Below are 69,722 nucleotides of genomic sequence, written 5' to 3'. Positions count from 1 at the left end.
GCTAAAACACATATTTTTAGTCCTCAATGTTCAAACACACAATATTTGTTGGAGTGTGGGTTTTCTTTCCCCCGATTAAAATTGTTTGGAATCAATTGCCCCAGCATTCATGGAGGGCACGAATGCTATCAAACACTTTGCTGAAATCCAAATCCTCAGAAATTGGGTAAAATTTTGAATTATCTATCTACCTAGTCTTTGAAGAACTCAACACTTGCTTCCTTGTAGGGTCAACCACAAATATCTCTCAATTGAAGAGATATAGAGATTATATAAGGACTCTAGTATTAATATTTTTGCCTAGTTTTTTTTTGTAAGTTGACAAAACTTTTGACTTTCAACAAGAAAAAAATGGTCAAATGTTGTAGAAGAGTTGTTGAAAAAAAAATTCGTCACTTTGAATGAAATTGATGATCGGATCAAGCAACTACCACATTTTGGGATTGTGTTCCAAGCCACTATGCATCCACGCATTTTTGGAGTCGTGTTTGAAGCCATTTTGAGACAACAATAATTAAAGTTGAAATTGAAAAAGAAATACCGAAGTGTTGAATTTTGATGTGTAAATACGCATTTGTGCGATAAAAAGATGACGAAGTGAGACTATTTTATTTATCCCCCGAATGCACATAAGAGAACACATGGCATAAAAAAGTGCCCCCAAAACATCCAGTATAAGATTAGACAAATTTCTTGGAATGTTATCCAAAATAGAAGAATGATACAATATATATATAAAATTCTAGACGAATAGGTATTGTTTGGGCTTAAATCCTACGCGCTAGTCCAAATGGGCTATTGGGTTCATTTTACAAAACGTTGGGCTTTGTTTACCAAAAATGGTGACTAGTCCATAGGTGATTTAATTAATTCATGATTTTTTGATAAATTGATAAATAAATTACCACCAATGGTGATTTAATCCAAGAATCAAATTATTTGAATTAGTTTCAGTCCAAAATTCACAGTTTCTTAGTTGTTAAAGTTTTTTAGGAAATTTCCTCACTGTTGGTGACTAAACTCCAAGGAAAATTGATGACCTTAAAAGTTGGAAAGTAAAAGCCAGACTTGCTTGAGAATCACGGTTATTTATTATATGATCATTGAATTTTTTCTACTACCAAAGTATTTGGATATTTATGGTACCAACATTGGAAGAATCTGGGAATTCTTGCTCACTTCAGTCTAATTGTTGCAAAAGGAACGATCAGGAGACATTCAGGAGTATTGATGAGCAGGTGCCAAAAATGATCAATGCATTGGAATGACAAAACTTTTGCCACTTGTGCATTAAATGGGGGTTAGTCCAAAATAAAAAATATCCAGATTTCTTCATCATCATTTTTCTCCTATAAATACAAGAATGCATGGACTGGAGAGGGGACCCAACCAACCAACCAACCAACCAATCAAACAAAAACTCAACAATCAGTCCAGACTGATCAAAAGAAATCAAAGATCACACGATCTTGCAATTATCAAAGTCAAGCGAGCAATCCTCTGTAGGAAGCAACCCAACTCAAAGAAAAGCTCAGACAGCCAAAAAGAAGACGAGATTCTTTTTGCAATATAGACAAGGTATTTCAATCAGAACTTAAAAAAGATTGAATTCTCTTACAAATTTGGTTCAGCAAATCTGATAACACAAATAGAAGTCATGTCTTTCATCGTATGAAAACCTCAACAAGTTTATAAAGATACCTTGATGTCTTAAAATTGTCTAGAAAGCTTCCACATCATACAAAACCAAACATAATAGGTACTTGCCTGCAGTTCTACTCACTTTTCCAGCCTATGTATTAGCTCATAGCTCTGCGAATACCAACATTGGTATTGATTTCCAACTAATCTATATTAATTGAAGGTATTGACGTGCAATTCTAGTGCAGAAACATCCAGTCCAACCTGACCTTAAAACATCATTTTGATTGTATTTTTAAGCATAAGTCAAAGTACAACAATTTGAGGCCTGTCTAGATTTAGCAATTCATTTTATGCTTTGTGCTTAAGGCAGTTCTGCTTGGATTAGTTTGTTATATTCTCCATAAATTCGTGTATTTTTCTTTACTTACCATTTTGTCTAGATAAATTGTGAAGTCCTCACCAGTCTGAGGCATAGAAAAGATCTCTCTTGGGAGGTTTCCCCACCCAAAATCACAATCGTTTGTTTAAAGTAACTTGAGGCTCAAGTATATAAAGTCATTCAAATTTATTAGGGTATTATCTGGTAACAATGACACGCTCACATAAAAGAAAGTTAATCCATAAACCATTAAATGGATAAAAGACTTTTTATTTTTTTATTTTTTCAAAAAAGATGGTATTTCATTAAACCGAATGGAACATTACATGGTAAGAACTAGCATGTTAACGGCGACCTCGTTAAAACATTCCCAAAGAAACAAAATCCTGGGGTAGGAAAGAGTACCACCAATGCTATTGACTAAACAGAAGAGTCAAACAACTTATACGAAACAAATCAACCGAAACATGTGCTTTTATTTTTTATTCGGATACGTTTCAGAGTTATTTACACTAAAACATGTGCTTTTACTAAACCCTTTGTAGTTAAAGAAATTACACAAATACTCCATCAAGTTTTAAATTGTTTTCTCAAAACCTTTTTTCATTGATTTTTCCTTCTATAATTGATGATTTTATATATATATATATATATAAATGTCTTCAAATAATAACAAATTTAGTACTTATATTTTTTACTTTTTATTTTTATACAAGCGAAATTCGGGAAGAGGAAATCGAACTTAGAACGGGATATATCCTCTTAACCACTTAAGCTTCAAGCCCCACACAAGTTAGTCTTTTAATCGAACCGAGATTCAATTTGTTATTTGCCTAAGTTTTTTTTTATAGAGTTTTTCTATTTAAACCCCACACTTTTCTTTGTTCACCCCAATACTTATATCATTAAGCTATTAAGTTTTATTATTGTGTAAAAAGACAAAAAAGGTCATCCAACTTAATACTTAACCCTAGTACATCTATATACACACCCCACCACTCTTCTTCAAATTAAGCAAGTAATTTCTGTTGCAGTTAAATAAAGAGCCATATAAGGATAGCCAACAACTCTTTGTTACCAAAAACAGAGCCCACCGCTCCGTTATTTCCCGAAAAAATAATAGCCGCAACTCTTCTTTCTGAGCACAATCCATCGCGTGCTTGTGTTGTGCATGGCTATCCTACCATCAATCGAATGATCATGTAAAAATTACTTGTTCGTTTCCTCTAACTGATCTAAAAATCCACAATAAACATGTTGTTGGTAGAGATTCGAAGTCTTTACCATGTTCTGTGCGCCAAGAATGATGAATGTTGGTCTACGTAGGGGTCCAAATATGTAAACATTTGATTAGACATAATCATTCCAACCTCCAAGCATTTGATTGGTATAGTCCATAGTGAGATTGCAGTGAAAATTGGAAAGAGCTTGTTGGTTCATTTGATAGTGGGGTGTGGGGTGTGAGGTTAATAAGTTTTTTTATATATTTTTTTTTTCTGCTGGTTGTTTATTTATGGGTAGTTTTGGAAGATAGTGGAGTTTTTTTTTAGAAATTATGAAAATTTAAATTAAAAGTTGGGGTGAACTTAGAATATTGGGTGAACAAAGAGAAGTGCGGGTTTTAAATAGAAAACCTCTTTTTATATATGAAATCATTAAAGAATACACACAAATTAAACGTGGTTGCTCTCTCGTCTTGCGAGGAGAGCCGTTTAGGGTTTTGGGTGCTTACAAGGGTTTTCTTATCGAGTCTTCTTGTTTTCTTCATCGTTTTGCCCCCTGGCTTCTCTACTGCTCATCTCTCCGGTGTTGGGTTGGGCTTCGCGACGTACGTGGGATAGGATTCTGTGGTGGTAGTGCCCTAGGACTAGGGGCTGCGCGTTTCTTTGGCTTGCAGTGTTTCTCGTTTTGGTTTGGGTAAACCTAGGGTTTGGGTGCCGCTATGGTTCTGGAGGATTTTGAGAGTTCTTTTGAATGACAATTAGATTTGACTGATCGGGAAAGAGTTGGGGTTGTGATTGGCAGTTCTGTAGTGTCCGACAGCTTTGTTGGTTTCCGGTATAGTCTGGTGGCTAAGGTCATCTCGCGTCAAGAGGTTCATCGTGATAATTTTATCAAGACTTTTACTAGTTTGTGGAGAGGTTCTGATGAGGTTTCGATCAAGGAGATAGCTTTTAACCGGTTTTGGGTTCGATTTGTCAGTGATAGGGACTATCAACGGGTCCTTGATATGGAGCCCTGGACGTTTCGACGTTCCCTGATTTTACTGGCTACGGTGTCTGAGAAGGATTGTATTTATACGGTGCCGCTAACCCATGGTACCTTCTGGGTCCAGATACATGGGGTCCCAGGATTCTGTATGACTGTTGCTGTTGCCACTACTATTGCAACAATGATTGGTGAGGTCATCTGGGTGGATAATAGGGACGGGCAAGACTGTGTTGGTCGATTTATTCGGGTTCGGGTTCGTTTCGATGTAAGTTTGCCCCTGATGAGAAGGTCTCCGGTTACTTTCCCGGAAGTTGGGGAGAAGTTTGTTGAGTTTCGTTATGAGTATCTACCAGAATACTGTTTTGCTTGCGGTTGCTTGGGTCATGCTACACAGGAGTGTGTGAAGAAACATGAGGCTTCACGTGGCAAGCTTAATCCCAAGGAGCTTTCCCACTTTACCTATGCTTTTGAGGGCCTAGAAGGGGTGGTTAATTTGCGAGGCAAACCGATTGGGGCATCGGCTAGACGGCTATCATTGCAGATGCATGGCTCATCACACACTGGTGAAAAAAATATTGGGGATGGGTCTGGTGGAAAGTCCTGGCGTAATTCAGATGAGGCCACGGACACGGACTCCTCTCTCTATAAGCAGAGACATCGACGAGAGGTACCACCAAGTAGTCCTGGGTTAGCTAATATGGCTAGAGGTCGTACGGCAGATGTGTCGACGCATAGCGGTACAGTCAGTATGGATGATGGAGTTGCGAGTCTGAGCCTTGCTAAGGAAGTTATCCAGGCGGTTACGCCTACTCCTCTTCCGGTTATGGAAAATGGTATTAGCGATACGAATAAGGAGATTGTTGTTGAGGAGGGTTCTCAGGAGGACATGGCTACTGTTCTGCTGGATCCGGTTAGAAGGGTGCAACTACCTGTTGCCTCAGATGGAGAGGAAACAATTGCGTTTATTGCCCAAAATAGTGACCCTTTTAACTTTATGCCCATCATTGAGCGGACTGCAGGGAAGGTGAAGGGTCGTGGTCGAGGGAGGTCACGACGGGTGGGGGTTGTTAGTGCTAGCCCTAGTGCGCAGGGAGTCTCTGTGTCTTCTATTAAGAGAAAGCGTCCGACAGATCACCATGATATAGGGGATTGTGAGCAGGCCCAGTCTGTTGTCCCAGGGAAACGTCGACTGTGTGTTAATGACCCTACTGAACAGGCGAAGGAGGCCAGCCTTGAGGGGCCTCCCCGATCTCAATGTTAGTGTTCAGTTGGAACGTTCGGGGGCTTGGCAACCGACGAACGTTCCGTGACCTGAAGAGTTTTCTTCAGGATAAGAGGCCAGATGTGATTTTCTTAACTAAAACGCGTATGACTGCGGTACAGATGGGAAAGTTACATACAAGGTTAGGTGCTGGTGGGGTGGTATGTGTTCCCCGTGTTGGTTTTTCAGGAGGTTTATGTCTACTTTGGCGGTCCAGTATACAGGTTGATCTGCTGTCCTCCTCCCCAGGACATATTGATGTTCGAGTTACGTTTTCCAGGTCTGAGTCTCTTAAGGTGACTGGGTTTTATGGTCGCCCTGACCATGCCCAGCGCCATCATTCATGGGAATTGCTGCGGCGTTTGTGTAGGGTGCATGCCGGCCCTTGGCTCTGCTGTGGTTACTTGATCGGTTCATAATTGTATATCATTTTGTACCCTTCTAGCTTATGATTTGGTTATGTTTTTGAGTTAAACTTGTGCTTTTAATCCTTTTTGTGTTTATCTTTCAGTTCATTGAGCTTTAGGTAATAATGATGGCTTTAGAGAGCATAATTCATGCAATTCAAGCATGTTAAGGCCTAATTTGGATGAATGGATGAAGAGCTTAAAGACAAACTCATTTGGGCTACAGCCCCCTACCAGTCCAGTTTCGTAGGTCATATTGCAAGCTTTGTTTCAACAACCTACATAGCTCGAATGAGGCCACATTCTTCATGAAAGTTGTTCCAATTGGTGTGTACTATAACATATCCAAAATTCATCCCCATTGGATAAATCTGGAGTCCGTTACCTAGCAAACACAGAACCATGCTCAGGATGGATCTTATCATCGCGGAAAATGAGTTAGCAATTTGTTTCGGCCTTAACTTCTTCCTCCGACCTTGGATTGGCCCAAATAACATATGGCTGGAAAGAAGACATTCTGAACTTCAATTTCGAGTGCTTAAAGTCCTAATTTGATTAAGAGAAGCCCAAGTTGTAAGCCCTTGAAGTTGCTGGTCATGCTGACCTCAGCATGTGCTGGTTGGATGCTTGGTCATGGTGAGCTAGGTATGAGCTATCATTTCTGGTTGGAAGCTTGGTCATGGTGACATGAAGATGAGCTAGGGCTGCTGGTGGGATCTATTGGTGAAGTGCATCAACCAATTCAAGATTTTCTAATACAAGTGCATCACCCAATTTAGATTTTCTAATACAAGTGCATCAACCATTTCAGATTTTATAAAACAAGTGTTGTATGCATTAGCCATATTGAATTCAGATTTTCACTTCCCATAGGCCTATAAATAGGGAAGTTCTATAAGCTTGTAAACACACCCCAAGGGGGGGAGCTCTCAAACACTTCTCTAGAGCTCCCTTCCCTTCTCTCCCTCAAATTCTCTTAGTTACATTTTCTAGTTTTCAATTGTTGTAATGAAATCTTTTGTGTTGAAATTTTCCTTAAGTTTTTCTTAGTTCCACTTTACTTTTCATTATGTAAATTCTTTTCTTTAGTCTCAAGTTTGATTAGTTTCCAAGTTTCAATTATGGTTTTTGTTCTTATTCATTATGCTTATAAGTTAATATGCTAGTTTGAATGATTGATCACCATTTAGGCTTGCATGTTAGCTATCTTGGTTTGAATTAAGAGTATACACCATGCTTTAATTCGAATTGAACTATGAATAGGAAGAGTATGTATGGACATTCGACAACAGGGATTAGATACATACTTGGTTGTTTAAAATGTTCTTCTATGCTTAATGGGTTCCTAATGCTTAATTTTAGGTTAGACAACAAATGATCAAATTAGGGAATTAGGAACACAAGGTTATGACCACACACCATGGCTTAATCATACTTTAGCTAGAATCAATCCATTAATCTAATTGAACTTGGGAACTTATTTGCTTGAGTTACTTTCTAATTTTCTTTCTTCCTTCTTTCATGTTCTTTGTTTTCGTTTCTGTTTTGTGTAGGGAAACTAAATTGGATCATTCAATCACCAATCCTCGTGGGATCGACCTCGCACTTACATATGTTATACTACCAAACGGCTCGTGCACGTGCGAGTATCACAAGTTGAGGATGCAGCTGAATCAATTTTGGTGCAGCTGAAATCTACACAACAAGTTTTTGGCGCCGTTGCCGGGGATCGGTAACATTGTTTGATTCTATTTGGCTTTACTACTTTATTTTTTTTCTTAACCAGACAATTTCAAGTTTTAAAGTTAATGACGTTAATGGACAAGTTGTGTTTGTAGTCCAACAGAAAAGGACAATTGCCCAACAAGCAAGAGAACTGGGTTTAAGTCCCAGCTTACACAACCCATTGGTGCTTGTTGCTTTGAAGCATGGAATTGGACTTGTGTTGATTTTTCCCTTTCATTTTTTGTTTTTTTTTATATTTCGTAATCCTTTAATTCCGTTTCAAGTTTTTGTGTGTGTTTGTTTTAGCAATGTAAATAGCTCAATAAAAATGGAGAGAGATGGCAACTTCAAAGATAGGAAGTGTGGAGTAGTGGGAGAAGTCGCGACCTCCAAGTGCATCCATGCTCGACCTAATCGCTTCAAGGAGGAGCATTTCAATCCTTTCTCTTCTTTGAATTCTGTTTATTTTCGTAGTTATTTTTGCCTTTTGGTTCACGTTGAGTTCTTTGTTTTTCTATGCTGAATCCAACCATATAAAGAACGTAAAATTTGGACTTACGGTTGGAAAGTTATAGCCTAAAAACTGAACAGAGGTCGAAGCTGAAAAACATAGAAACGAATCTGTCCAAATGGTGATAAAAGGGTGATAGAAAGTGCTGTTTGTTTTTCTTTTTTTTTTTCTTTGGTTTCTTGGTTTGTTTCTTTTAGTACAACAATTTATGTTGTTTGTTTGAATTTGTTTACAGTACTTAGTTCATTTTCGTTTATGGTTTCATTTTATCTTAATTTGTTTTTGTTTCTTATCTTAAAAATTAAAAAAAAAAAAAAAGATTTTTCATATGAGCCGACTTATGGTAACCCCAGTGAGCACTTCCGTTAATACAGTGTCTAAGAGTTCTTTAGGTGACACCTTCGGTGTCTAAGAAGTTTGGGTTTTAAGCGGGACCATTGTGACCCCTCCAACCTTCCCGGATCCCCTAGCTGTGTTTTCTGAGGCCCTTAACTGGTCATCCGTGAGTTGCTTGTGTATTGTGTGTTTTTAAATTAAGTTTTTTTTTATTTTCTTTATTTTCTTTTCTGTTGAGTCTTTGTTTTTGTTTTGTTTCTATTTTTGTGTTGTTATGTTAGTTTATTTATTTATTTACGTGGTATGGTTAGTTAGTTTATTTCTGAGTGTTAAAACACATTTTTATTTCAAACATTGCATAAAAACCAAAAAAAAAAAAAAAAAAAAAAACATCATCATCATCATCTTCTTCATCATCTTCATCTCCATCATCATCATGGCTTGCCTCTATTTTCTCGCACTTGTAGAATTTGCAGCAGCTCCACATGGTCCTCATTTTTTCTTTGCAGTGCTTCCACGTGCTGATTGGCACAGTAGAGCCGCTTCTGCAAGTCCGCCACCATAGCCTTCAAGGAAGCTATTTCCTCGCTCATCGCGGCACACTCCCTTGTCCTCGCCAGTAATCGCATGCCCAAATTGGTAGCGGAGACCGCGTGGAGTACAGTTAAATTGTGGGACTCCTCTACCGCTGCCTTATCAGACCTCTGTGCCACATGCAGATGATCTGTCGGAGTGAGCTTGCTGCTAATCATGCCTCCTAGCAGCACTGCTCTGTTCGACAGTGCCTCAGAAAAGTTCGGTATTGCCTCAGCAAAGTTTGAGGCCGTGCCGTGATGATATGAAGAGTTTGGAAAGACAGTGTTTGGAGGAGCCCTTGTCTGGGCATTCGGTGGTGCAAGTGAGAGCTCAAGGTTGAGATCATCAAGGTGAGTGCATGATGATGCCATTTGTTTTGCTTCTGAATTTTTTTGATGTTTTTCCTTGAGTTTGCAGGAAGAAATGCTGGGTATCATCCGCTTGCAGAGGTGTGGTTTAAATAGACATATGCTGATGAGAGAGAGCCAACACCATTTCGGATTTCCCGGGCATGCTCGACCTAATCGCTTCAAGGGGGAGCACATTAACTTTCACTTTACTTTTCTTTTTTCCGTGTTTTCTGGTGTTTTATGTTTTTGCCCGTTACTTTCATTTTCTAGTGTTTTGTGTTTTTGCCTTTCCCTTTCGGCTATCTTCTTTGTCTTATTTTAGTTAGGGAAATGTGTTTTCTTTTCCGTTTGTCGTCTTTGTTTTATTTTAGTTGGGAAGTGTGTTTTCTTTTTCTTTTTCTTTTTCTTTTTGCAACCTTACTCTTTTATTTCCGAAACAAAATAACGAAAATACAAAAACAACAAAATAAAATAAAAACAACAATAATGCAGTAGGAAATCATTTCTTCTCGGTGCTTGGTGTCTCGACCATTGGAGCTTTGAGTTTGGCCCTCTGGCTGTCCTCTTCCGGGGCTTCACGCACAGCTTCTTGGGGCTCATCACTTGAGCTCCTAAAGATCGCAATCTTAGCTTGAGCGTAACTACTCTCGCGATCTGCTTGTTTGTGTTTACCCGGTCTGTCTAGGTCCTCCAGCTGTTTTCGCATGTCGCGAGAGTACAACTCTACCATTTTTGATAGGTTTTTATTCTCGTCCCGCAATACTTCTAGCTGGTGTCGATTCACCTCCACTATCCTTGACCTCTCCCTTTTCAAGCTTTTTATAGCAGTCTGACACTCTTCAACCATACTTCGCTCTGCCGCCAACTGACCCTTTAGCACCTCTACCTCATGGGACTTCGCAAGTAGGCGATGACCCAAACTTGCGACTGTTGCTGTACTCTGCACGCTCAGTGCCAGGGCATCGCTCACGACCCGGTTGTCATCCCTTGTCCCCAGAACACGTATATCTTTAGGAGTCACTAAATTTCTAGCCACTCCAATGGCAACATCGTTGTCCAGTAGTATTGAGTCAGTTACTGTCACAGGCCCCCATGCGGAAGCAAAGTAGGGCATCCATACTGGTGCCGCTGCTTGGCCTCGTGTCTGAGTCGGTGGAGCTAGGTTGAGATCCAACGAAAATGGGTAGTTAGAGGCCATTTGATTTCTCACTCTCTTTTCTTCTTTCTTTCTTTTCTCTTTTGTGTGTTTCTGAGTTTGCGTTTTTTTCATCCTTTCTTATAGACTTAGTCTTTGACATACCCTAGCCATTACAGCATCTGAGCATTTTCTGAATCTCTAGCATTCCTTGAGTCCCACAACCTTCTCGCCTTCCAACCATACCCAACTCATTTATCACGACGTGTCTTTTCTGAACGAACGCGTTCAGTAAAGTCTTCGCGCCTTTCCATGAGCCCGTAATTTTTGCTTGTGGAGTCTGCGGCGCCTCTATGCGTCGACACGTGTCTCGCCCTGTCTGTTGGTCCTTTACACTGAACCGAGACATCATGACCCATGTTAAAATCCCGCTCTTTGTGTTGCTAATCACGGTTCGATAGTTTGTTTTTACAAAACTAAATAATAATAAAAAGCCGGAAATGAAAATAAATTGTGGGTCGGGTTTCACTTTAGTTTGGGTTTCAAAGTGGGTTAAATTCACCGTGGTTTGTGTTTCGAAATTGTGGGCTTTGGGCTTCAAAATTTTTTTTTTGGGTTTCAGAATTGTGTGATTAGGGTTTACTGTTTCATTTTTTTTTTTTTGTTTGTTTGTTTGTGTTGTAATTTTTATTTTATAATTATTTTGTTTTTGTTTTCTTTTGTGATTTTGTGATTTTTTTTTATTTGCTTTAATACCTTTCATTTGTTGTTATGACATTGTTTGTGGCTAATTTTTAAACATTGAGGACAATGCTCATTTCTAGGTTTGGGGGTATTGGAGTTTAGCAAGTAAACTTGATTTTTCTTAAAATTTTAAAAAAAAAAAATTTAATTTCTTTCTTGTTTTGAATCTTGTTTTGTTTAGTCACTTTTCGAACACATTTGATGAGATTGTGATAAATGTTGCATGACTTAAATAAAAAATTGAATTTTATTTATTATTTATTTTTTTCCTTGTAAATTTTTATTGTAAAAAATAATAATTAATTAATTAATTAATTTGGCATCGTTCTAGCATGACATGTTCGAAACCTTCTTTGCACTTGCCATTTGTTTCATAATTTTCCAATTAAAGGATTTGCATGACCCAAAGAATTGTATCAAGCATAAATTAGACTTATATAACCATAAATGTGAGCTTTTGAGCCTTGTGCTTCATTTCATGAGTGTTATACACATACTCTTATTTTCTTGTCATCAAAGTTGTTGTTTGATCTCATTATTCATTGATTTGGTTGAATACTTAAAAGTCATTCATTCTTTTGCAATTCGATTTCATGACATTTAAGAAATGATATTAAGGCCCTCTTTGGATCGTTTGTACCTTTCAAGCTAACCTTATGCATGCTTAAGCATGATTTTCCATTGTTAACCATTTTGAGCCTACATGTAAACCTTTTTCTTTCATTTACCAATTATATGTCCTCGCCTTAGCCTGAAAAAGAAATATTCACCTTTCTAAGGAACTCATGAGCTTTATTTTGGATGTGTTTTTCATGCTAAGTTTGGGAAGAGGTGTTACATTTCGAAAAAAAAACAAAGAGAAAAAAAAAAATCACACAATTGGTGAAAGAAAAGAGAAAGTGGCGGTTGTTTGAAAATTCATTTTTGGGCCTTCAAAATAATTTGGTGTTTGGAAAGGAGTTTGAATCAATGTAAATGAAGGTATAAGGAGTTTTGATCATGTAAAAGAAAAAAATCTAATCGTGATGATTCGAAGTCTTGTAAACAATTATTTTATGCTCTTGCATTTTGAGTTCCTTGGACTTTGTATTATCCATACCTTTCATTTCTTACTCATCTTACACCCTTGGCCCCATTACAACCTATACTAAAGACCTAAATTGATCTTAAATGTCATGTGGTTGAATTGCATCCATTTTTCTACTTTTAAGTGTTTGGCATCCTTCTTGAGATCATATTAATGCAAGTTCTTCATCTTTCTATTTTGAGTTAAGTCCCTTATGGTTTAACTCTAATCTCATGTTTATAACTGAGTGATGCATTGTAGCCCTCTTCTGAGTGATTCATTTGTGAGAGGACAACTTTGGTGAGATTTGAAGTTGCAGTTGTGTTTGGTATGATTTTTGAAATTGTGTGAAAACTAAGATTGGGGAATTTGTTGCATTTGGCTATCACACTACTACACTTTGAGCATGTTGTGTTTTGAACTTTGCCACCTTGTAAATAATGTCTAAAATTGAGTTTTTATTGTTAAAACTTTTGAGTCATGTGCATGAGTCATTTCTCTTCAGAAAATGTTCGGAATGATTGTTTTCAGTTTTTTTTTTGTTTTTTTTATTTTTGTTTTGTTTTTGTAATTATTTTTGTTTTGGTTTTTGTGTTTCTTTTATTTTGCTTAAAGACTAACAAATCTAATAAGTTTTCTAACCACTTTGTTTTGTAGAGTTAGTAAAACGTTTGTGGGTATCGTTTCTGTTAAACCCTCAGGAGACACAACTCCTCCTACTAGGGATGCCTAGAGGTTTAAAGGCTTGTTGCATACGCTCAATGCAATCGAGTTACCTACGAAAGTGGTCTAGTTAACTTCTTATTTTGTTTTATTTTTCTTCGTTTTCCTTTTGTTTTGCTTGAGGACTAGCAAAATCTAGGTTTGGGGGTATTTGATCGGTTCATAATTGTATATCATTTTGTACCCTTCTAGCTTATGATTTGGTTATGTTTTTGAGTTAAACTTGTGCTTTTAATCCTTTTTGTGTTTATCTTTCAGTTCATTGAGCTTTAGGTAATAATGATGGCTTTAGAGAGCATAATTCATGCAATTCAAGCATGTTAAGGCCTAATTTGGATGAATGGATGAAGAGCTTAAAGACAAACTCATTTGGGCTACAGCCCCCTGCCAGTCTAGTTTCGTAGGTCATATTGCAAGCTTTTTTTTACAACCTACATAGCTCGAATGAGGCCACATTCTTCATGAAAGTTGTTCCAATTGGTGTGTACTATAACATATCCAAAATTCAGCCCCATTGGATAAATTTGGAGTCCTTTACCTAGCAAACACAGAACCATGCTCAGGATGGATCTTATCAGCGCGGAAAATGAGTTAGCAATTTGTTTCGGCCTTAACTTCTTCCTCCGACCTTGGATTGGCCCAAATAACATATGGCTGGAAAGAAGACATTCTGAACTTCAATTTCGAGTGCTTAAAGTCCTAATTAAGAGAAGCCCAAGTTGTAAGCCCTTGAAGTTGCTGGTCATGCTGACCTCAGCATGTGCTGGTTGGATGCTTGGTCATGGTGAGCTAGGTATGAGCTATCATTTCTGGTTGGAAGCTTGGTCATGGTGACATGAAGATGAGCTAGGGCTGCTGGTGGGATCTATTGGTGAAGTGCATCAACCAATTCAAGATTTTCTAATACAAGTGCATCACCCAATTTAGATTTTCTAATACAAGTGCATCAACCATTTCAGATTTTATAAAACAAGTGTTGTATGCATTAGCCATATTGAATTCAGATTTTCACTTCCCCTAGGCCTATAAATAGGGAAGTTCTCTAAGCTTGTAAACACACCCCAAGGGGGGGAGCTCTCAAACACTTCTCTAGAGCTCCCTTCCCTTCTCTCCCTCAAATTCTCTTAGTTACATTTTCTAGTTTTCAATTGTTGTAATGAAATCTTTTGTGTTGAAATTTTCCTTAAGTTTTTCTTAGTTCCACTTTACTTTTCATTATGTAAATTCTTTTCTTTAGTCTCAAGTTTGATTAGTTTCCAAGTTTCAATTATGGTTTTTGTTCTTATTCATTATGCTTATAAGTTAATATGCTAGTTTGAATGATTGATCACCATTTAGGCTTGCATGTTAGCTATCTTGGTTTGAATTAAGAGTATACACCATGCTTTAATTCGAATTGAACTATGAATAGGAAGAGTATGTATGGACATTCGACAACAGGGATTAGATACATACTTGGTTGTTTAAAATGTTCTTCTATGCTTAATGGGTTCCTAATGCTTAATTTTAGGTTAGACAACAAATGATCAAATTAGGGAATTAGGAACACAAGGTTATGACCACACACCATGGCTTAATCATACTTTAGCTAGAATCAATCCATTAATCTAATTGAACTTGGGAACTTATTTGCTTGAGTTACTTTCTAATTTTCTTTCTTCCTTCTTTCATGTTCTTTGTTTTCGTTTCTGTTTTGTGTAGGGAAACTAAATTGGATCATTCAATCACCAATCCTCGTGGGATCGACCTCGCACTTACATATGTTATACTACCAAACGGCTCGTGCACTTGCGAGTATCACAAGTTGAGGATGCAGCTGAATCAATTTTGGTGCAGCTGAAATCTACACAACATTACTTCAATGAAATAATGGAACATCATGAGAAGAGTGGAGCCCTACTGCGACGTGATACGCTTATGGAGGATTTCAAACAGGCTATTTCAGATTGTGGTCTTTTTCAATTCGAGTTTACAGGTTATCAGTTTACGTGGAGCAATAAAAGGAAGGATGCAGCTAATGTGCAGGCTCGGTTGGATAGAGGGTTTGGTAATCTAGCAATGCTGCAACGCTGGGGCAACTTCATCTCCAATCATTTAGTTGCCTTCTCCTTTGACCACCATCCGATTCTTATTACATCTGACATTCCTCATGATGCCATTAATCGACTTCCTAAAGGTCGTCGTCGATTCCAGTTTGAGGAGGCGTGGACTACTGAGGCTGCTTGTACTAAGGTTGTTCGTCAATCGTGGCAATCTATGGTGGAGCCTATTCATAATATTGCTAACTGTGCAAGCCGCTTAACGCGTTGGAGTGCCCAAAAGTTTGGCCAAGTACCCAGAAAAGTCAAAGAGTTACGAGTCAGGTTGGGAAATCTTCAGTCAGAACCGTCGTCGACACAGAACTTCCACTCCCGTACAATGGTTGAAACTGAGCTTGACAAGTGTCTTGAACAAGAAGAAATTTATTGGCAGCAGAGATCGCAAGTCAATTGGCTTCGTCATGGGGACCGTAACACGTCCTTTTTCCATAAGCAAGCCACGAGTAGGAAGAAGACGAATGCCCTTGGTGGGATTCTGGATGCTCATAACCAATGGCAGAGTGACTATGATAAAATAGGGGCAGTTTTTGTTGAGTTTTATAACAACCTTTTTAAGTCCAATGCTGGAGTTGCTGATGCGGAGATTTTTACTGCGGTTAAGACACGAGTGTCCTCCCGCTCTTATCAGAGTTTGCTCCTCCCGTACTCCATATCTGAAATAGAAATAGCTCTTAAATCTATTGGCCCGACGAAAGCTCCAGGTCCAGATGGTATGCCCGCTCTCTTTTATCAATGATATTGGGACATTGTGGGTCAAGACGTCGATGACTTATGTCTGCAGGTTTTAAATGGTAATGGTGGTGTCAACACTTTTAACCATACGCTGGTGGCTTTGATTCCAAACGTCCGTTCTCCCACCTGCGTCTCAGAGTTTCGTCCTATCAGCTTATGTAATGTCCTCTATAAAATTATCTCAAAAACTCTTGCCAACAGACTTAAGAAGGTCCTACCTGAGGTTATTTCTGAATTCCAGAGTGCTTTTATCCCAGGCCGTATGATTTTGGATAATGTCCTAGCTGCTTTTGAAACTATCCATTGTCTAAAGAGAAGGGGAAAAAATGGGAAAAAGAAACTGATTCTGAAATTAGATATGGCTAAGGCTTATGATCGTGTTGAATGGTTTTTTCTGGAGAAGATGATGAGTACTATGGGTTTTCCACACCGGTTTATTACTTTAATCATGGGTTGTGTGACTACTGTCTCTTATTCGATTTTAATTCGGGGACCACCCTTTGGGCATATTACGCCCACTCGTGGGCTGCGGCAAGGAGATCCGATATCATCGTATCTTTTCCTCATTGTGGCTGAGGCTTTTTCCGCTTTACTCCAGCATGCAGAGAGGGATTCTAGGGTTCACGGTGTTTCTATTGCCCAGTCCGCTCCGTCCATCAATCATCTCTTTTTTGCCGATGACAGCCTTTTGTTCTGTAATGCTGTGCCTGGTGAGGCTTTAGAGCTGAAGCGTATTTTTGGTGTGTATGAGGCGGCTTCTGGACAAAAGGTCAACTTTAATAAATCTGCTATTTGTTTTAGCCCTTCCACTCCATGGCCGCTGCAAGATGCTATTAGTGAGATCCTGGCTGTGTCTATTGTTCCGTGTCACGAGCGTTATCTAGGCCTTCCTACCATTGTCGGTCGGGACAAGAAGAAATTATTTAGCACTGTTAAAGATCGTGTGTGGAATAAAGTGAACGGTTGGCAAGGAAAGTTCCTGTCCAAGGCTGGAAAAGAAATCCTTATTAAGGCAGTGTGTCAAGCCATCCCATCTTATTCTATGAGCGTGTTTCGGCTGCCTGTGGGACTATGTCGTGAGATTGAAGGCATTATCGCCCATTTCTGGTGGGCTAAAAGTGACGGTAAGGGTATTCATTGGAAAAAATGGAAGTCTCTGTGTCAACATAAATCTGAAGGGGGGCTTGGTTTCATAGAATTGACAAGTTTTAATCAAGCATTGCTTTGTAAACAAGGATGGTGTTTGTTGGAATTCCCAGGTTCGCTGATTGTGCGGATGTTAAAGGCTCGCTATTTTCCACACTCTGATTTTCTGGAGGCCTCGGTTGGGTCGTTACCGTCGTTTACTTGGCAATCATTAATGTGGGGACTGGACCTGCTCCGGCTGGGCCTCAGATGGCGTATTGGTGATGGACGCTTGGTTAATATCTACGGGGATCCTTGGGTGCCTCATGACAGAAGTTTCACAGTTCAATCTGTACCCACTCTTTCTACTAACTCCCGAGTTTGTGCCTTTATCACCGCGACTGGTAGGTGGGATGTTGATAAGATTTTTGACAACTTCTCGTTTCCGGAAGCTGAAACAATTCTTTCTATCCCCTTAATGGGTGATACTCTGGACCGGAGAATCTGGCATTTCGCTAAAAATGGGAGATATTCTGTTAAAAGTGGGTACTGGGCAGCTTTGGAGTATAAGCGGTTGGAGGAGCTGTCGGTTGGGAGTCTTGCTGGTCCATCTTCTCCTTCCTTGAAACTTTGGAAGCATTTATGGAAGCTCAAGGTACCGCAAAAAATCCTTCATTTGTTATGGCGTTTGGCTCACAATCTCCTCCCCTCAAAGGAGATGCTGTTCCGGCGGCGTGTTACTCAGGAGACCTCCTGCTTTCGTTGTGCTGCTGTGAGTGAATCTACGCTGCATGCCTTAGTGGGCTGTGATGTTAGTATGCAGGTGTGGGAGGCGTTAGATTTTCCTAGTGAGTTCCTTCTTCTCAATTTGAATGATGCTGGTTTTTGGGTGGATGCTGCATGGGATCTAATTCCTCCTGTTAAGCAGTCCCTTTTTGCTTTTACGGTGTGGGTGTTGTGGAATGAAAGGAATGGGGTGCTGTTTGGTTCCCAACCCACCCCTCCCGGAATTTTGGTTCAACGTGCGAAGGACTGTGATGATGAGTTTACACGTTCTCTTGTTGTCAATCATAGAAGTTTATCCTCGCCGATTCATGATGTTAAGTGGCATCCGCCTACTGATGGTTTTTTCAAGCTGAATGTGGATGGGGCTGCTGATTTAGCAACGGGAGATAGGGGAGCTGGTGTAATTGTTCGTGACTCTCAAGGAAATCTGGTAGGGGCTCTGGCAATGCGTGCTCCGAGCAGGATCTCTGTTCTTGCTACTGAGTTGTACGCTCTTAAGAATGGCATATCCTTTGCGCTGGATGCGTCTTTGGTGCCTCTTGTGATTGAGTCAGATTCTCTATTGGCGGTTAATATGGTTAATTGTGATGAGGAATGTCTTGCGGCTGAGGGTAGTTTGGTGGACGGAGTGCGTCGCCTTCTTAATAATCATGTGATAGTCTCTGTTTCACATATCTCTCGCCATGCAAACAAGGCTGCTCATCGCATTGCTCGCTTCAGTCTCCGGGATCAAAGTCTGTCGTGCTGGTTGGATGAGGGGCCTCTGTGGCTCATGGATGCTGTGTATGACGATAGGTCTGAGACCAGTGTTTCTGGTTAAGTTTTTAGTTGTAAGTTGGCGTGTGTGGCACTTTTTTTCCTCCTCTAGAGTTTTGTCCCATTGGGTTTTCTTTAGGGAGGTTTTAACGAGGCCACTTCGATCCATGCCGAAAGTCTTTGTATTGACATTTGTTTGATTAATGAAAGTCTTTTCCTCAAAAAAAAAAAAAAAATTATATATATATATATATATATATATGAAATTATTAACTTTTGGACAAAAAATTAACGAAACCTGATTTAATGAGAACAATTTAAAACTTCTGGAGTCGTTTGTCCAATTTTCTAAACCTCAAGGATTTTGACAACACACCGTAAAATGTAAATAACTCATACAACCAAATTCCAATTGCAGGAAGAGGCTTTCAAATTGCTTCTGGGCCGCACCTGAGAGTAACCACGTCGAGCGTCTATAAACCAAAGCATCATCGCCCAAATGTTCTTCGCCCTTTGTCCCAAAGAAACAAATGCCCTCGACTGTTTTTAAGTTTGAAATTCAACCCTTTTTTGGGGGTTTTCGTATTGCCTGGGATTGGAGTAATTGCTTTGCTTTGATTTGTACCTATGAAGACTGAAGAGGTTTTTCTGGCAGAATATTTCCTACCACCATGGATAGCAGCAGTAAGCCAGTGACCGTCAGTTGTGAAAATGGTAAGAAAACTTACCCTAGCTGCAATGGTTTATCCTATAGCAGGCAATTTTATTTGGATGGTTCAGATCTTTTTAGAATGCCGACAACTGCATATTTTCTGAAGGCAGAGAATCAGCTAGGGCTTTAAGTTTTCCTGTAGAAATTGTTCATCATCAACCTCTAACATGATTCAACTCTGCAATTTGAAGACCTTCGGATTGGTTCAATCAATATTTTCTTGTACATTTGCTTCCAAAACAAACAGAGTGTTGGTTGGAGATCCAAAACCCTCACATTTTTCTCTTCAGAGTCAGTTGCTCTGCAGACACGTCACCTCAGAAATCTCAGCAAACCAACACAATTTCACAGTCACTTACCTCATAAACTCTTGTGGGTTGTCCCCAGAAGGAGCGATTTCAGCTTCTAAGTGGGTCGAGTTGCAGTCACCAGAAAGAGCAGACTCCGTTTTAGAGTTTCTGAGAAACTATGGAGCATCTCAAACCCAGATATCAAAACTTATTAGGTCACGTCCAACGCTTCTTTCAACTGATCCTGAGAAAACCCTTTTGCCAAAGCTTGAGTTTTTCAGCTCTCTTGAAATTTCAAAAGTGGATCTATTAAAAACTCTGTCTTCTAATCCAAACCTTTTGTCTGTCAGCTTGAGAAATCGGATTTTGCCCACTTATAACTTCCTCAGGAGTATGCTCTCTGAGAAAAATGTTGGTGTTGTTTTCAAGCTCAACTCATGGATTTTCTTGGAAGGTCACTGCAAGCATGTGGTGCCAAATATTGGGCTTTTGAGAGAATCGGGCATGCCTCAACCTTGCATTTCTTTTTTGCTAACTCGTGGTACTCGCGTTTTGATGGTAAATCCTGAAAAATTTGGTCAACTTGTGAGTGAGGTTAAGGAAATGGGATTTAATCTGGAAAAATCAACTTCAGTGAATGCCCTGCGTGTATCGTGTGGTAAGAATAAGTTGGTATTGAATAGAAGTCGCGAAGTTCTTAAGACATGGGGTTGGTCTGAGGATGATTTTCTCTCCGCTTTCAGGAAGAACCCACAGTGTATGATTGTCTCGGAGAAGAAACTTATGCAAGCAATGGATCTTTTAGTGAACAAGATGGGATGGTCGTCCGGAATGATTGCCAAATACCCTGTGGTCCTCAGTCTCAGTTTGGAAAGGAGACTTATCCCAAGGTGCTCTGTTGTTAAAGTTCTGCTGTTGAAAGGTCTCATAAATGAGAACTTGAATCTGGGTTCTCTGCTTAAACCTGCAGAGAAGCAATTCTTGGAGATATTTGTGAACAGATATCTCGACGAAGTACCTGAATTGTTAAGTGTGTATCAAGGGAAGGTAGATATCGAGGCTCTCTGATCTGGTATGTTGAAACGCGATGAGGATTTAATTATTTTTAGCCACCTGATGCTGCCTTACTCAGATGTATTAGCTTGCTTTTGGCAATCCTCTACCCTAGAAATTTTGTCTTTAAAGTAAGGTTTAATTTGTATCCAACATCTGAATAAAATTTTGCACGAAGTAAATTCAATTTTTCGTTCTTCTACTTCGCAGCCTTCTTGTTTTTAGTTAGATTGATATATGCTTTGTCATTAGAAGAACACATGCCTGAGTTGGCGCACTCTCCGTAACGTGGCCAGTCTCTTTCTGTTTATGGTTCTTGACTTTTGGTTACCCTTGAAAGTTGATTTTGTTGAATGTGCACTTATATTGCTTCCATTGGGGTTCAATGTAGTCTATTTTGGGTGAGAAGTGGAAGAAACTAATTTTTGTTTTGAAATATAAGAATGACTCTCAATCCTTTATCCCCTGCTCTTTGAGTAACTGTCCTCTGAGATGCAGCTAGCTAGCCTGCTTAAGTGGCCACGGTTGATTTATAGGAACTACTTCAGTGTCGATGATTGATTAGATTTACATGAAATCATGTCAACACGGCATCAAAGGACTGAATTTTCTCATTGTTTTCTCTTGCGTCGACCTTTTAGACCAAGATCTTAATGATTAGGAACGCGATAAATTGGGAACTCAGGGGACATAAAACCCAGCTCTGATGGATGTGCAAAGAAGGGTGGTTTGGCAATTGTTATCTTTAGGGTGAATCTATTCAGAAAGCCTCTGGAGATTTGTGGATCAATTTTACTGTTTTTTGTTTCTCTTTTTTGGAATAAATTGCTGTTTAATGAACTTCTCTTCGTTCACCAAAATAGAAAAAGAGGTCTTGTTTATTCTTTACTTGGATGACAGTTTTCTAGTATTGATTCTTAGCATGCATGCAATTCAGTAACGTTATTGCAGGCACTTATTTTCTCATGGCTTGGGGCACCCAAAAATGATAATTCCTGATGCTATTGCAGACACTTTTTGGTGATTTTTGATGAATCACGCCAACGAAGTTGTCGAAGAGATTAGACATTCAGTGCCCTGTTCGTCGGTGTGATTCAATCAAAAATCACCAAGAACCCAAATATTACCACAAACCATGCATTTATATTAGCTAAAACACATATTTTTAGTCCTCAATGTTCAAACGCACAATATTTGTTGGGGTGTGGGTTTAGTTTCCCCTAATTGAAATTGTTTAGGATAAATTCCCCTAGCATTCATGGATGGCAAGAATACTATCAAACACTTTGCTGAAATCCAAATCCTCAGAAATTGGGTAGATTTTGAATTATCTTAGACTTTGAACTCAGCACTCGCTTCTTTTAAACAATGTCCAAGGTTCAACTTTTCATAATTTTCTTTTAGATATTTTTTTGGTTAAGCTCATAAGATTGAGCTTCAGAAAAGGAAAATCAAGGCAAGGTGTTTCCCAAATGCATCTCGTTGCAATTCTTGTGCATCTTCAAGAGGATTTGGCGGTCCTGGTGAAGTCGAGGGCTCCCAGTTTGGGTTTGTGTACCGCAGGGCAGCAACAACCTGCTTGCTGAGGGTGGCGAGGTCGTCGGGATGGATTTTTATCGTAATCACCCCCATGGGGTTGTGCTTCAGAAACCACAACAGTCATTTTGAACTTACTTCTTAACAGATTACCCCAAATCACAGCTTCCTTACCCACTCTCATCGCTAAAAGATAGTGGAGGAGTGAGAGAGAGAGAAGGGGAGGTTAAAGCAGAGGAGAGAAAAGGAGGAGGACGAGAGTGGAGAGAGCCGTTAGGGGGTTTGCTTTTGGTATGTGGCAGTGGTGGTACAGTAGAAATGCCCCTATTATATTATTATTTTGTTCTATTTTTATTTATTTTCTTTTAACTTTTTCACATACAATGCCCAAACAGAAAATAAAAAAAGTTTTTTTTAAAAAAAAAAAAGGGGGGACGCATCCTGTGCCGGCCGTTGCTGCCAATACTGATATTCCCACTAGAAATTAGAATCCATTCATTCGTAGAGCAACCTTCAAATCAGATTTAACACATTTAAACTTCATTTTTGGTATAAAACCAATATTATTTAGGCAAAATGTGATTTTGGTCCATGTAGTATTACTAATTTTGTCCCTCCATGTGGTTTGAATTCCACACAATTCAAGGAGAATCTCCTCTCTTTTTCCTTAATTTATTTTTTTTGTCAGAACTTTAGCTTTTCTTATGTTTTTAAGTCTCAAAGTCCTTACCTCAGATTCATGAGTAGAGGTTTTGGGCAATGAATGAGGAGAAAAGGTGGATGTGGTGGGAGAGGAGCATATTTTTGGGTCGGGAGCAAGGAAGAACCCAGGATTCCGAATTGAGACAAGCTAAATTTGCTTTCAAAGTGCAGCCAACCAGAGCTAATTCGTGAAGGGGTATTGCTGCTGTGTGAGTGGGCTTGAGGCAGGCTAAAAATTTACTTTGGGTTGTAAAAAATTAAAAGCACCCCAGGCTATAGCCCAAGTAAGAATGCAATGCACTAAGGTCCGTGCCTGGTCGGGAGGGGTAGTTTGAGTCCTGATTATAAGGGGGTGTAGGGATTTTTTTATTCCAGCAGCCTGACAAATGAGCTTGGGCTGCCGTAAAGAGAAACTGATAAAGCGCCCCTTGTATTTGAGTTCAAGAACCAGGCTCCCAGAAGGTTTTGAAAAGTTTGTGAGAACCTTAGAAAACACTCCGGGTATCTTTCACTAGTAGGCCAACAGTCTTCACAAGTTTAGCAATTTAAGAGAGAGAAAGAGAGATAAAAGCATGAATTTCTTCCGGAGGTGAACAAATATAAGTGCGGGGTTTAAATAGAAAAACTCTTTTAATATATGAAATCATTAACTTTTGGACAAAAAATTAACGAAACCTGATTTAATGAGAACAATTTAAAACTTCCGGAGGCGTTTGTCTAATTTTCTAAACCTCAAGGATTTTGACAACACACCGTAAAATGTAAATAACTCATACATCCAAATTCCAATTGCAGGAAGAGGCTTTCAAATTGCTTCTGGGCCGCACCTGAGAGTAACCACGTCGAGCGTCTATAAACCAAAGCATCATCGCCCAAATGTTCTTCGCCCTTTGTCCCTAGCTCCAATGGTTTATCCTATACCAGGCAATTTTATTTGGATGGTTCATATCTTTTTAGAATGCCGAGAACTGCATATTTTCTAAAGGCAGAGAATCAGCTAGGGCTTTAAGTTTTCCTGTAGAAATTGTTCATCATCAACCTCTAACATGATTCAACTCTGCAATTTGAAGACCTTCAGATTTTTTCACTCAATATTTTCTTGTACATTTGCTTCCAAAACAAACAGAGTGTTGGTTGGAGATCCAAAACCCTCACATTTTTCTCTTCAGAGTCAGTTGCTCTGCAGACACATCACCTCAGAAATCTCAGCAAACCAACACAATTTCACAGTCACTTACCTCATAAACACTTGTGGATTGTCCCCAGAAGGAGCGATTTTAGCTTCTAAGTGGGTCGAGTTGCAGTCACCAGAAAGAGCAGACTCCGTTTTAGAGCTTCTGAGAAACTATGGAGCATCCCAAACCCAGATATCAAAGCTTATTAGGTCACATCCAAAACTTCTTTCAGCTGATCCTGAGAAAACCCTTTTGCCGAAGCTTGAGTTTTTCAGCTCTCTTGAAATTTCAAAAGTGGACCTTCTAAAAACTCTGGCTTTTAATCCACACCTTTTGGCAGTCAGCTTGAGAAATCGAATTTTGCCCACTTATAACTTCCTCAGGAGTATGCTCTCTGAGAAAAATGTTGTTGCTGTTTTCAAACGCAACTCGTGGATTTTCTTGGAAAGTCACTGCAAGCATGTTGTGCCAAATATTGGGCTTTTGAGAGAATCGGGTATGCCTCAACCATGCATTTCTTTGTTGTTAACTCACTGTACTTTCGCTTTGATGGTAAATCCTGAAAATTTTGGTCAACTTGTGGGTGAGGTTAAGGAAATGGGATTTAATCTGGAAAAATCAACTTCAGTGAATGCCCTGGGTGCATTGTGTGGTAAGAATAAGTTGGTATTGAATAGAAGTCGCGAAGTTCTTAAGACATGGGGTTGGTCTGAGGATGATTTTCTCTCCGCTTTCAGGAAGAACCCGCGGTGTCTGATTGTCTCGGAGAAGAAACTTATGCAAGCAATGGATCTTTTAGTGAACAAGATGGGATGGTCATCAGGAATGATTGCCAAATATCCTGTAGTCTTCAGTCTCAGTTTGGAGAGGAGACTTATCCCAAGGTGCTCTGTTGTTAAAGTTCTGTTGTTGAAAGGTTTCATAAATGAGAACTTGAATCTGGGTTCTCTGCTGAAACCGGCAGAGAAGCAGTTCTTGGAGATTTTTGTGAACAGATATCTTGGCAAAGTACCTGAATTGTTAAGTGTGTATCAAGGGAAGGTAGATATCCAGGATGTCTGATCTGATATGTTGAAACGGGTGAGGATGTAATTATTTTAGCCACCTGATGCTGCATCATTCATATGCATTAGCTTGCTTTTGGCACAATACTATAATGGTGTCCTCTACCCTAAAAATTTTGTCTTTAAAGTAAGGTTTAAATTGCATCCCACATCTTACTAAAATTTTGCAGGAAGTAAATTCAGTTTTTCGTTCTTCTACTCGGCAGCCTACCTGTTTTTAATTAGATTTATATATGCTTTCTTATTAGAACAAATGCCTGCCGTAGCGTCGCCAGAATTGTTCTGTTTATGGTTCCCGACTTTGGTTACCCTTGAAAGTTGATTTTGTAGAATGTGCGCATATATTGCTTCTATTAGTGTACAATGTATTGTATTTTGGGTGAGGAGTGAAAGAAACTAATTTCTGTCTATTTTTCAAAAGATAAGAATGACTATCAATCCTTTATCCCCTGCTCTTTGAGTAATTGTCCTCTGAGATGCAGCTAGCCTACTTAAGTGGCCACGGTTGGTTTATAGGAACTTCTTCAGTGTCAATGATTGATTAGATTCATATGTAATCATGTCAACATGGCATCGAAGGAATCGATAAGCATCGTTTTCGCATTGTTTTCTCTTGTGTTAGCCTTTTTACCGAGACCTTTAACGATTAGGAATGCGATATCTGCAATGCTTGATGAATTGGGAATTCAGGGGACATAAAACTCGGCTCTGATGGATGTGCAAAGTAGGGTGGTTTGGCAACTGTTATCTTTGGGATGAATCTATCCCGCACTGATGGATGTGCGAAGATGTGTGGATCTCAAGAGGGAGGTCAAGGATTAATTTCACTGTTTTTTGGAATAAATTTCTGTTCAGTGAACAACTCTTCGTTCGCCAAAATATAAAAAGAGTCATTTTAAAGAAAATTTAAGAGAAATGTCACCTTAATTTTTCAAAATCTATGATTTGTCATCTCACTTTAACACCATCCAATTAAAAAATAGAAAAATCATTATAAAAAAAAAATTGAAAAAAAAAAATATATATCACCTTACTCCATTTATGCACCACCAGTGGCTCCAACCAACGCCGTCCCCCTCTTCCCTCTTTGCAGGCCCTTCCTCCATTCCCCCTTCCACACACAAATTTCCTCAACCCACCCAAACAAGGGCGGAACAAGGAATTTATATAGGGCTGGGCTAAATTTTTTTTCTCTGGCTTCTTCTGTATTTTAGCTAAAACACATATTTTTAGTCCTCAATGTTCACACACACAATATTTGTCGAAGTGTGGGTTTTCTTTCCCCCGATTAAAATTGTTTAGAATCAATTCCCCCAGCATTCATGGAGGGCAAGAATGCTATCAAACACTTTGCTGAAATCCAAACCCTCATAAATTGGGTAAAATTTTGAATTATCTATCTACCAAGTCTTTGAAGAACTCAGCACTTGCTTCCTACAAGGTTCAACCCGAAATATCTCTCAAGTGAAGAGATATAGAGGTTAGATAAGATATTATCCGCTAACAATGACATGCTCACATAAAAGAAAGTTAATCCAGAAACCATTAAATGGATAAAAGATTAATGAGGCATTTTATTTATGGAATACTTTATTTATTTTATAATTAAAATAATTTTTAGGGTGTGATAGAAACATATTTAATACAAAAAAAAAATTATATAAGCTAAAGTGAAAGTGCTTTTCCTTTTACCAAGCATTTGAACAGAAAACTCTTTTCAGCATAATGTCCTTTTTAGTCATTATACACAGCTCACAACACTTTTACAAAAAAATTTACCAAACACTCAGAAACTGATGATTGTGCAAACAGCACTTATAACAAAAGGTTTACCAAATGGCAAACTGTTTTCTCACAGCAAATCTGACAACGATTATTTTCACAACACAGCAATGCCAAACTGGCCCTTAGTCTTCAACAGACTCAAATATAAAAAGGATAAACAGGTATTTAATGTACAAAAATAGAAAAAAAAAATATAACAGGTATACTATACATTTTAGAGTTTTTTTTTGGATGTGGATACATTTTAGAGTTATTTACACTAAAACATGTGCTTTCACTAAACCCTTTGTAGTTTCAGAAATTACACATATACTCCATAAAGTTTTAAATTGTTTTCTCAAAACCTTTTTCCATTTATTTTTCCTTCAACGATTGATGATTTAATATATAAAAAATGTCTCCAAATAATAACAAATTTAGTTCTTAGATTTTTTATTCATTTTTATACAAGCGAAATTCGGAGAGAGGGAATCGAACCTAGAACGGGATATATCCACTCAACCACTTGAGCTTCAAGCCCCTTACAAATTAGTCTTTTAATCGAACATAGATTAAATTTGTTATTTGTGTAAGCTTTTTTATATTTGAAATCATTAACTCTTGGAAGAAAATTTAACGAAATCGGATTTAGTGAGAATAGTTTGAAACTTCAAGAGGTGTTCGTGTAATTTTCGAAATCTCAAGGATTTTGTCGACACCCCGTAAACCTCAAGGTTGTTAATGTAAATAACTCATACATCCAAATTCCAATTGCAGGAAGAGGCTTTCAAATCGCTTCTGGGCCGCACCTGAGAGTAACCACGTCGAGCGTCTATAAACCAAAGCATCATCACCCAAATGTTCTTCGCCCTTTGTCTCAAAGAAACAATTGCCCTCGACTGTTTTTAAGTTTGACATTCAACCAGTAATTGCTTTGCTTTGATTTGTACCTATGAAGACTGAAGAGGATTTTCTGGCAGAATATTTCCTACCACCGTGGATAGCAGCAGTAAACCAGTGACCGTCAGTTGTTGAAATGGTAAGAAAACTTACCCTAGCTGCAATGGTTTATCCTATACCAGGCAATTTTATTTGGATTTTTCAGATCTTTTTAGAATGCCGAGAACTACATATTTTCTGAAGGCAGAGAATCAGCTAGGGCTTTAAGTTTTCCTGTAGAAATTGTTCATCATCAACCCCTAACATGATTCAACTCTGCAATTTGAAGACCTTCAGATTGGTTCACCCAATATTTTCTTGTACATTTGCTTCCAAAACAAACAGAGTGTTGGTTGGAGATCCAAAACCCTCACATTTTTCTCTTCAGAGTCAGTTGCTCTGCAGACACATCATCTCAGAAATCTCAGCAAACCAACACAGTTTCACAGTCACTTACCTCATAAACTCTTGTGGGTTGTCCCCAGAAGGAGCGATTTCAGCTTCTAAGTGGGTCGAGTTGCAATCCCCAGAAAGAGCAGACTCCGTTTTAGAGCTTCTGAGAAACCATGGAATATCTCAAACCCAGATATCAAAGCTTATTAGGTCACATCCAAAACTTCTTTCAGCTGATCCTGAGAAAACCCTTTTGCCAAAGCTTGAGTTCTTCAGCTCTCTTGGAATTTCAAAAGTGGACCTAGCAAAAACTCTGGCTTTTAATCCAAAACTTTTGGCAGTCAGCTTGAGAAATCGGATTTTGCCTACTTATAACTTCCTCAGGAGTATGCTCTCTGAGAAAAATGTTGTTGCTGTTTTCAAACGCAACTCATGGATTTTCTTGGAAAGTCACTGCAAGCATGTGATGCCAAATATTGGGCTTTTGAGAGAATCGGGTATGCCTCAACCATGCATTTCTTTGTTGTTAACGCATTGTACTCCCGCTTTGATGGTAAATCCTGGAAAATTTGGTCAACTTGTGGGTGAGGTTAAGGAAATGGGATTTAATCTGGAAAAATCTACTTCAGTGAATGCCCTGCGTGCATTGTGTGGTAAGAATAAGTCGGTATGGAATAGAAGTCGCGAAGTTCTTAAGATGTGGGGTTGGTCTGAGGATGACCTTCTCTCCGCTTTCAGGAAGAACCCACAGTGTATGATTGTCTCGGAGAAGAAACTAATGCAAGCAATGGATCTTTTAGTGAACAAGATGGGATGGTCGTCAGGAATGATTGCTAAATACCTGCAGAGAAGCAGTTCTTGGAGATATTTGTGAACAGATATCTCGGCGAAGTACCTGAATTGTTAAGTGTGTATCAAGGTAAGGTAGATACCGAGGCTCTCTGATCTGGTATGTTGAAACGGGATGAGGATGTAATTATTTTTAGCCACCTGATGCTGCCTTACTCAGATGTATTAGCTTGCTTTTGGCAATCCTCTACCCTAGAAATTTTGTCTTTAAAGTAAGGTGTAATTTGTATCCAACATCTGAATAAAATTTTGCAGGAAGTAAATTCAATTTTTCGTTCTTCTACTCCGCACCTACCTGTTTTTAGTTAGATTGATATATGATTTGTCATTAGAAGAACACATGCCTGAGTTGGTGCGCTCTCCGTAACGTGGCCAGTCTCTTTCTGTTTATGGTTCTTGACTTTTGGTTACCCTTGAAAGTTGATTTTGTTGAATGTGCACTTATATTGCTTCCATTGGGGTTCAATGTAGTCTATTTTGGGTGAGAAGTGGAAGAAACTAATTTTTGTTTTGAAATATAAGAATGACTCTGAATCCTTTATCCCCTGCTCTTTGAGTAATTGTCCTCTGAGATGCAGCTAGCTAGCCTACTTAAGTGGCCACGGTTGATTTATAGGAACTACTTCAGTGTCAATGATTGATTAGATTTACATGAAATCCTGCCAACATGGCATCAAAGGACTGAATTTTCTCATTGTCTTCTCTTGCGTCGACCTTTTTTACCAAGACCTTAATGATTTTACCAAGACCTTAATGATTAAGAACGCGATGAATTGGGAACTCAGGGGACATAAAACCCAGCTCTGATGGATGTGCAAAGAAGGGTGGTTTGGCAATTGTTATCTTTAGGATGAATATTCAGAAAGCCTCTGGAGATTTGTGGATCAATTTTACTGTTTTTTGTTTCTCCTTTTTTTATTATAATAAATTGCTGTTCAATGAACTTCTCTTCGTTCACCAAAATAGAAAAAGAGGTCTTGTTTATTCTTTACTTGGATTACAGTTTTCTAGTATTGGAACTGTTGTCAAGATTGGACAAAACGACTCCTTGATGGTGCATCCATACTTCTCGTCACTGAAACAGCTTACTATAAGTTTGGGCCTACTCGAATATCTATAAAATTTCTTTAAAAAACCCTATCAATAGTCATTTTCCAATGGTTAAATCCATAATTCTTATACCTCATACTAGAAGTGAGCATTTACCTCCACACCCACAATTAGAGTTCGACTCTCACCTTCGCCTTCTCAAGGTTTAGGCCTCCGCTGTAACCGTAACACACAAACAAGAAGAGTACAAGTTCTAGATGTCACTAGCAGTTGCCTTCAAGTCCAACATCAGTGTAAAACAGGGAATAACGTGATCTTTCTACATCCCACACTGGTGAATCTGATCCATCTTCTTTCTTTCCTTCTTTCTTCATGTCCATACGTCAACCAACAGGCAATATTTGCTAAAGAAAATAACATCACGTATAACAAGACCCATCTCAATGAGGGAGCAGATGCAAGGGTTTGATTTCTACTTACCATTAATTTACATGCCTACAAAAGGGGGCATATTGAAAGTGCCACAAAAATATCCATATATTGATTGCTGCATAATGCAACATTCTAACATGATAACACCTATCCTGTTCCAACACTCACATTAGCAAGTTTGATAGCCAAATCAAAATGGTGGGCGATTTACATTAAAAACTACTTTCTTTTTAGGTAATTACATAAAAGCTATCAACACTATCAAAGTTCTAACAGCCGAAAAAATGGACTGCCGGGTGTTTGAGCAAATCTGAACCATATGTGCCTTCTATATTTATACTAAATCGTAGCGGAACGAAGGATGTAGCTGGTGGTGCTTCAAGCATCAAAGAGTAGCACAAATGGTTTCTGCAATGTTTGTAAAACCAATTATCCAAACAAAATAGTATGCCAACAAATAAGCAAGAAAGGTATCGGAAATTGTAGCAGAGGCAGTGCCATATATATGTTAACAAGAAACCCCCCACATCATAATTTTACCTGAGTGATCATATTTAGGATATATTCACATGCTTAATTCATAGATGATATGTGTGTTCATCACGAAAACCATTGTGGAGAATTATATGAAAAATGCACAAAAGGAAAAATTGTACATTTGATTTAACAATATTAAAGTTGAAAACAGAAAAGCAAATTCCATGCCCTTTCTTTTCTCATTAATAAACAGTCTAATTCTTTGTTTGATTTCAGAGTAGTTCTAGAAGATTATGAATTTTCTTCCCTGCTTCAATTTCTTGATCAGACACAACTGTAAACTTTGTATTCACTTACGGCACTTGATGGACTAAAGAGTGAGTGATGATACTTTACCAACTAATGCAGTTGTAGACCCGCTAGACATAGTCGACAAGTTTTGAGGAAGAAAGATAACACTTCCATTTTGCAACACGCAACAGAGTGTAAACCTGCTAATGGGCAGGGGTTGCACAACAATGTGGAATTTCATCATCAACGAGAAGACATTTCCAAATCTTTCTCTCAATTCTAATTGGTTTGACATTGATGATATACGCAACAATCCGTTATATCAAGGGAATGTTAATCAGTGTGTCCACTCTACTACTCTTAAAGAAGTTGATAAATATATATAGAGTATCAGTTATCCACAAACTGAGAAAGAAAATTTAATCCTCTGGGAGACATTGGCCATACCTGTCAGCAATCCTCAGCTGGTGGAAGTCAGACAGGCAGTTGATGGAGGAAGAGGTGGAGTAGAAGCAGAGTCTCCATTCCTTTGGTTTGTACCAGTTTCCAAGTGTGATGGTGAAATACATGGGAATGCATTGTTCTTATCAACCCCATGATCATAAAGCAACCCCTGGAATACATGCCCGCTAATTTTCACCGTCGCTTGATAGGCTAACTCAGCTGCACCATTACCGATGGCAGTGACTCTGTGGCACCTGAAAACTGCTGGTGCACGAACTTTATCTGGTAACGACTGTTTGATATTAGCATCTGTGAATTAACATAAACCAAGTTAACTAGGTCTCTCAATTACACATAGCAACTGTTTCCGAAAAAAAAAAAAAAAAGTAAGAATACCACTCAAGAAGCCTAACTCTTTCTCATCAAAGATTATAATTCTTACTAGTTTGAAACACAAAAATTTGAAGCTTTGACAACAATGAAAGATCAATCATTCTCTGGTTACATGATATAAAAGATCATTCTTGCATTAAACATGATTAAAACCTATATTACTTTGCTGAGTGACTCCAACTATACTGTAACAGCAAAACCAAAACCAAAACCAATTCTAACATAGAATTAAGAAAAATAAAAAAGAGAGCAGCTTGGTGACTAGAGGCTGTACTTGCATTCTGTGATGGCACCACGACTCTTGGTCTTTTGGCAACAGAAGAAGACCCAGAAGAACCTGCAGTCAAGGATATTGATGACTTTTGCATACGTTCTGAAATTGTCCCTCTAATCAAACTTTCCTTCCTAATATAAAAAAAATTTAAACTAATTTCATAAATTAAAAGAAGATTTATTGTAATCTCTTCCTAAAACACTGCACAGGAAATGTAGATATGAATGCATGAAGAAATTCATGATCAAAAAGTTATTTCAAAACCTTCACCACCACCACCACCAACAACAACACCAGGAACAGCAACTGTCACCCCCATCTGCCGCTCTCGCCGCCTCGCCGCGGGGACCCAGGTGCTCTTCACGTGAGTAAAGCAGTCATAGCGGCGTCCTCTGCAACAAGTCCTGCACCTCCCGTACTCACAACCCTTCTTTGCCTTGTTTCCACAGTCCTTGCAGGCCCTCATCTTAGAACTCTCACCACCACCACCACCACCACCACCTTCATTTTCATTATTATTATTATGACCTTCACATTCCACAACCTGTTCATTTTGAGCACCATGGTTGCCAAAATTCAGCATGTCTTGCTTAGAAGGGTTCAATTCTTGGCATCTCCTGAGGCCCCAAAAATGTGAACCGTCAGAATTACCCTCAGCTGTTGTAGGTACATGTGGAGCACATGGGGTGGCAGTGAGAAGAGGGAAAATGCCAAGGCCAACACCAAGAGTGGTGGATGAAGGCAGGGAAAGGTCAGAGGAAATGGGTTGGTTCAGTTGGTGCATGGAAGAAGGAGTTGGAGCAATGAGGAGGATATCTCTGAGACCCAACATGGTTTCATAGGGTTTGATTGACTAGCTTGAAATATGTTTGTTGTTTTGGGCCAATTATTGCTCTGCTTGTTCTTTGTGTATTCTGAGTTTTGTGGAGAGAGAAGAGAGAGAGAGAGAGAGAGAGAGAGAGAGAGAGAGAGAGAGAGAGAGAAAGAGGTGTCTTGTAATATGTACCGACTGAATTCTGAAGATTTCTGCTTCTGCAAACAGGCTATGAACTCCCACTTAAAAAGTTCTTGAAAAAAAAAAACAGAGGAAATTTTTGGTAAACAAAACAAAGCCAGTTTTAACCCAGAATCAATTATATGCTATTTTGTTGATGTTGTTTTTAGTGATTTAGTGTAATGACATGTTTACTTACTAAAATCGGGTATTTAAAGTATTATAATTCCTTATTTCCGTTTGTGCTTACTAATACATGGGTATTTTAGACTTTAGTTTCCGACATTCTTTTATGATCCATACTCATTCATAATAAAAAATAATAAAAAACAAACTTCTCAAAATTTTCAGAAAAATAAGAAATAAAAAGTAATTCTTCTCTGGTGCTACAGTAGGAAGATACCAGAAGCCTAACTAATAACTTTCCAATCCATTTTTCTGCAAATGCTCTGTTTAGCTTTTAAGATGGCCACAGCGCATTTTGGTGGGGGCTGCCTGCCTCTGATATAGTGCGCATTATGCGCAGCCTCGCTATTTAATTATTATTTTTGATAGCAGGAGAAGGCCTGAGTGTGTTAGGTAGAGTCTAGGCCTGTAGGGGTGTGGGACCAACCTAGTCTACTAATAGGTCAAGTGTAGAGCCTAAAGGCTATAGGAAGCTATGCTTTGTGAAGGGCTATAGGGTTGTAGGTACAGCCTAGAGCCTAGGGCCTAGGGCCTAGGGCCTACCTAGGCAGATATGTGATTGCATAAAGTTTGGCCTTACCTTGACCCTTGGCTAGCTTGATAATTATGGGTTTTTATTTATTTATTTATACTTTTTTAGGTTAATTCTTTTTGGGTGGCTTGGTGCATTATGAGAGTGATTGTTTGTTTTAATATTTAGTAAAATAGGGTAATTATTGCGCAATGAATTTGTTCTGCTGTGTGCTTCTTCTTATCTACCCAGTGGCCATCTTCAATTATGAAGTTTTATTTGTTTAGTGAAAAGAAAAGTAAAAGAGAACCAAAAAAATTCAAATTTTGAATTTTGTTTTGTCCAAATTTAGATTTCGAAAAATCACTTGAATCACATATCCTATATTTTTTTAATAAATATGTTCAAAATTTGAGAAATATGTAGGTTGGGTTCTTACATTTTGGTTCCAACCAAATTAGAGTTCATGAATCCCAATTTCACCTAAAATTCTAGAGGTGGACATCTGAACCGCGAAACTAGTGAATCGAAACAAAACAAGCTGAAAAAAACTGTGTTGACAGTCAATCTGGATTCAAAACCGAATCAGGCCGGTTTGGTCCGACTCTGGTTCCGTTTATGTCATGAAAAATCGATTAAAACCGAACCATATTTGACAGGTATATACATTTTTTCCAATTATCCAATCCTTTAGGCCCAACTCTCCTTCCAACTATTTGGGTTGCCCAACTCCAAACCCAAATTTTCCTAAACTCCCCAGACAGAACCCAATTCCCCAAACTTCCTAACTCCCCAAACAGCAGCCCAGTCGAGGCACTCATCTATTAGAGATCAGGATGATGAACAAAGAAATAGAAAGAGAGCTAAGTTATAGCTAATATGCAGTGTTCAAAGCACAAAAATATCCTACAATGAAATCTTTAACGCAGCAACGAATCACCGATTCACTTTTCAACTGCTATGCTTGTAGAGAAACATATCTGCACCCACTTGAAGATGGCAATGGTATTGAAAGCAGACCATGTTCTAAGTTCTAACCAAAGAAGTATGAGAAAAAAAATACATCATCCTCCATGAAAGGAGAATCATACCCGTGCCGGACAGGTAGAGCTCCGTCCAAGGACTACTAAGCTAACATTATTGCTCCATGCATCAATATAAGCAACGGGGGTCCTACGTTTTGGAGGCTTTGAGCGAACATCCTAAATGAGGCCTTCTACTCTATATGTATATTTATGAGATTTGTTTTTCTTCAGTAAGTTAAAAAAAATATTATATGAACTAAAATTCACAATTATAACATAAAAGAAACAATCAATATGTAATTTACACAACTTTAAAAAATGCATCAAATCATCACTTAAATATCACTTGTCTTGCATTTTCGAATCAAAAGCATCAATTAACTTTACATAATCAAGTTTTTCTACCATGTGCTTTTCAATTTCCTAATTGATTCAACTAGGTTAATTGATTTAAGCTATAAGTTATAAAAAAAAAAATAAAAAAAAATTGGGTCTTTATCGAAATTTCCTCTTTTTAAATTTGAATTGAGTAATTAGGTTAGTTTTTGCTTTTACAATAAGTGGGCCTTTATTGAGTTTCCTCTTTTTAGTTTTGAATTGAATGACTAGGTCATTTTTTTTATATTTATAATAATTGGTTTGGACCTAACATAATATTTATATATTATAGTTTTTAAAAATAATATAGATATGTATATATAGGGTATTATACAAATTGGGAGCCCTCCCAATTTTGGGGCCCTAGGCGGCCACATTGCCTGCTTATGCCTGAGGCCCTGAATGTAAGCTAACAAATAAGTTATTATAGTTGAATTACACTCTCAAAAAATGACTAATTAAGCAAATGCAATATAGAACCATGTAGGTACGTATGACAGATTTTACAAAAGCCTCGCTAATTTGAACCGGATTAAACTCCGAAATTGGAAGCAAAATTTAGCAGGCTTATATCCGCTTAGGTTATACTTTAGGCAAGATTAAATTTTGGCTAGGGTATGAAACAGGGGATCCAGAAACTTTGGGCCCTCCATCTTCTTGTCATCTAGCACCAATTTCGTTGCCGCAGCAACAATTTAATTATATTTTCTGCTAAATTGGTTTACATCCACCACCATCCAAAATGCTAAAAGCTAGGATCGTAATTCCAAGGTCCTTGGGCTCGTTTGGTACATCGGACTGTACTGACTAATTTCCGTCGGATAATATTAATCTATTCCGGAGAGTACTGACTATTTATCCATAATATTATAAAGTGTTTGGTGTTGTTCCGGATAAATAGTCTAACTAAGTTATACTGTGTTTGGTGATGTTCCGTATAACATCAGATCAGACTATTTTTAGCAATATAAATAATCATGCATTACACAAGACCACATGTAAAATTAGAATAATACAACAATAAGTAGAATTCTACACATGACAGAAGACAACAAAATACCATCCCGCTTGCATATACAGAAATATATGTGGTTTAACTATTAGAATTGTATTATGAATATTGATCTGCATATGTCTGTATTGGACATCAAAGTTTCCATGTACAACAAGAAGAAGGAGAAAGTAGCAGTAGAACAGAAGCATTGCAATCAAAAGAGCCAAAAAAATATATCACATACAAAGAAAACATTCGATTAAAAAAATTGTCAAAAAAGAAAAATTAATAACCTAATTTTCACAAAAATTTAATAAAAAAATTGAAATATATAAAGAATAGAGAATAAGTAAGAAGATGCATATTGGAGAGAGTATGAAAAAGAGAGAGAGTGAGAGATGGATACCTGGAGAAGAGTGAAGAAAATAACCTGTGGAGAAGATAGCAAAGAATAACCTTAGGGAGAAGAAGATGAAAAGAGAGTATTATCTAATCCCAAGCCGTATAATTAAACGTGTATTATCTAATCCGGGGTGTGTGGATTGTATTAGTTAGTAAGGTAAGGAGAGTATTAAAAGCCCAACCCGTATAAAATAGTCGAGTAATTAAATAATACAAGTTGACACCAAATACCTGACATAGACTATTTACTCCTATCCACATATCAAACTATGAAAAGCCCATTTCTTCTCATAGCTATTTACTAGTGATGTCATCTCAAGTGTTTTCCTTTGTCATATCGCATCTCACAAAATACTCCCAAGTCCTAATTAAATGAGAAAATGAAGAAGAAATTAGAATTGATTGATGGATTGATCTTACCAAAAAAATAATAATAATAATAGAAAGGAAAATGACCTTATTAAGTTCAATCAAACCTAAATTGGTTGCAGCTTCGTAAAATTAATTTCAACTAACTACTCATAGATTGTACAAAACAAGGAGAAGAACAATTGAAGAAGAAAAAGGGACCTAATTTATATGCAAAAAACATAAAAAGGATGAAGTGAAGGGGATGGAGAGAGAGAGAGAGAGAGAGAGAGAGAGAGAGAGAGAGAGAGAGAGAGAGACGGAGATGGTGGTGGCGTTGCAAATTTGGAGGTACCTTGGAGGCGGCGTCTGAGATTGCAAATCCAATGATACATCTTTAATCTCATAATTAATATTTCCCCAAGCCCAATTTCAAAACATCTCTATTTTTTAGGCCAAATATCTCTCTTTTGCATGAAATTGGATCATTTGTAAATTTTCAGGCCTAAAAAATTAAATTTTAGTTGTAATTTGTATAAAAATAATAATAATTTGAAAAAATAATAATAATACGGTCCAAAACCGGAAAAATCAGAAACCGAAACTGAACTGGTTCAAACCGAACCAATCGATTTCATAATTTTTTTTATTGCTAAAGCCATACCGAACTTAACCGATTAAATAGTTCCGATTTCAGTTTCAGCTTGAGGTGGAAATCAAACCGAATTAGACCGCGCCCACCCCTAGTGTCATGCCCATGAAAATGATGTTCTTATTAGGTGCAATTGTTAGATTGAATCAGAAAAATTAGTTATGTGAACATAATCATATCCAAATATACAGTCCTAAATTAAAATTAAAGGTGTCAAATGGGCCGTGCCAGGTCATTCCTCAATTAAAATTAAAGGTGTCAAATAGGTCGTGTCGGGTTGGCCTGACTCGTTTAGAGCGGCCCACTTAATAAACAAGTCAAGCCGAACCCGTCCATATATGAAAATCATTAAGTCTGACCCGAGCACGAAAGTTTCTTCAAGGAACAAATAGTAGGGGTAACCCTTTCTTGCAGAACCTCACAATTGGACACTGAAAGCTTCTTCAAGGAACGAAGGTGATTAGGCAAGTTTCCTCTCAACTTTGAGCACTTTCTTAAAATCAGCTTCTCAAGACGAGCAAAGTCTAGACAGTTACCTCTACTTGGACTTGGTAGCCATTCCTCCCACTTTGGCATCTCATCAAACTTAAGCTTCTTCAGTGATTGAAATGGCTGAAATACAGAAGATCCATTGCAACTATAGAAATCAACACCAACAGTCGTGACAGATTTCATACTTTTTATAGTTAGCTCTTGCAGAACGGGTAGTTGCCCAAGTGGTGGCAAGGACAAAGGATAACTACAACCACTGAGACATATAAACTGTATGTTAGAGAAGGCAGAGTCTTCAAACCATTTTGGGAAGGTGATTCCACCATAGAATTTCAACGTCAGTTTCACCAATTTTAAGGGAGGTTGTTGCATGTCAAGTACATCTTTCTCTTTTGTGGAATAATGGGCATCCTTATCGCCCCATTCCAACTCTAACTCCTTAAGATCTTTCTTTTCTTTCAAGTTGGCCCGAAAGGCAACCATTGCGTCGAGTACATTTTGCAGATTCAAAATACAAAGTTTTCCTTGAAGATTTGTCAACTCCATCAATTCTACGATGCTTGACCCAGTAGATTTGTCCACAACATAAGTAGTCGGTGTTCTCAACCTTTTTAGTCTACCAATTTTCACAGGCATGTCTTTTAACTTAGTTCCACTAATATCAAGATGCTATTCAAGCAAGGCATTGTTTTAAATAACTTGGGAGATAATGATAAGTCATTCTTAGAGACGGAAGAATACTTTTATCATGCACTAACTCCCAAAGATTGCTATTCAAGATGCCACTCCATTCCTTATACTCTAGGTTGCAACTCAAGAGAACCCCAAGTGGTTTTGCAGCTAAAGACAAACCGTTGCACTTTTGTGAAATTTTCTTAACAATTTCTTCCAAGTCTGGATGTGCACTGGGGTTTTCATTTCTAAATGCATGTCTTTCAAGTAATAACCAGCAATCTTCATCCGACAACTGTTCTTAAGTAGTGAATAGGAACAGTGTGCATGATAGATGCAACACTTGTGTTCCTTTGTGGTCACAATTACCTTACTTCCCCTTTCTCCGTAAGTGAAAGGAGCCCGTAGAAGATCCCAATCATTATAGTTGTCATTGAATGACATCATCCAACACAAATAAAAATTTCTTTCCCCGCACTTGTTGCCTGAGCTCAACTTGAAGCAAGCTCATATCTGAAATACCACAAGATTTTGAAGTGACTGACTCAAGAAGGGTTTTGATTACCCTAATAGCATCAAAATCTTCAGAAACACAAGCCCAAGCTTCAATATCAAAATACTCTTTCACTTTGTCATCATTGTAAAGGAGTTGAGCAAGGGTTGTCTTACCAACCGGCCCATCCCAACTATGGTGATTAGTTACAGATATATTGTTGCTCCTAACTGGACCATCAGATAACAAGAGTGTTTCTAACTTTTCTTTATCTCCAACCCTACCATAAGTACAACATTCGTGCTCAACGAAGGGTGTTGTGAGAGTTCTGTGTGAAACATTGCCCCCAACACCTTCTCTATGGCCAAGGATATCCTTCTGTTTTGCAAGGTGTTCTAGTCTTTTGAATAACTCTTCTATCCTACCATTCATGTTCATGCCTTGATACGAAGGATTGACAGAAGTAGAAATGAATTTCCACACCTGGGTTTTCTTGGTTTGATGTTGCAGAGCTCTAGTATCGACCTCGTCCAGTAGGTCATCCGCATCGAAGATTGCATGCTTGAGCTCGTCAAGCTACATTCCAACAGCAGGGTTCACAATCTGCTTCTCCTCTGCATCATTGAGCAGAGCATGAAGGGTCAGCAACGTCATCTTCAGCTTCTCCATGAGTGAATTATCAAGTTTTCTTCCTCGGAACAAGGCCATCAACTCACCGGAAACAAGCTTGTCGCACAGAGCCTGAATTAAAGCAGACAGAAAAGCCTCTCCAATCAAAGCTCCAGCCATTTTTCTGTTCTCTTTTTTTTTATTTTCTGAGGGGGAAGTATTAATTTCGAAGAAGTTGGAAACTAAAACTGTTATAAATTCAGATTAAGAGCTCCCAAACCCTGTGAAGGTTATATAAGCTCAATTTCATTCAGTGAGGGATAGGATTAGATGTTTTGGTCAATATGCAGTTGAGGAGAGGTCTGTTTTGCTTTGTTTGTTTGTGAGGGAAATTTCAAAAAGTAATGAAGGTTTTTCTCTTTTTATTTCTCATTTCCAGACTCTTGACAGTTGTCCTGCAATTGTAATCACATAATATGCAGGACATTGTAGAACCTACGTTACTTGAAATCTCAGACCCCCGATTGAATGAATGTTCAAGCTCCATCGAGTGTCTGAAATTCTAAGAATAAAACAATTAATTTGTTTAATCTTACACATTCATTGTACTTCAATTTAACGGTTGAAAATTTGTGTCAAAAAAATTTAGTGCCGTGGATCCCCCGTGGAAATGATGTTACTATCACTACTTTCGTTTCGTGCCAACCTGCAGTCATACATACTCAAAGAGAAAAACTCAGCTATCGCGGGTTGATGCAACCACGCTATCTCTATAGCTATGTTTTTCCCCTTGTTGAAATAACAGTTTGGTAGGTGATATTGCTAGACTGAATCAGAACCATTAGTCATGTGAACAGGATTATGTCTAAATGAACAGTCCTATGTAAATAAAGATCTCACAAGTTCACAACATATCTGACAAGAGATCAGTCTTCTGTTTTTAAGATTCCACATAATCTACTATTACTCAAATCACAAATAAAGTAACATTTTGTTACTGAGAATAAAAAGCACATGTTATATACATCAATTTACACAAGATAAGACATGTAACCAGACAAAACTTTTCTGGGATGAAGTTCAATTAAGTGCCTCTTTTCCCACTTTACATGAACCTCCTACTGATTGGGATTTGTACTGCTATCGGCAATAATTTACATGAAGCACTACCATGGTTCAGAGTTATTACCAAGAAAATTTCTAGCATATGACGGCCTGCTCCAACCATCCTCCATCAAAATTAGGTTAAGGCGTATCATCAATTTCTCCACGGCATCTTCCTCAAGAATGGCTAATGAATCAGATGGTTGCCTCCGTAGTGGGCGACTCTGCCATATCCAAATAAAGATATTTTATTAATTTGCTTATCGAAGTCACAAGTTATCACACATACATAGGAAACTTACCTTTGTGTCCTGATACAACTTTAAATATTCAAGTGATTGTTCATAAAATCCACAATGGTACAGAAGAATGCTGTAGTCTCTTAATTCCTTTGGATCAGCTTCCAGGAGAATAAGACGTTCACATGCTGTAACAATAGGAACAATGTTCAGTTAATATGGGGACATTCCTATGTAAATTTCAGTTTTGATGAAATGAAGGAGCAAGTACAAGGATTTCCTTTCTGTTGGGGCTAGAGATCTTGAGGAACGAGGTCATATTGAGGCGCAAAAAAAGAAGTGAGATAATTCTATTTTGGCCTGGTGTTTGCATGGGATAACATTTGCCAGAAAGTATCCCCATCAAGCGGGTCCTCAACTTATGGAATCAAAGCGGGTGAAGGGCCAGCACTTGGGAATCCTTTTTTTGAACGAACAGATGAAATTTTATTTCATAAGAATAACTGTACGGTAAAGTGGTCAAGTAATCCACCAGAAGTACCAAGAGAAAAAACATTAATTCTACAAACTAAATCTAGCTTAAGAAACCAAAATTAATCACGACACTTGGGAATACTCAGGGTTTAGGGTTTAGTATTTGCCAAAATACTTACTAAATTCGTGCTTTTATCTCTGTTTTGAATAACTAAGCTTCATTTACACAGACGACAAAATCTCAAAAGAAACTAGAGACCTCTTTTTTTTTTACTATGTAAATTTATTCCAAAAGATTTTCTCTCCATTCTGTAAATTTGGACTCAAGGTTCTCTCAAAATCCTAAATACAGTACTACCAATGAAGCTCAAATTGCATATATCTCAGGGGCGTAGATGTAGCAAAGGGCGGACTGTTAGCTAGTGTCTATCATCTTACAAGAATATTGTTAGGGTTTCGTGAGCCACATGGCACAACCAGACTATTGGAGCATGTATTTTCCTTTTGTATGTAAGGATGTGGAGCCTCCAAAAGAGACAGGAATGAAAAGGCATAATCTTTCCCTTTCTTTTCTTCTGCAGCTCTCTTTAATTTATCTGCAATTCCCATTAATAATCCTAACATCTTGGTAACAGAGCCCTCTTTTTGTTTACACAAAAAACAAATGTGCACATGCTTAAGATAGTGTGATAATTTCGAGTCAGTTTCTCTTCCTATCAAACGAACCAAAATTATTACAGCCCCATGACTCAGGAGGAAACTACTAAAAGCTCAATATAGATGATATAATGGAATTTTCAAATTGAACCAATAAAATCACAGGCCTTCTGACAGAGTAGAAATGACAGAAGCCTTTATAAAATAAGCAGCCTACAAACAACACCTTCCACAATGGTGCTTTCTCTTATAATAACCGCACAAACCTCCAAAACTACTCGTAAAACTGCTATGCAAAGATGACTAAATATAAGACTTTTTTTGGCCAGATACTAAGGATAATATTTAAAATGCTGGATTGGAATGGACCCTGAACTTATTGAAGCACAGTTTAGATAGTGCAAACCCTATGACATTCCGGGTGAGATCTCAACTTATGCTACCATCAGTTCAACAGCATCAAGAAAAGTAATCTATTCAATATGACATTGCCTTCTTGACACTGGGATTAAATGAGCTGCAATGAATACGTACCAGATAAGGCACGCCTCATATCCCCAAAATGTACACTAGTCCAAACACCACGATCTAGTCTATGTTGAGCAGCCTTAGCAGATGCAAGCTGAAAACCACTGGAAAAGACAAAGTATCTCATGTATATGGACTTATATAATACGTACAAGGAAATGCTCTATGGAACTCAACTATTTTAACATCTTAGATTAGTTTAAGTAGATATTACATTCATTTCAGACTGAAATACCTGTCTTCATTAATGTTTGGTCTATCAATGAAGTTAGCAGCACGTGCTGCCCTCAAGAATAAATTCCCTGGTTGATCATGCTGAAATGGCCAGAATGCATCCTTCAAATTTCTTAAAATCTGCACATACAGTAAACTATGAGACCATATTAAGCTAGGATTAAAGGCTTGGACATACAAAGAAGCATATATATTTATAAATTTATCTCCTACTTTTTGTGAACACAAAATCCATGCCTACAACCTTTCAATTGCAATCTAATGGTTGATATCTAAATCCTAACAGAGCCTTTTCTTTTTTGAACAATTTTCAGCAGCTGGATCAAGGTTGGTGAGCACAATTTTTGTACTTGTCGTTGAATTGTATATCGTGATGAGAGATAGGGGTGTTTTTTATATGGCACCAACTTATAGGTAGGCTCATTACATTCTTAGTAAAAATATGTGTTACAATCAAAGTAGCACGACCTGTAAATATTCTAAAGCACATGGAAACAATTTGATCTTGAATGTACCATAGATTACATTTCCATCACCACAGATAAACTAGGACGAAGCCTCAAGGGAAAAGTTGCTCACTCTAGGAATAAGTGGCAAATAAATACCTAAATTACAAGAATATTCAATTAACAACAGGCAATACCACATCGAATATGACACTCATTAGGGAACTAGGAGTTTGAGCATGCCCAACACAGTGACATACAATAATACAAATAATGACCCAAAAAAAAGACGTTTGCATGATAAGATAAGTTACCTCCACCAAAAGGCCTTGTGATGTCAATATGTGTGCATTATCAGATTCCTTGCTTTTCTGTTTATGATAACCTCTGGGAAGACTATGACGATCGTGAGGAAAGAATATCTCCACATCAAAATCCAAAAACCCCCATAGGCGAAGCATTTTCAAAATTTCTGAGTATATTAGTGAAAGCATTGCTGGTGATCCTGAACGATGTGTCAAAACCTGTTTGCAATTTCAACATTAAACTCCTAAAACAATGCTGATATTGTAGTGTTTTCTCAGAAACGAGGCTTGAAATAACAAAGATGTAAGGCAGACTTCCATACCGAGTGGAGATATAGAGCTCGTGGTTCAGAGTGATGCCTTGCATTGGTTCTTCGGAAAGCCTGAAAGAAAAGACAAAAAGGTCATCAAAACCAAAGAATTTTGCAAAAGCAAAGGGAAATGCCAATGAGGTACATAAGTTCTGATTTAATTTTTTTTTTTTAAATGCCACGTCGAACTTTTCTGTGACAAAACAATTGTTCCCAAAGTGAACTTTATCTTAGTTTGTCCATGCCCAATTACTTCAACACTATAGGTTTGGCAGTTTTGCAACACCAAGGCTCCCTAAAAGCTTAAATTTAGTTGAAAGTAAAATGACTTAGAAGCCTTTCGGTTCAGCTTTGAATCAACTCAAAAAGAACTCTAATCCAACTTTCTGCAAAACATACCTTGTTTACGTACAAATAATTTTCCAAACTATCCAACAAACTCTCAGGAGAGGATCTGAATGAAGAGTTGTAGTGAGAACAATAGTCCATGGAAAGATCACCAAATCTACTGATAAAAGCATCCACTGGAAGCGGAACTGACGAATGTGACACAAGGGAGTCATCCTCTGCTGCAATGTAAAGAGCTGTTTTCCCCAGATCAACACATCTATTGATGCTAATGCTGGTTTGCCTCTCTATACCAGAAAGATGGCGAATTTGTGAGCAGAACCCCTCCCTAGCCTCCTGGTTGTTTATCAATTACATATTAATCAAAATCCAAAATAAGTCAACCCTATTGCATAATCAAGACATTGTATTGTAACGAAGTCCAAAATTTCTCCCCAAACAAAAAAAAAACTGCATCATGTAATTGATATAAGAGAAGAGCTAATCCAGTAAATGAACAAAATTATCAAATTGACAGTAGTCATTTATAAGGAAAAACTATCAAAGAAGTAGGCTTCTCACATCAGCTACAACATATTACTTTTTACATGGCTCAATTATTTTCCTTCATTTGCATCTACAGAAAAAACCTAAAGCAACTTTTGGAGTATGTGAAATTCCTCTCTTTAGGAATAAAGTAATAATGACAAAAGGGACTGCATCAAGCTGATCCAAATTGCCAATGCATTCATCTCATACATAAAAATAAATAAATAAATACCCAATTTATATTTATCAGGAAAATTAAATGTATTATATTTTCAATAAAAACAGAACAATTACCCTGGCGAGGGAGGTGGGGGTTCCAGAGGAATCAAGAGCATCGTGAAGAACGAATTTGAAGTCACTGCCTACGTTGGCTTGCGCGCGGCATAAAAGGCGAGGAGAAAGGCATGATTGGTATTTTGAGAATTTTGAAGAAGAAAATGAAGAAGAAGAGGGTGTTGTGAGAAGAGAGGTCCTTAGAACCCACGGAGGAGAAGAAGCACCGAACAAACTCATGGTTTTACCGTCGTTTCAAAACGAACAGAGCGAGTAAGTTGGTTTCTTCCTTACAAGATTTTATTTATCTTGTGGAAATATCTGTCTAAGTTTGGACATTTGTGCTTGCTGGGTTCTCTCTCCTTTAAAGATAAAAACAAATTAACAAATTATTTTAGAAAAAAACAATCATTTAAAAAAAACATATGAAAACACACATGGCTTTCTAAGTGAACTTGTTCATGCTCTTGCAAAGACGAATCACACTCATCACTCATCTCTCTCCCTCCAAAAATCCTGCAAGAAAACAAGGAACGGTCACTCAAAAGTGGTAGTGGGAGAGCAACCAATAACCTTTGATGCCTAAGTCCTCGTTTCCCTCAAAGGAGGTAAGGAAAGTATTGCACTTAGAATGGAGGAAATTCAGATTACATTTTTGGCATTGTTCTGGCCTTTTGGGCCCGATCACTCCTTAAGTGATGGGGCTAGTCATTGGGCTCTTTTGGCAGGCCATGTCCATATTTGGTATTAATACTTAGTTTAATTTCACTTATTCAATTATAAAACTCAAAGGTATTTATATAATCAATTGAAGTTTGAAGAGTATCCCCATTAAAAAAATTTAGTTATAGGAAGGGGGTTAGTTATAGGAAGCGGTCAGATTATTTTCAAAGTAAAACAAATAAATATAAACTAGCCTCTCCGCACGCGCTTCTGCTTTTGCGAGAGGCTTTTTTTCTTTTTAAAATTTTAAATTTATTTTAGAATAAAAAAAGATAATGTGTAGTTGTTTTCCATAAAAATAGGATCCATTAACCGATTTTAATTTTAATTTTAATTTTTTAAAATATGAAAAAGTATGAATTTATCATATTATCCTCATTTAATTAATAATTTCAATTCTTAATATTTGCATTAACTAAGGGCATTTTCTGGTATTTTGAATGTTTCACCATTCTCTGCCTTTTGCTTTATAAATATAAATATAAGTTTTCGGTATTGATACTTGGCAAGAAATGCCCTTCGTGGTTACTTTCAAAAGCCGTGCATAAGGAAACATACAAAAGACTTGTCCGAGCCCATTTATACGTTCTTAGAGCGTCCACAATCATGCTTTCTATGTTTGAGTTAAATTTTAGCTAAAACATATAAAAGTTATTTTAGGAGCTCTCTATAAAATTTAAACTTCAATCATGCTCTCTAGTTTAGGGAATCATAAATGCTATAACTCTTTTTTAATTGGTCCATCTCTATTAAAAAATAATATAAAAATTAATTAACATTAATTAAAGGTTTGAAATACTCATTAAATAAAACATCATTAAATTATAAGGAGCCACTAGGAGTCCTTTCTCTCTCCTCGGATTTAGGAGCTCCTAGAGGACTTCTTATTTTAGGAGGTGGATAGGGAGCATGGTTGGGGTTGCATTTTTCCAAATTCTCTCTAAAATTTATCTAAGGAGGTGATTTAAGAAGCCCATTGTGGATGCTCTTAAATATATGTCAAAAGACTTGCCTGTTCTTAGACGCATTTATCCATTTAAACACATGTCAAAAGACTTGTCCATTCTTAGACCCACTTATCCATTCTTAAGTTCATGCTCAAATAAAGAATCTAATATGTGAGCATTGTTGATATAGATTTTTACTTCCTAAAAATTAGATAGTTAAATTCAAGAAATAAACTTGCAAGCACATAAGGTTAATGCAATATAGCCAAAGTAAGAATAAGGTTGATCCCAAAGAAATTGAATTAATTCTCAAGTTTTTGTGAATTATAAACTAACTTAAGCCTTTATTTATAGTTAACTAACTAAAACGTTGAGTGAATGGAACAATAATAAAAAGGAAAACACAAGGAAACACAAGAACAAACAAATTAAATCCTAAGTTACTCTAAATACCCTAACCAATAAACTTTAAACTAATATGCTCCTATGCTCCCTAAAGCTATGACTCAACCCAAACTTAACAAAAAAAAGTTTTGAAATTAGTTTCTATAGGTTTTCTTTAAAAGAACGTTGAAAAAAAGAAAATTTAAAGACAAGATAACGAAAAAAAAAAAGTGAACTGAATAAGGTTGTGAACGCTTTTAAAGGGGCTTTATGAAGACAACTTTCATCACAATTTCTCTTATCCAAACCTTAGCATGCATACTATCAAAATTTCCAAGTTTATGTAGATGATTAGTTCTCCAAAATTATGAGTAATTCTTTTCACAGCAATTAACCAATTCTTATTACATGCAATTTATCCTTGGCGTGAGGCATAAATGTAAACACATAATAGAGCATGTCCAGCAACTCGGGCTGGACAGAGGCTAGGGCAGGTTTGGGTAAAAAAGGCCCTCCAGCAGCAGGGTTTGGCCCGAGATGGCTGTGGGGTCCACGAAGTCGGGCTGGCCCGAGGGCAGGTCCAGCCCCAGGTCCAAAACTCAGGGGAGCTGACGTCATCGATGACATCAGCAACAAAAAAAATTAAAAAAAATCGAAAAAAAACAAAAAAAATTCAGATTTTTAAAAAATAAATACTTAGTCATATTTTTCACTTCCCACACCAAAAATCTTTTAAAGACATATTGTCCAAATTAATTGTTTAGGTAAACAAATATGTGAAAAAAAACAAAAAAATGAATAGTATTTGCCATAAACTAGGGCAACTGTTGGAAACCAACATTGCTTTTTGCAAGGGCAGCCACTATTCACATGAATAGTGGCTGCCCTAGCACCCCCCCTTGCCATGGCTAAGGGCAACTGGTGGAATTGCTCATAGAGCTTAAGCTTAATGACAACTTCATAAAATCACATAAACCTCTAAGAATATGTCATTTTACCTTATGCAAATTTATGAATTTAATCACAAGAAGCAAATCTCATATTAGGCATGGCGTATACCCTAACATGCGTCAAATTACTTAACTAAAAACCTAGATGGTAGCTAAGCTAAAAAATCAATAGTTAAGAAAATAATAAGCACAATGATTAAATTTCAAGAAGAGGAAACTTTAATAGCATAGCATAACTAAGCTTTGAATAATTAGAAAGGGCTACGTTGTGTTGTACTAAAAGAAAATTAGTTACCCATACTCATGGTAACAAAGTAAAAATAAAGCACAGAGAAAGAGATAGAAAAACCCTTAGAATAGACGGCCACTCTTTCCTTGCTCCAAGAGTATATGTGAAAATTTACGGCGTACCCTGAGTGAAGCCGGCCTCTCTTAGTTTAAAGCAACTTATAACCTAGTTAAATTGGGTCTAAACAAGTGGCTTTACATGAAAACTTAATTTCCAAGTCGATTCCTAACTGGAAAAGGCGATTACAACTAAGTTTCCTAAAACTTGCAAGAAACAATACGTGGACTCCCTTGTGAATGGCATTTGGACACATTCCTGATCTCAAAAAATTGCAAACGACCGTTCTTTGGAAAGCTCTAGATGTCCTATTTTCAGCCATATGCTGTTTGCCTCAATCCTATTAGCTAGTGTCTTAACCACATCAAACATTAATAGTTGCTGATTTGGAACATATAGCTGTTAAGATTAGTTAATTAGTAAGGACTATAACTATAAAACCATAAGCTAGTTCTCTGTATTGAAATGTAACAAATTGTTGAGCTCTTTTTGGATAATCGAAGAAGATAGAAAATGAACTTTATGATATTTGAAGAGCTTAGCCGTTCGATCATGTTATCAGAGTTATGAACACCTCATTGTCCTTCGATCCTACTTGCTTTTCGTTTTCAAATACATATGTTTTCTTCGATCTTTTTCATTCCTCTCTTGATTCTTCATTTTGTTACTGCAAGATCTGCTTTTATGTTTGTTCCTTGATGCTGTGTTTACAGATTAGTGATTTGCTTTGGTGTTTGTTGACGCACTCGTATGACTTCTTCTTTAGCTCTACAATCTACTTTCTCTACTTTTAGGAATTTCTATCTTTCTTTGGTGTTTGTTGACAAACTCGTACTAAAATCAGCATCTTTAGTCCAAATTAATTCACAAAACTAAGTAAAAATGATATAAAATCATGTGAAATTATGATCATATCAGTTGGTTTTTTGCGAGGATTACATTTTTCACTCTACTCCCTTTGGTTTTCTCCAGCATCTTATATGGTTGCCACGATTATATTTAAAATTTTATATAAATTGGATAAACCAGAGAAAGTTTCCGGCACAAATCCGAAAGCACTTCAATGCCATCCTCTATTAATACGGAAGTATGGGCTTAACCTACAAATATAAAGAGCACAATATGTTTAGAGGAACAATTAAAATGTAGCTTTTCACACATGTAACATTTGTAAAGTCAAAATTTGAATTACTATCATGCAAAACATATCTCGCCTTGTTCATTCATTGTTTTCCGTTTTGGGGTCATGCTCCCATTCACCATCAGGCTAATTTCCATGTTTGTGGCATCAAAGTTTATGCGACTTTGATTTAGAGTTATGTGTCTCATATTTGCATTAATAATTTCTTATGCGTCATACCATAAAGTGAGTTTGCTAAGATTGGTGCAATATTTGCCTTTTATACTTACTAGATAAAGAGTTGCGTTTTTTGTTACATTTTGTAAAAGTATTTCAATAGCTTGGAGAGTTTATTTCATCAATTTAAAAATATTTCCTTCTTTTTTTTCCCCTTTCCTAATAATAATGTGGTTACGTACGAAAATGTTTAACAGCGGCCGTGCACAATATGGACTATGCTACACTTTCTGCTTTTATTTTTATTTTTATGATATCAAATTAGTATGATTTGATATGACCCAGCATTTGTGGAAGAACTTGGACTCTCTAAAATTACCTGATTTTTTGTATGTTCAATGTGAAGATCCTGATCACATATGCTTATAGAAAAACGCAACTTATCCACACTATATCATCACTATTTAAAAGGAAAACCACACTAGATGAACATGCCAATCTGCTACAAAGGTTGATGAAAAAGAAAGAGAAAAAAAGCTGGTAAAACCATTGGGAAACTTGTCAATCTGGTAAAACCACGCCAGATGAACATGCCAATCTGCTGCAACATCGGAATGCTGCCAAGTGTTGTGTGTTGGATCTTTCCTGAATCCTGCTATCTAATCCTGGACACTAAAATGGCTAAGATTAAGTGAAACAAGACCAATTTCCCAAAAGAAAATGATCACCAGGAGACGAGTTTAAGTAGAAATACTCCCATGTCACTCTGTTGACCCATGTTTATCTTCATCTGCCTCAAAAGCCTTCCTCATCTTCTCTTCATCAGTCTCAAAAGCCTTCCTCAGCTTCTCTTCATCTGTCTCAAAAGCCTTCCTTGCCTGTTTCAGCTCTTCATTCATAGACAGCAATTCTCTACAGCGGTTAAGCTTCGGAAAGTCCTGGATCATTTACCACATTTACATTAGTGTTTGCATCAGCAGAAAGAACGTAATAACAAATCACATTTTAACTATCATTTATCCCATGCTTTTAAAAGCATTATGCCAGGTAAGGCTTTCATATTATCCAAGTAATTCCAATGTACAATGTAAAAGAAAGGAAGTTACATTGCAGACTATTCTGATCAACTTTCAACCAAAAAACAAGTGGGAGTGTAATAAAGTTGTTAGATGGGCTATAAAACATCACATGAGTATTCTTATTACTATTAGCATATATGATATGAGACCAGCCATAAAATGCAATCACAAAAGGAATGTGCGCTTCCTAAATAGTCAACCCGAAGGTTAGGGGGCAATTTTGTAAACACTCTGTAAGATGCAACAAATTGGCATGCAATTGACACGAGATGACAACATTGTGTCAGGACTTTTTTGACACGATATAGTATCATGATATATTCATGTATAACACAGAATTGACAAAAAATCGAAACTGGATGAAAATAACACAAAAAAGGCATGAAACTAACGTGAAATTGGCAAGAATTAATGCAAAATAACTATGTAAATCACAAAATAACCCTCTGAAAATAACTTCAACGTGACAATCATGTAATAAATGAGCCGTGTTAGTTTCAAGCTATCAATTTTAATGAATGTGTTGTCGTCTAATGCCAAGATAACACAATATCGTATCATGTCATGTTCATCTCATTTTTTTTTTCCTATCGTGTTAGTCAAAAGCACAAGGAATAGCAACCCCTACATAAAGTGAGCTGAGGTTAGTGAAACAAAAACTATTGACAAATTGGTTAAAAGTAACTCACTTTTAATATCCAGAACATGAATCCAAGTACCAAATTATGCAGTGGAAACAAATTTATATGATACCTTGCGAATTAGATACAGAAAATCCTCAACTGATAACTTTCCCCTCTTTGATCCAATATCTTGGGCTTTATGTACCTGCAAAAATGTTGCATATTTGGGTTTAATACCTGGCATAGCATCTCATTAGCATGGTAAATAGTAACTACCTCTGAGAAATGCTTACCAAATCAGTGATATATTCCACAACAATATCCTCCATAAGTGCCACACTTTCTGGAAGAGGCTGAAAGCAACAGAAAACAATTTCTTTCCGGATCAGTCAATTTTATTCACCAAAGAAACCAAAGAAGAACAGAACCAGAGGTTCAGTTCCAAAGAGACCACAACAACCATGTGCTACATGCCAGTATCCAAATTAGTGTCATCTATATAAATATCACATGATATACTGAGAAAAGACTCAACTCTCAAAATTTGATAGTGCTACATACATTTTGATCGTCTCCAAAACCATACATCATGTGCTGCACTGCAACATCCAGAAAAAGAACAATATAAACATTTATGAATAAAACCCAGAAAGGCTAAATTAGCATAGAGTTTCTGTTAAACACAACGACCATACATACATTCTTTTTGAAACACTCCCCGTTTTCGCTTAAATGAAGTTTCGGATGGCTGCGAGGATCCAGCTTTCGATTTTGAGGACTGCCCTCCAGCAGAGTTGTTCATCTTCTAAACCCTGAAAATATGCCCCCGAAAATCACTATAATCAGACACCACAGAACAATTATGCTAATAACAACATAACAGAACTGAATTTGAACTTAATCGAATTCTTCCGCTTAATAATTCCAGGAACAAAGCCATTACAAGAACGATGAAATTGACGAAGCACGTAAAGAGGATAACAGTAATCAAGAATAAATCCGACCCAGACTTCAAACAAAATCAAATCGAATAAACTAAAATCGTGGAAATTCAAATAAGTGAAACCCTTGGGCACTGTTTGGTTTGAACGAGAGAAATTAGAGGGAAAAACAAGAACTACAGAAGAAAATTACCTCGTCAGATCTTCAAAACCCTAAATTCCAATTACAAAAGGAGCAGGACAGAGAGAGAGACTTGCTTTGCTAGATCAGAAAGGCGCCTATATACCAGCGTTTTGAACTGGACCGATTTTATATCTTACCGTTTTCGATCGTTACGGCCACACGAGACACAAGACTAGAGTATATTGACAGGGGTATTCTAGGGACACCCGAACATATACTATTGACACCCAGGAATAAATTTTGTTTTTTAGTTTTTATTTATTTCGAAATAACTAGGACCTACAATCTTTTTATTTTGCTAGATGGAAAATGGAAAATGAGAGGGTCGGATCACCTAGCTAGTAGGTCACTTTTAATTTACCCCCTAAATTTTGTGTTTTTTAGAATAATTATTATTCGAACTTTTATGAATAGCGAATTTATCGCTTACTGTCAAGTTTCTTCACATTTAATTCAAGTTGTTAAAAACAGTCACTTACCCCATCAATTTTCTTTTGAAGAAAAAAAGTGAAAGATAGGCGTACAAGAGTTGATTTTCAAGCAGAATCTGAAACGTTTCATAGCTCAATGCGTTATATTGTACAAATCATACAAACCTTTGATCCTTCATACAAATCATACATCATCTTCTAGAGTGCTTTTTAAAGGACATCATATACATACTAATTCTGCTCACTATATAAACCTAAAATGCTGGGCTATTCCCTCTTTTCTTAAGCATATGTTTTCTGTAGAAAGTGTAATTTATCTTCAAGATTATAGGCTTTCAGGGATAGGCCTGTACACCACCAACATACGTAGCTTCAACGGATGTAGATCCTTCAGCTGCGACATCGTCCCATGAATCCCTGGACAGTATGACAAAATCTGCTAGTTTCCCCGGCGACAGGGACCCCAAATCGCTGTCAAGAAAGCATGCACGAGCAGCTGAAAGAGTGTACCTGCCATGATTATAAATGTATCAGGTGGAAGTGTAACACAGTGTTAAGTGTTAGTTGAAACACGACGAAGCAATGTCGATCAGTTGAAAAAGCAACAAAGAAATTGATAAATGAACAACTGGAACTACTAATTAAGAGAAAAAGAGTGTCCCTCTAATGAAAAAAAATATTGGAAAGAAACAAATTTGGTTCCAAACTCTATTTGTCTAGCGCTGGACACTATCTAATCAGCTTAGCATCCTCTACCAAGAAAAGAGTAAATCAGAACAAATCATTTTATGAAATAAAACACTAGGTAAGCATGATGACCGTTTCTTTCAGGCCACAGTCAGATGGCCACAACAATTACAAGAAAATTAAAACTACCCAAACATAAATGGTGGGAGACAGGACAAAGTATAATATGAGTTCTACTCATATAGGCCTTGCTGTAAGTGATATGGTCAGAGGTGGCTCTTTCCTCACCACTATCACCTTGTACTTCTTTGCCCTTTCCAGAGAGCTTGTAATTTCTTTTCCAATATCCAATCCCATCATCCGTCAAATCTTGACAGCATCTTATCCCTTATCCCTTTGAGCTGAAGACAGCACACCCGATCCCCACCTCTTGGATTATAGAAATAATTACAACTCCTAGATTACCTAAATTTTTGTTTCACCATAGAGTGCCCTGGTAACAGAAGATTTCTGAAAATTCTACCAACCAAATATGGTTGAGATTAAAAGGGTTTGCCCTCAACAATTATAAACCAGTGAACTTTTATGTCAGAAACTGGCATAGGCAGACAAGGTCCGTTCGAATGGGCCTTCACCACAAGTATATCAGCCGTCTGGTTAGCTAACTTGGTGCAATCTTAGTGACTTTGGATATGGGCCTCGCATATCGAAGAACGTGAATAACCTAAATAGCAGTCTAAAAATAGATGATATCTCAAGGATCAAATGTTTCAATGTTGCTTACGCCTTCAATGCGTCATTCAATGAAAGGGTCTCTGAGGGAATCCAAGCAATATCCCAACCAGGGGGTATCCTTTTCATTGCTGTCTTAATGCCACCTAATGGATTAATATCCGCCACCTGCAAAAACAGCACCACTCTGAAATTTACAAAACATATCACACTAAACAAAAAGTATCAGAGAGCCTTGCGATACTTAGGCCTCAAAAATATATCCATGAGAGTCATTATACTTACAGGCCAGTCGGAACCAAATGCCAATTGTCCATTGCTAGCCAAGAGTGACCGGAACAAATAAGATCCCTTCTGAGCCCTGTCTATCCCAAGTTTTTTGGTTGCGGACTCAGCATCATCTAATAGGTGCTCTGGCTATAGGGAATTGGTGTTCGAGTATGTTATTAAAATTAAATTTATGCACAGGAACAAAGAATATTGATAATCACTCAGAGGTTTGAGAACTGTTAAGCCAAAAGGGGAAAAGAAAAATAACAATAAAATAAAAGGGGAAAAGGGAGCTCATTGACTTAAGGCATTTTAAAATTAAAAAAAATAAAAACTTTAAGTAGATTATTGTATAAAGCCCAAATGTCAGGCAGCCCGTGTATGCAAGAAGAAAAGACTTCATCCCTATGCAGAAAGTGATCCAAGTGTCATTATGAAACCACGGTAACATGTGATCCCACACGAAGTGTGTATAAATCTACACCTCTCTCTTGTATTTAAAATTTCACCAGTAGAAGTCCCATATCCCAAACTCCTACACACAGTCAGAAATAAAAATGGTAGCAGTCTGAAAAGGTAGGACCGCTTGGATGCAAATAATCAGAATGTTGTTGAAACATGAACTTTGAACCATTACAAAATAATTCCCACAAATCACTGTGCTTGCAGCCCCATTACCCTAAGAAAGATTAATAAATAAATATAAAAAGACTAGTGCGGTCAAACCTGTACTGAAGCAACAATCCCTAGTTTACCAAATCGGGCTGGTGTCTCAGGTGCCAGATGCTGGGCATGCTCAATCTGAAAGCAATTTTTTCCTTGGTCATGCAAAACAATAACTAAAAGGAAATAAAAACACCTGTCAAAACTTATGCTGCCGTTGAACCATTATCGTTTGCGTGAGCAAAATCTTTACCCTGAATCTTCGATCCCTCACTCCATTTGTAGAAAACACTGACTCATACATGTCAAGGATCAAGTCATTTGCTCTATCACCTATAGCATGAATAGCAGCCTGAACACAATTTAAAGGAAATTTTACAAGTATGAGTACATTTACGTCATGTAGGGGCAGTTCCAAAGAGTTAAGACAGCACCTGAAGCCCAACTCTATCTGAAGCCAAGGTCAGGTTGAGGAGACTTTCATTATCTGTCACTTGTAAGCCATAATTATGAGGCTCATCAGCATATGGCTACAGATTTAAAAGACAAATATTAGGAAAATAATATATTGACTGGCTAAGCAAAAGAAGTTACTTCATATCACAGAGGAAGCAACAGTATGAAGCAAATTAGATAAGCTCACTACAAAAAATTCCTAACTTTCCAATGACACTTCCCCTCCCTCAACAACAATAGCTAGAGAAACAACAAAGATATACAAAAATAAATGGAAGTGGCCATAGTCAATGGATTTCAAATTTTTTATTCTTAATTTACTAAAAACAAATGCAGATGCCCAAGTACCATCGTTCTCACCTCATAAAACAGTGCACTATTAGAACCCAAAGACCCATCAGCAAAAGCTTTAACACCTCCCAAGTAAATCCATTGGCTCATGGTACGGCCAACTTTGGTAATAAGATTCTGAAAAGGAAAATACAACTCTAAGAGAAAAAATAAATGACAACAAAATTGAAACATCTAATGAAGTTAATAACTAGATCCGTTAGATAAAAACAGAATATTCTAGAAAGTAAGTTGTCCAATGCAAAAACTTGACATCTCCACTTGGTCAAACAAGAGATATAAGAATCCAGAATTACTTATGTATGAAACACAAAAGCTGCAATGTCAAAAGTCTTCATTGCAGGAAGGAAAAGAAGAGTATAGATAATTAACTCACAAGCATTTCTGATATGGAAAAAATATGAAAAGGTTAAATAAATAAATAATAGTGCAATTGCTGAAAATGTTTAAAATAATTGGTCTCTGTAAAACACATTGACAAGGAGAATCGTTAATATGTCAACATAAAGGCCAAACATATGAACAATCATTCTTTAACACTATCAGGTTGAGAATAAATTAGAGTAACATTAAACCCCAAAGAAGAAATCTATAAGAACTCATACATGTAACTGTAACCAAGTCTCCAATGGAAAAAATAAGCAGACCCTAATCATCATCTTCCCTGAAGAATCAGCCCATTTATAAACATCTGCAATAAGTAATGAAATGAGAAAAATAAAAAGTTAAAAAAACATTTTAAGCAGCATGAGTAATTAAAAATATTAATATCAGTATGGGTGCATCTTATTGTTCTTAGGATGTAATAAATTTGTGTTGTAATAAATCATCTAACTAGACACTCATCTTTTTTGAGAATATCGTTTTAAATTCTTAATATTTGATCACAACAGGTCATTTAAGAATTGCCTTAAATTTTGTCATCAGTTTGGTAAGGATGATGGTGATTCCTTAACATGACCAATGAATTCAAGTGAACCAATAAACTAGAAGAATAATGTTTCAAGTCACAAGACATCTAAAGAAACCCTTAAGAAACATAATGCAAACCAGAAAAATCTTCCCAGGAAAGCTTCACCGATGTCCCAGGAAAGTATCTACCAACATCAACAACTGTTGTCACACCCCTCATCAAGGCATGATTGCTGGCTCTACTCAAAGCTTCCCTCCGCTCCTCTACTGACTCCTCTGGAATGGATATAAGGAGAAGTTTCATTGCAGAATCAATCAGCAATCCAGTAGGTTCTGCATAACGATGAGTTGGAAGATAAGTAATTTCTCCCGGTAGCTGTTACTTATCTAAAGATGTAAACAACCAGAAAATAGATGAAAGGGGAACAAATTCAATCTAATTTTAGATTTTAAAAAAAAAAGATTCTCAAACGTCTTTGTCATCATTTTAGAGTGATAATCCCTTGTAGTGCAATTCATCTCTTTCGGGAGAGTTTTGAATTGAATGTAATAAATGCTCACTTGAGGTGTAGATCTGGATATGATGAACTTCTTATCCATCCTACTTCCATAGTTGTTAATAAATTTCGGGTTTCTTTTTAGAAAGAAAAAAATAAAATCTATCCAACAGTTGTCCAAGGATTCTTCCTATTGTAAAAGTTGTCAGAATCCATATAAATAGGTCCTAATTGTGACCCCAGTGTCAAGTCAATCACTATGATTTATAGGTACAATACAGATGTCATTTTTCAACTTGATATGGGTTGTCAAATATGGAAATCCCAAAACATGTAAGGGACACAGCTATGCATGTTTTTTCATTAAGGGCCACTAATAGTAAATAATAATGTATTCTTGTCGTAATTTACCATTTTTACAGAAAGACTTAAAACTTTTGCAATCTTCTTGAATAATCAAGGAAATTATTGGGACATGGGTAACGCAAATGTCATGTCCACAAATATCCAACACCCTAAACACTTCCATGTCGGTTGTTATATCCAAAGAATTGAAAAGATTAAAGATGGCCCACTGAAAGCATCTATGACATATGAACGCAGTTAAATAATACCTCCGCTGGTGAATCTCACAATTGTTCCACCACTTGGATCTTCTGATGAAGTTGTAATCCCAGCCAACTTGAGTGCAACTGAATTAGCCAAGCCCATATGGCCATCCATCCTCGACAGCCAAACCTGTAAAATGATGTATATTAATGAAATAAAAACACTACTGTGAAAACTATCAAAGCACCCAAAATTCATTTGGTTATGACTTACAGGATTGTAAGGTGTGATGTCATCAACCCAAGAGGCCATCGGCAATTCCCCTCCCCAAAGATCATTGTTCCATCCACCACCCAAAATCCAAGAACCTTGATTTGCATCTGATTTTTCATTTGATTTTTTTTAAATACGAGATTTCAAAAGACTATACAATTTAACAAACACAATAATGTTTATTTTGGAAACATTCAATGGCTATTTCAAAAATTCATTTTATAAGAAATTTAGGCATTGCCAATGATGCTCTGTCTGCACAACTGCTTTTCATAATTAAAAGTGATTTATATCAGATTGTTAGTCGTAGTCATCTCCAGAACTATTTTTGCAGGCTAAATGGTGATCAACAAGCACATAAAGAAGAGTGATTAATGGTTTAATATTTCTTACTAAATGAAACGTCCTACGTTTTATTCTATGACCTTTAACATCTACATGGCCAGTTTAATTGTTTGAATTTAACTCCCGTCTGCTTCATATATGTTCTTACAAGAACTTATGGAGCTTCCATATTGCCCATCCTAAAGCTTGGGAGAAGAGCCCCTAACTCTTGAATAACAACTGGAATTGTAACAATTTTACATTAGGACTTCACAGCCAAACCTTCAAAAAAGAACAATCAAAGATTTCGGCACATACTTTGTGCATTTTTCTAACTCAAACAAGAATATGAATAGACATGTCTAGCCATGACATTCCTGTGTCTATAAGTTCCACAATAAATTGAGAAAATTATAAAAAGGCAGGGAACTGACTTCTCACTGCTTCTTTGACCCTCCTCACAAATTCATCTTTTTGACTTATGCCTCGTAGTTTCACACGCGCCATCTGTTTTCCAATCGGAAACATTTCAAATGCATATATAGAAACTTCAATTAAGCAAAGGAAAATAGATAAATAATAAATCATTTGGTTATTGTACAAAGTTTATGTTACACAAATTTTGCAAAAAAAAAAAAAAAAAAAGGAAGAAAAGTTGGAAACACAGTTTAAATACTCGTGAAGCATTGAAGTTGTCGAATGAAAGTTTCAGACATTATAGATTTCCCAACAGTACAAACCTTAGTGTTCAAACTAGTTCAAGCCAGACAGTTCAATGACAGATTTATCGAAATTTTCACATAAATGAACACACACACACACAAACACATAGTGGCATATCCAATGAATCAAATTGAAATCTGGAAAAAAATATAAATTCAAATATGTAACACACTTCAACAACTGTTTGAAATGGAAGATGCATAATGCAAGGAATTCAAGCCTTGAACAATTGATACGTAATGGGGTGTTCCGAGTTGTTCAGCATTCATTTCAAGGCTTTGGGGAAGGGGAGGAGAGCCAAAACCTTGTGGGGCAGTCTGGTGTTAGCTATATTTTTGGTAATTTGTCTGGTATTAGCCATCTGTTGGGTAATTTGGATGGAGCAGAATAGGAGAATTTTAAGGATTACAAAGGGGTGAGAGTGGAGGATCTTTTGAGTTGAGTTGGAAGTTGGTCAGCATTGTGGGCATCAGTTTATGTATACTTTAGGGGGATGCTTTATTCATCTTTTCTGTCAGATTTGTTAGCTGTGGTTCAGTTTATTCTATGATGATGTGCATCCTACTGTCAGATATTGTGTTTTGGTGTTTTGTTTCTTATACTAAGTTGTCTGTGGATGTCTCGTCCACATCGTTCTACATAGCTTTTGCTTGAAATAAAGCATGTTTCTCCTCCAAAAGAAATTTAATTATTTCATTACAGGCAGTATTTTCTCAAGGGTAAAAAGAGCATATAATATTCGAAACAAGATCAATTTTAAATATGGCACTTGGGCCATACCTGGAGTCCACCAGAAATCAGATGCACGTGGGAATCAATAAATCCAGGGACAACAATCTTTCCCATAAGATCTAACTCCTTGGTCCCATCTCCAACCATATCCTGCATTTGAATGAATATATAAGGGAAGGGTATTTTTAAAACTTTCTGGATTAAGTTCTTTTGTTGGCAACTAACAACAAAATCCATATGATGCAATGAAGAGGTTATAAGGTTTGCCAGAATGACAGAAAAGACAATACATATAAGTAACCACAAAATCCATATAAGTAGATAAAAGAAACATAGAAAGATAGAAAAGACAATACCTGAATGGGCCATCCAAAACCCAAGGACCTGAATGGGCCATCCAAAACCCAAGGACAGGCAACTTTGAAATTGGACAAAAACAATGTAGTGGTCAACAATAACAGCAATATATCAATCAAGCTGTTTAGACAAACAGACGGAAAAGTACGCAGTTTCTTGGAAAAGTGAGGAGGGAAAATACACTTCATAGTTGAGTAAATGGACCATTCTCACAGAGTATCCATTAGTCGAGGATCATAGTAAGATGAACCACAGATCATTACAGTTTGCAGACCAATATAAGGAATGTGGCTTCTTATAACATAGAAAAGTTATAAAATCATACTAATTGTACTACGTTTCTCTAGCCTCATGAGAATTTAGTGCAACCCCCTGAAACAACACTTCTCAGTTTCTGGTTGACCATCAATGAAAATGGATTTTCCGAGAGTTACATTTCATCATATATAGTCACCCTTAAACCCCTACTTTCAGAAATTGTCGGACAAAATTAAAACATTACCATTTTAAGAATCTTTAAAAACCCACTCAAACGCTAATTTTAACTCTCCTACTAGGAATCATAACATTACCTCTTTTTACATGGCTTCCACTGTTCCACACAATAACAATCACTTGAAAAGGCTTTCTTTCTCACAACTTCTTTCTCATAACAATAGCACCTACCTACCCACTAGCTATAAAGCTTCAACATGATTTCATTTGTATATTTGGATTCAATGCAACAAATTTATGGCCCAAATATTTGGTTCCGAGGTGCAATCTCACAAGCATCACAAAAAATCGACCAATACATTCAATTCTTAAGAAAGAGGGAGGTAAGGAGCGAGGCAAAGAAGCAAAGGGTGAACCTTAATAGAGGAGTAGTTGCCGACTCGCAGAACCCTTCCGCTGCGGACGGCCATGGAATCGGCGAAAGGGAGAGACTCGTCACTGGTGTATATCTTGGCATTTCTCACCACCAAGTCCGCCATTGGAGACCTCCAACTTAACAACTCTGCAAAAAAAAAAAAATCCAAGTATTCAAATTTCAGATCAAAACTGAAACTTTAAGAAGAAAGAAATGATGAATGTTGATCATTTTTACGGTGGTTGGGTTTGAGAAGAGGAAGAGAGGCTATAATGGCGAGGACGACAGCTACAGAAGCAGAGACGACGGTGAGAAAGTTGTTCATTTTCGAAATTTGGAGAAGGAAGAGTGGCTCAAGCTTCAGTCCAGTAGAGTGTGTGATGTAAAATCTCTCCCTCTCAACGCATTGTCACAATTTCTACGTGTCAAAAGTATAAGAAATTCTTAGGATTTTGGGTCGGATCGGATTTCTTTGGGTCGAATCATAACAAGCTGACCCATTTCTTAACCGATTGGAGTCAAATGTGTATTCGTAGAACTCAGTACTTTTCTCTTCTTTTTTTTTATATTAATATTATTATTCTTGATAGTGACTTTTTTGATACAATCGATAGTCTAAGGGCTCGTTTGAAACTAATTCTCTAGGAGATGGAAATTCGAACTTGAGTGCAAGGGATCGGGTTTTGACCAACTAGCTTAACTCACGTGTGTATTCTTGATAGTGATTTGACGTTTATTGTGTGATGCATTAGCAGTCCATTTCACCTGGCCCAGGGAAATCAGGGAGTTTCTTGGTCAACAATAAACTCAATTTATAACTTCTAATGTAATTTCCTTTTGGGGTAAATAATCCTTAACTCTATTTCAGATCGAAAATTGAAACTTTGCCCCTTGAATCGCATGTTCCATTGCAGGAGGTCCAAACTGTTTTGAAATGTGAGAGCTTTGAGTACACATCTGCCTTGAGTTGATTGCCCTTGAAAAGAGTAGCTTTGGCATCAGGCACTTCAGGCTTAGCTTTAGCAATCTGGCTCTGCAGAGTCCAGGCGGAATCCAACGGAGTTCAGAGAAGAATGGAGTTGATTGTGTTCTTGTTCTTTGCTAGCCAACTGTTTTTGAAGCCGAGCTACAATTTCAGTCTTCACTTGCTGGAGCTGTTGATACTTCAGACCACAAGTTTTCCTCTCTTGCTCCAAGTCTCAATCACTAGTGCTGAAAGTGTTCTTGTAAACTTCGGCCTCCTTGTATTTCTTGTCAATGGCTGCCCATTGTCCAGCCAGATCCTGGGAGTCCTCTGCAAAAGTTAGACTAGCTTCCAGAAATGGTAGAGGCAGCACCTGTTCTTTGGCAAGCGGACACAAATCTTCCATCAGCTGATTGACGGATTCATAGCCTTGTTCAACAGAAAACCCTTCGTCTCTACAATTTTTTTCACTAGAAATATGGCTTGTTCGGCAGCTGCAGTTGGAGGAGGACCTCTAACTTCCTTGTTCCGGTGGATCAGAGTGAATTTGGCATCTAAATCCAATTTGCTAAAGTCGGGGACTGAAGAGTTTTCTGGGACAACAGGCTGGACCATGGCCTCCACAGTCGAAAAACTAGCCAGAGACTCCTGGAAACAGACTGAAATTAGAAAAGAGCTCAGAATAACATAAAATAACCAAAACTCCATCATGATAAGCCGCGCCTTTGCATCAGCTTCTGGTGATGCTGAAAATCCATTCTGGGGCCTTTTTCACATCCTCTTTAGATGAACATTCTGAGCAAAACAAAGCTTTCCAATTTTTTTGGTTCTACAATGGTCATGCCAACGCAAGCAGGATGGTACCTATACGTATGCGTCGTCGATAGTAAAATAAAATCATGTATCTATTAGGTTATTTAAGATCTACATAGGGTAGATCCAAATTATGTTGCAAAAAGGACCCAAATTTCTTCCAAAACAAGATTCAATAGCCACCAGATCATTCTTTTCGGTTCTTCCAAACTTATATGTTGTTTGTATATACATGCTAAACAAGTGCTCTCAAGATCAAGACGCCAATTGTTAGAGCCATTATTACGGATAATCGCCTAGTTAATGTTTCTTTTGCGAACAATTTTCGAGTAACACAACACATTCAAAAACTCCGATCTCCAAAAATGTGCAACATACTGAGAAAGAAAGAAAAGAAGTCGAAAAGATTACCGTTCCCAGCACCCCTCGCACTTCACCATGAGTTCATCCGGGTTATACGGCATCTCACACTTGCAATGCCTTCAAAACAGACAGACAGACAAAAACAAACCCGTCAAATCCTATCCACATAAACACCACATTTCCACTAATTAAAAACCAAAGCAACAGCAAGGTACCCACTAGTGTAGTGGTCTGAAGCAATTGCTCCACCAAGAAAAGTCAAGTCTTAGCATCGTTTAGTATATTATTGCCCCTTTCAATAGGAAAGGTCTTCCAAGAAAAAAAAAACCAAAGCAACAGGAAAGCAAAAGACACTCACACAGCAACTATGTCTGGTGCAAGCTCTCCAGTATCAGCCTTATACTCAAATCTACAGTAGTAATTTTCAGCTCCCACATTCTCCAGCTTTGCGTAGTTCTTAAGAGAGTGGACCCTACACTTGCCTTCAATGGTGTCAGCGCTCCGATCATCATAGCAGTCAGACAAGAAGAGCTCTTTGGCTCCATGAAACTTTCTACGCCCTCCAATCGACTCCTCTGGCCTATAGTACCACCTCACTCTCACTTTCGCGTTGCTCCAGTCGTCCTAGGCTTCAATCTTCTCGATGTGTGCCACGCATGGGGGCTTACCGGTGACCAATGAGCGCATCAGCACGCAATCCTCAACTGCAAAACCACCATTTTTTCAACACATTTCCCTTCCCGCCAAAAAAAAATCAAAATCAAAATCAAAATCAAAATCATTGTTTTTCTTCTCGTTTTCTTTACCTCTGACGACTTTGTTGGTGCCTCTGATCGTGTAAGAATCCACGTCCTTTCTCTCCGGTCTAGTTTTGGCCATGAGGGTCATTTTCAAGGAAGCCTTGCCTTGGTGTTAAAGAAATGTAGCAACTTTGAAGCAACTTCAATGGCGTAAACTGGTTTACTCCCATAATACCCGTCTTAAATTTTGGATGACATTATATAAGTAAATTGTAAGATTTAGACTACTACAATCTATGTATGTATGCTAAATTTGAAGTTTTGGCTATGATTGCAGGTTGTGTTGGAGGTGATTAAGGCTATGAATCGAACTGAACTGAATTTTACATGAGCATGGAAGGAGAGTTTATAGAGAAAGCTAAAGAATTGCTCCATTGTTTTGCATTTGTATCCTCGCAACACCAATCTCGTTCATGTAATTTTGTGGCTTGCCAAACTTTTGCTTTATTTTGTAATGAGACATGGTAGACGGTACTAGGTGGACACACTTAAATGAAATAATTTTGTTTTGAAGGTAAATGAATTCAAGGTATCCCACTTAATTACTGGAAGAAATCAAATATCACAAGGGGAGAGATCGCGTAAAACAGGTGGAGAGAAAAAGAAACAATGATTCATATCTGATGCATTATAGAAAATTGTTAAATCATTACCAAAAAATAAATAAATACCGACCCCATAAAGTAACTTAGCTTCATGACAATACAGGTGTAGAGCAATTTAAAAGCTACGAAATCTCACTGATATTCAACCACAATTTTTAACAAAATAAAATTCAACCTATCAACACCGGAATTTGCATATTGTAACAAAAACAACAAACACATTATTTTTTGGCTAAACGCTTTGGCCTTCTTTTAGCTCCATCAAAAACCAATGCTGGTTCCTATCTATCCCGAGTTAAAACAAAGGGCTTCTTTTACTTCAACGTTTAATTGGAGTGTGCATCCGCTCAACAATTTCATTTACACCAGCACGGGACATCACTAGTGTATCATGCTGCAGGATGCTGTAGACGTTCAAACCCTGCAAAACGTGTGAAATACAGATAAGTACTGATTTCAAACGGAACTTACACAGCAGCTGGTTCACGTATCTACAAAACTTAAAATCATTATTTTGGTTGTCATAGTTCTTATATATAGTGACCACAGCAAAAGCTGAGCAACAATATCACGAATATCAGGAGACAGAAAGAGAGGTTTTAGTTCTTGTGAATCAAACATGCTCGACAATGTAAAAGCTTTTGTCAATAATTTCTACTCTAAGCCATTGCTAATGAATAAAGAAGCTCACTGAATTCGGAACAATGTGTCCATGTGGAATGGCATCTCAGGCTGCATATAGTTTGCTAGCTATAATACAAACACTTATTAAGGGTCACAAAGAGCAACTCACTACTGCGGGCAGCACGTTCACATAATGTAAATTTTGTGTAGCCAACTTGAGATTTTCAGGTAAGATACCATCCACCAACAGAAGTTTCTTGGAGTCCTCCATTTGCTGGACGTAGTTCACTATATTCTTGGTTTTATGCGTGGGGACCTCAAAATCATCAAAAACCAGAAGCTGTAGTTTCATACAGTTTCTCTAGTTAAGTTCCATATAAAACACAAAAGTTTAAATATTTAATTAAAATAACTCAACCCATTTTTGAACTAAATCCAAACATAGCACAGAGAGAGAGAGAGAGAGAGAGAGAGAGAGAGAGAGAGTTGCCTTTCCCTCTGCTGCTCGAGCTGTCAGAGCAATCTTTAGCCCTAGACGCCGGACCTTCTTATTCAGCTTAAAAGCATGGCTTCGTGGCTTAGGACCATGCATTGTGGAACCTCCTCTGAACTGTTAACACCCATTATATTCATGCAAAAGCATCTTAAAGGCAGACTTTGATTGAAAATCTAGAAACATACTAATTTCAAAACATGATAAATCAGTACCTGGGGACTACGCAATGATCCCTGCCTCGCTCGACCAGTACCCTTCTGATTCCATGGTTTTCTCCCAGTCCCACTAACCTCACTAATAGTTTTTGTTGAATGTGTTCCCTGTAGACCACTCAACAAGCATAAGCTCTTTTTATCTTCTTTCCCAAATTCACTTGTGCATAGAGTCTCACCAATATTATTTCAGTGGTCATTACATCATTTTTGCTAGACCACCAAAAGTATGAAAATTCTAAACATGGATGACAAGAATTTCAAAACAAAAGACGTGTGAAAATAAAATATAGAAAAGTTATTGGTCAATTTAGTTCCTCTTATGCAAGAACCCATATACTTATCCCCTCTTTTTTTTTTTTTTCAATTTACTATGTATGCAATCCAGAAGCTTTTTCAGCAAATGCTCCCCCACATTCCCCAACCAAAACAAAAAATCACACTAAATGAAAGACTCTGTACTTCCAACTTCCAAGTGGCATAGCAGCCTTTCTCTTTTTTATAAATGTTCAGGAACAGAATGCAATATTGCTAAGCCATCATTTAGTGTTAATGCTTCAATTTATAGATAAGTCAATACCTGTTGCCGTTTTGCTAGCTGCCACAGTACAACCCGATGAATGATATCCTTCCTAATAGGTACATCAAAAACATCACCAGCCAAAACTGTGAAGCCTTTATCTTCATTATGAAAATTTGTCACTGGAATTACAAGGTCTTGATAGAGTCCTATATCACAACACACAAAATCATTAAAACAGTCCTACACATTTATTTTTTATAGATAACATTAATAAAACATCCCGACAACTGGTTTATATGTAAACTCAGTAAAGTAATAAATAAGCTTTACCACAAACTAACAATTGCTGCATACCTACACTTGCCTGGCCTGTGTTTTGACTTACTATTTTCAATGGGTTTTAAGTCTTAACGAATGAGTTTCGTCCATAAATGAATGTTACCCATTGTATCTTATTGTATAAGATCATATGGTTATGGTTTTAAGCTGTATAATGTTATGCTCATTTGATAGATGTTCTGTTTTTTTTTTTCATCAATATTATAAGATATATATGGTTTTGACCTTTCCTCGTACCTATATTACGCTCTGAAGCAACCACAGGCTTTGCAGACAATAAATTAGAGGGAAATGCTCCTCCACTTGATTCAGGAGATGGGATAGAAGTTGAAAGCCTTCGATTGGCTAGAAAAGACGATCCAGCCTATATTGAGATACAATATATAATATGAGTTCATTACTATGTTTCCACAGAAAGCTAAGCATCCAATAAATCACCATGTACATGAACATGCTGCACTGGTTCATTTGATAGTAGATATGATGCAATAATACCTTGGAAACAGCTGAGAATTCTTCCGAAGAGACAACCCCTGGAACAAGGCCGCACAAATCGGTTCAAGGACCAAAATAAAGGTAGAAAAAAATTAATATTTTGCAATACCACAAAATGTTCCGATCATACAAGTCAATAACAAAAAGCTTACAACAAAAGTATGCACGTCCTCACCAAGAGAAGCATGAAGTGATGGATATAAACTACTTGGAGAGTCACAGCGGCCCGATGCTAAGACGGAGCCAAATGAGCGTAAAAGCCTTCTGGATACCGACAAAGCCATACTTAAAAACACCACCAAGACTTGGCCGAATTATATTCAACTGGTTATCTACATCCACAAACCAGCTTTCTCAATCAGTGGCGGACGCAGAACATCAATGATTAAATATAAATTCTAATCCAAATAAGAAAATCAATCAATATCATAACATACCATACCAATAAATTATAATTCATGAAAGTCATATCAATTTCCTTAAAATTATCCAAATCCCAAAATAATATATGTAAAATTAGAATTTAGAACTCACTTAATTTGATGAGAAGCAATGGCAGCGGCGGCGGCGGCGTGTAGTGGTTGGTGGTGGAGATTGGGAACTAGTTAGGTTTTTAGAAGAGAGGAAAATTTGAAAACAAAAAATGAGGTTTTTGGGATGAATTGCTGCTGCTGGGGTGGGGATTAGAATCGGGTAGATAGGGCTGCTGGGTTTTTTTGTTTTTAAAAAAACCTGGCTCAAAACGACGTCGTTTTGAAGGCAGTTTTTTTTTTAAAAAGGAACCAGCGCGCGCAAGGCAGGCTGCCTGCGTAAGCTTCTTCTTCTTTCCTCTGCTGGACATTTCGTCGAACACTTGGTGTGCATTACATATGTGATTTTGTAACTTTTTCCATTTAGGGGGGTGTATTGAATTGAGATTTTAAAAGACTATTTATGGATAAATAAGTCCAGTGGATTTTAAAAGACTATTTAGGAATGTAATGACTTATAAGATTTTTTTAAAAGATTTTTATAATCAAGATTGTTTATGTTTAGATTTTAAAAGATTTATATCATAAGAATTTATAAGATTTGAAAGGACCACATGGATTTTTTTACTTTTATGATGCTAACCAACCAACTTATTAGATGATGAGCAATGGCAATAGTTCAATAGTTCAACCAAATTATTCAATACCAAAGAAATGATAATTTTAATAAAGAAAAGTAAAACCCAATACAATTTTCCCAATCTTTTAATAGCCAATTTGATGTAGCTTCATTTCTTCGTCATCAATATCTTCTTTCTCCATTTCATTACCTTCATACATGCTCGGTTGTGACATTATACGTATATAAAAAAATATATGAGACTGCAAAACAATAAAAAGAAGAAAATAAAAGCTGTAAAAAAAACTAAAAGCTGTCCACGTTTACTAAAAGCTGTCTTTCTCTTTATGTATGTGAAAAAAAACTATAATATGTATGTGAAAAAAACTAAAAGATGTCTTTCTCTTTACTAAAAAAAAACTATCAATCTGGAAGGATAAGAATTGAGCAAGAAAATCCCATATAAAGAATAATCACAAGAAACAAATTATCAAGACCAAGAACATTAGGC

At 37.3% G+C, this 69,722-nt stretch overlaps 7 protein-coding genes and 3 pseudogenes across 9 annotated transcripts; 3 read left to right on the top strand and 7 right to left on the bottom strand.

The window, feature by feature from the left end:
- Positions 1-18,889: 18,889 nt before the first annotated feature.
- Positions 18,890-20,823, top strand: LOC148296334 (uncharacterized). Its single transcript, XM_088249178.1, has one exon. It carries the CDS (start codon positions 19,446-19,448, stop codon positions 20,634-20,636), a length of 1,191 nt encoding a protein of 396 aa, XP_088105304.1. The 5' UTR covers positions 18,890-19,445; the 3' UTR covers positions 20,637-20,823.
- A 2,793-nt stretch (positions 20,824-23,616) lies between these two features.
- Positions 23,617-25,906, top strand: LOC110765208 (transcription termination factor MTERF15, mitochondrial-like). The gene is made up of 2 exons (XM_088249179.1): positions 23,617-25,114; positions 25,827-25,906. The coding sequence occupies exon 1, from the start codon at positions 23,906-23,908 to the stop codon at positions 25,094-25,096; it is 1,191 nt and encodes a 396-aa protein (XP_088105305.1). The 5' UTR covers positions 23,617-23,905; the 3' UTR covers positions 25,097-25,114; positions 25,827-25,906.
- Positions 25,907-27,594: 1,688 nt separating this feature from the next.
- Positions 27,595-29,326, top strand: LOC110765206 (uncharacterized; annotated as a pseudogene).
- Positions 29,327-30,537: 1,211 nt separating this feature from the next.
- Positions 30,538-33,563, bottom strand: LOC110765216 (protein LATERAL ROOT PRIMORDIUM 1-like). Of its 2 annotated transcripts, XR_015833455.1 has the most exons (5): positions 32,669-33,563; positions 32,405-32,467; positions 31,741-32,046; positions 31,399-31,493; positions 30,538-30,933 (listed from the first exon to the last, which is right to left on the bottom strand). XR_015833455.1 is itself a non-coding variant. In XM_021968297.2 (4 exons), the coding sequence occupies exons 1-3, from the start codon at positions 33,234-33,236 to the stop codon at positions 31,754-31,756; spliced, it is 924 nt and encodes a 307-aa protein (XP_021823989.2). In that variant the 5' UTR covers positions 33,237-33,559; the 3' UTR covers positions 30,538-30,933; positions 31,741-31,753. The 2 variants fall into 2 exon arrangements, 1 of the variants encoding a protein (XP_021823989.2); XM_021968297.2 differs by lacking the exon at positions 31,399-31,493 and having other exon boundaries at positions 32,669-33,559.
- Positions 33,564-38,128: 4,565 nt separating this feature from the next.
- Positions 38,129-40,952, bottom strand: LOC110765211 (putative disease resistance RPP13-like protein 1; annotated as a pseudogene).
- A 178-nt stretch (positions 40,953-41,130) lies between these two features.
- On the bottom strand, positions 41,131-46,212 carry LOC110765205 (uncharacterized). The gene is made up of 8 exons (XM_021968276.2): positions 45,629-46,212; positions 44,858-45,142; positions 44,471-44,530; positions 44,157-44,366; positions 43,398-43,516; positions 43,169-43,266; positions 41,567-41,691; positions 41,131-41,488 (listed from the first exon to the last, which is right to left on the bottom strand). The coding sequence occupies exons 1-8, from the start codon at positions 45,845-45,847 to the stop codon at positions 41,327-41,329; spliced, it is 1,278 nt and encodes a 425-aa protein (XP_021823968.2). The 5' UTR covers positions 45,848-46,212; the 3' UTR covers positions 41,131-41,326.
- A 4,482-nt stretch (positions 46,213-50,694) lies between these two features.
- Positions 50,695-53,304, bottom strand: TAF13 (TBP-associated factor 13). 2 transcript variants are annotated; one of them, XM_021968295.2, is made up of 6 exons: positions 53,156-53,304; positions 52,656-52,768; positions 52,518-52,555; positions 52,250-52,309; positions 52,087-52,161; positions 50,695-51,192 (listed from the first exon to the last, which is right to left on the bottom strand). In XM_021968295.2, the coding sequence occupies exons 2-6, from the start codon at positions 52,756-52,758 to the stop codon at positions 51,016-51,018; spliced, it is 453 nt and encodes a 150-aa protein (XP_021823987.2). In that variant the 5' UTR covers positions 52,759-52,768; positions 53,156-53,304; the 3' UTR covers positions 50,695-51,015. The 2 variants fall into 2 exon arrangements, with proteins under 2 accessions (XP_021823987.2, XP_021823986.2); XM_021968294.2 differs by having other exon boundaries at positions 53,091-53,252.
- Positions 53,305-53,611: 307 nt separating this feature from the next.
- LAF3 (Amidohydrolase family) lies at positions 53,612-62,348 on the bottom strand. Its single transcript, XM_021968309.2, has 15 exons — positions 62,126-62,348; positions 61,890-62,035; positions 60,730-60,831; positions 59,661-59,733; positions 58,903-59,009; positions 58,695-58,818; positions 57,722-57,916; positions 57,277-57,362; positions 56,681-56,788; positions 56,299-56,394; positions 56,118-56,216; positions 55,928-56,002; positions 55,217-55,348; positions 54,984-55,099; positions 53,612-54,022 (listed from the first exon to the last, which is right to left on the bottom strand). The coding sequence occupies exons 1-15, from the start codon at positions 62,211-62,213 to the stop codon at positions 53,848-53,850; spliced, it is 1,722 nt and encodes a 573-aa protein (XP_021824001.2). The 5' UTR covers positions 62,214-62,348; the 3' UTR covers positions 53,612-53,847.
- Positions 62,349-62,489: 141 nt separating this feature from the next.
- LOC110765226 (chromatin remodeling protein EBS-like) lies at positions 62,490-64,922 on the bottom strand (annotated as a pseudogene).
- Positions 64,923-65,539: 617 nt separating this feature from the next.
- On the bottom strand, positions 65,540-68,831 carry LOC110765227 (uncharacterized). The gene is made up of 9 exons (XM_021968312.2): positions 68,657-68,831; positions 68,298-68,454; positions 68,123-68,160; positions 67,865-67,991; positions 67,346-67,494; positions 66,766-66,873; positions 66,548-66,667; positions 66,227-66,397; positions 65,540-65,854 (listed from the first exon to the last, which is right to left on the bottom strand). The coding sequence occupies exons 2-9, from the start codon at positions 68,404-68,406 to the stop codon at positions 65,753-65,755; spliced, it is 924 nt and encodes a 307-aa protein (XP_021824004.2). The 5' UTR covers positions 68,407-68,454; positions 68,657-68,831; the 3' UTR covers positions 65,540-65,752.
- Between the last annotated feature and the right edge of the window lie 891 nt (positions 68,832-69,722).

The sequence above is a fragment of the Prunus avium genome, chromosome 2 (assembly GCF_965620075.1).
Source record: "Prunus avium chromosome 2, drPruAviu1.hap1.1, whole genome shotgun sequence".
In the NCBI taxonomy this organism is placed as follows: Eukaryota; Viridiplantae; Streptophyta; class Magnoliopsida; order Rosales; family Rosaceae; genus Prunus; species Prunus avium.
This window is presented reverse-complemented; position numbering and strand designations above follow the sequence as displayed.

Bases quoted from the DNA above. Each gene is read 5' to 3' on its own strand.
- LOC110765205 (XM_021968276.2), bottom strand. From the start codon at position 45,847: ATGAGTTTGTTCGGTGCTTCTTCTCCTCCGTGGGTTCTAAGGACCTCT. The intron at 44,531-44,857 runs GTATGTTTTGCA...CTTTTCTTTCAG, and splicing joins ATTATTTGTACGTAAACAAG to GCTTTCCGAAGAACCAATGC. The intron at 44,367-44,470 runs GTATGGAAGTCT...AATTGCAAACAG, and splicing joins GAGCTCTATATCTCCACTCG to GTTTTGACACATCGTTCAGG.
- TAF13 (XM_021968295.2), bottom strand. From the start codon at position 52,758: ATGAACAACTCTGCTGGAGGGCAGTCCTCAAAATCGAAAGCTGGATCC. The intron at 52,556-52,655 runs GTATGTATGGTC...TGGATGTTGCAG, and splicing joins GGGAGTGTTTCAAAAAGAAT to TGCAGCACATGATGTATGGT. The intron at 52,162-52,249 runs GTAAGCATTTCT...ACATTTTTGCAG, and splicing joins TGGAATATATCACTGATTTG to GTACATAAAGCCCAAGATAT.
- LOC148296334 (XM_088249178.1), top strand. From the start codon at position 19,446: ATGATTCAACTCTGCAATTTGAAGACCTTCGGATTGGTTCAATCAATA.
- LOC110765227 (XM_021968312.2), bottom strand. From the start codon at position 68,406: ATGGCTTTGTCGGTATCCAGAAGGCTTTTACGCTCATTTGGCTCCGTC. The intron at 67,992-68,122 runs GTATTATTGCAT...ATCTCAATATAG, and splicing joins AATTCTCAGCTGTTTCCAAG to GCTGGATCGTCTTTTCTAGC. The intron at 67,495-67,864 runs GTACGAGGAAAG...GTTGTGATATAG, and splicing joins TGCTTCAGAGCGTAATATAG to GACTCTATCAAGACCTTGTA.
- LOC110765208 (XM_088249179.1), top strand. From the start codon at position 23,906: ATGATTCAACTCTGCAATTTGAAGACCTTCAGATTTTTTCACTCAATA.
- LOC110765216 (XM_021968297.2), bottom strand. From the start codon at position 33,236: ATGTTGGGTCTCAGAGATATCCTCCTCATTGCTCCAACTCCTTCTTCC. The intron at 32,468-32,668 runs GTTTTGAAATAA...CCTTGACTGCAG, and splicing joins TGGTGGTGGTGGTGGTGAAG to GTTCTTCTGGGTCTTCTTCT. The intron at 32,047-32,404 runs GTACAGCCTCTA...GTTAATTCACAG, and splicing joins GGTGCCATCACAGAATGCAA to ATGCTAATATCAAACAGTCG.
- LAF3 (XM_021968309.2), bottom strand. From the start codon at position 62,213: ATGAACAACTTTCTCACCGTCGTCTCTGCTTCTGTAGCTGTCGTCCTC. The intron at 56,395-56,680 runs GTGAGAACGATG...TTAAATCTGTAG, and splicing joins ATAGTGCACTGTTTTATGAG to CCATATGCTGATGAGCCTCA. The intron at 55,349-55,927 runs GTTTGACCGCAC...AATTCCCTATAG, and splicing joins GGATTGTTGCTTCAGTACAG to CCAGAGCACCTATTAGATGA.